Below are 72,089 nucleotides of genomic sequence, written 5' to 3'. Positions count from 1 at the left end.
TGAGCAATCTGTTTTGACCAAGAAACTTCACCAACTCTATCACAGAAAAGAAAGATGGAAGGTAATACCTGTTATAAATTACATACTCTACAATGAAAAGAAAAATTTAACATGGTTTTGGATGTAAGCCAAATATGCTTTTGAAACTTTAATTATTATACCAGAGTCCCAATAAGTGATTTAAAAATTAACCCTTTGCAGTGTTCTTTTGTGTTGAATCAGACTTTACAACGTACTCTCTCAAAGGAAAATGCTCTTTGCTAAGCTACATACACAGATGGTAAACAGAAATTATAAGTTTTTATTTATATCACTTTTATTGTATAAAAAGTTGAGAGATAACAATTATTTTTACAGCTTGAAGTGGATTTTTTTAACTTATGAGGGAATTCTTACATCTTTTGTTAGATTTTCATAGACTTTAACAAACAATATCTTTAAACTTTTCATTAACAATTTCTGTACAAGGTAACTAAATATTTATTCAAAAAATTATTCTAGGATGAAACTCTGTGGAGTGTATGGTATATGCATGAAAAATATTATTAACAATACTTTAAGTCATAGTCCCCAAAATTATAAATTAATAAATAAAATACCAGTGCTAAGGGGCCAGATGCCTAGTGCACGAAACAGGACACTTGCCTTATGTGTGGTTGACTTGGTTTCAATCCCTGACACTTTATATTATCCCCCAAGCCCAACCAGGAGTGATACCTAAGCACAGAGCCAAGAGTAAGTCCTCTGCACAACTGGGTGTGACCCAAAACCAAAACCAAAAACAAAACACGCTGTTGGTGTGAAAGTGGAGATAAAAGACCCCAACTCCACTTCTGATATGAATGTCAGTTTTTTTCCACTGGAACAATAGCACAGCGGCAGAGCGTTCGCCTTGCACATGGCCAACCCAGGTTCAATTCCTCCACCCCTCTCAGAGAGCCCAGCAAGCTACCGAGAATATCACACCCAAACGACAGAGCCTAGCAAGTTACCCATGGCATATTCGATATGTCAAAAACAGTAACAATAAGTCTCACAATGAAACGTTACTGGTGCCTGCTCAAGTAAATCGATGAGCAACGGGATGAAATGTGACTGTGAATTTTCTTATGCTGTTCTTAATTTTTCCTTAAATCTTTGAAAATAATACTTATTTGATTAAAAATATGAGATTTTATGCATTAACATCTTTACACATTGAAACTACAAATTTTTTACGTAGACTCTAAGAATGTAGTTACAACATTATATTTATTTTTTTTAATTTTTTTATTGAATCACCAAGTGGAGGGTTACATAGTTCTCAGGATTATGTCAGTTATATAATACTCAAACACCCTTCCCTTCACCAGTGCCCATCTTCCATCACCACCACCCCCCAGTATATCTGCTGCCCCCTCCCACCTCCCCAGTCCCCACCCTTGTACGTGATAAGTTTCACTTCATTTACGCTTATCTCGATTACATTCCATGTTTCAACACACAACTCACTACCGTTGCTGGGGTTTCCCCCAAAAAACAAAAAGACAGTCCTATTGCCAAGGAGGCATTTGATAGTTCTCCATTGCTAAGCATATAGAGATATTAAGTCCCGCTGTTTGTTACATAACTTTTCTTTTTCCCCCTTGCCCCATGCCACCGAGTTCACGCCTGTTTAGTAATCGCCACGCTGTCTGACAAAGGGAAAAAAAAAACCGAACAGGATGGTTATTTCCCGTCATCAGCCGGCGTGGGGCTCTGGCTTAGTTGATAGACTAGTAGAGTGTCTGCAAGCAGTTTCTGGAACCAAAAATCTTGCGCTGGTATCAGCTCCGGCTCGAGATTCCACCAGCGTCCCGCTGTTCCATGTACATAACTTTTCCCCTTTTATCCCATTCCCACGCCACCAGGTCTGTTTGCTTAATGGACATCACACTATGTTTGACACCACGCCGCGTTTCTTCCCGAGATAGGATATTTCTTCTCAGCCAGCTTGGGGATATAGCTTAGTTCAGTCTAGAGAGATGGCTACCACTTTGATTGCCTTCAATATTTCAACAAAAGACTTACTATTCTTGTTAGGATCTCCCACAAAAGTCCGACCCATTAAGAAGGAACCATTACATATTGCTGATACTAAGATGACATTAGGTTGCGCGGCTTTGGGTTTCAAAGACCAGGGAAAATTCTGCCTGAAATTCTATCACTACAATCTTTTACCCTTTTATGGTGCTCATAAGATGGGAAAACCTAGAGAAATATCGCCCCCCCCCCCGCACTGGCGGAAGTGGGAAAGCTCCCTTGTCCTCCTCCCTTGTCCTCCTGCGGGCGCGGCGAAGTGGGGAAGCCCACGTGGCTGCACTCTCTTTAAGTGTCCGATGTGGGCGGAGACCGGTACTTCCCCGCCCTGGATCTCCCGCCAGCCGCGCCGCGCATTTGGGTGCGTCTCTCCATTTTGTGCTCAGAAAAGTGGGGTGGAGGCCGTGCTGTGCTCAGAAGTTGAAGGAGAGAGAGAGAGAAAAAAAAAAAAGAAGAGAGAGAAACGCCGGGCCCCCGCACGGGGGGCCTGGCGGAAACGCTCAAATCACATACTGCAGGTTGCTGGCGGGCTGCTGGTGTCCGAAGCAGCTCCGTCTTCTTCCTCCGTCATACTAGGGCTGCGGGCGCGGCGAAGTGGGGTATATCTATTTTTTTTTTAATTAAAACTCATGATTTACAAAGCTGCACTTAATACAGTTGTTTCAGGTATTCAATGATCTCACACTAATCCCACCGCCAGTGTGATCTTCTTAACACCAATGGCCCCAGTTTCCCTCTACTCCACAAGCCTGCCCTTTTAGCAGGCATAAACAAAGTTACGCATTACAACTACAAGGCAAATAGAGTTATCAGAAAATAGATAAAAGTCAGTTTGTGATCACTGTTATATCTCATTGGTATTGCTAAAGTTACTGAGGTTTCAATGTTGGTGCAGGCTAAACTTTTTGTGTTGTTTTCATTCATTGAGTTTCTAAGAAATTTGTAGGAAACTCATCGTATTTGCTGTGCTTCTTCTAGGCTGTAGTCCTATAAAATTTGTAGGTGCCATGTGGTCACATATAAGCTGTTTATGTTGGAAGAGGTCCGTGTAAGTGCATGCTGGGTCCATCATAAAGACAGGGACTCTACCCACTGTCACTCTGAGAAGGCCACAAAATTTTCAGCCCAGATATGGATCTACCTGGGATAATTTGATAGCTTGGAAGCTTGATGAGGTTTAATTGTGGAGCTTGGCTGTTTTTGACATATCGAATACGTCAGCGGTAGCTTTCCAGGCTCTGCTGTGCGGGTGAGATACTCTTGGTAGGTTGGTAGATTGCTTGGTAGATTGCTGGGCTCTCCAAGAGGGATGGAGGAATCAAACCCAGGTTGGCTGCATGCAAGGCAAACACCCTACCAGCTGAGCTATGGCTCCATTGGAGCGATATTTGTTTAATCACTGTCACTGTCACTGTCATCCCTTGCTCATTGATTTGTTTAAGCGGGCACCAGTAACGTCTCTCATTGAAAGACTTATTGTTACTGTTTTTGGCATATCCAATATGCACAGGTAGCTTGCCAGGCTCTGCTGTGATTAAGTAAATAAACAAGCAAATTTTAAAAGTACTCCTTAGTATCACTTTGGAAGCATTATTCCTACTCTTCAAAACACTTTCTATCCTTTTATTTTTTTTCCAGGTGGTGTTGGAAGAAAGGAGCTGGGGTCCCAGCCAGTCCCAGTTCTGCACTCAGGAATCAATTCCTGACAGTGCTCAGGAGACCAGAGATGGCTCTGGACATCAAACCAGGGTCAAGCACGTGCAAGGCAAATGCTTCCCTGCCTTGGACTGTCTCAGACCTTAGGAACACTTCTTATTTTTTGGGGGGGTTGGGTACACAGGAAGCCCAGCCAGCGATACTCAGGGTTTACTTCTGGCTCTGCACTCGGGAATCATTCCTGGTGGTGCTCAGGGAATATGTACAAATTTTCTTTTGACAATTGCAAACCAAAATTTTAAAATCCTGTGACAATTTGTATCTTGAGGATATTCACAATGTTTTAAGAAACAGATACTAATATAATATAGTATAATAAAAATATGACCAAATAAAGGTACAGGCAAAATTCTGTAAGAATAAACAGAGATTGAGATGATTCTTACACTAGTTTAGAAAAATGTAATACAAATATTTATCAGTTGAGACAGGTCTTGAGTTAGATGGGTTGAAGATAAATAGAAAAACAGAGAAAATATAGGATGCCCTCTATTGAGTACAAATACTTTGTTCAAATTAATGAATGCTATTAAATTGCCACATTAGTCATCAGAGCAGATGAGGGAGTTAACTGAATATTTGAAAAGAAATATTGGTAAAATAAAATTAAGTTGTGTTAAGTGAGGTTTTTTCCATTTATCTGATTGTTCCTTGATGGATTTAGCATCTTTATTCTTACCACATCAATGCACACCACTATTATTTTAAATTGGCAGCACATGTATTTTTCATGAGGGCTTTCTCTAACTCTAAACACATCTTAGTCACCTACCCTCTGTTCTTAAAATATTAGAGAAAGAACATTCAAATGTGCAACTAGTGGCTAATGGAAATTGATGCATAAATACTGCATCTCCTAACTCTTAGGTATGATTGCTCAAGGATATATTTTATCTTCAGCTCCTAGATTTCTACAGGAAAATTAAACTTTAGTTGACTATAGTGATAACGTGCTGGAAAATTCATTTGGCCTTTATTTCCTTCCCTGTCTCACTTATTCTCATGAGATCACCTTTAAAGTAAACCATTTCTCCTAAATGGTTTTTTTGGTCTGTGTCCCAAATTACAATGTGCATTGGAATCACTGGAATAAAAGTACATAAAACAAAACAAAATTACACGAAAAAGAAATAAATTTTATTTATATAAGCTTGAAACTATGAGGTCATTTGTTCCTGAAGAGTAAAAAGAACCTATACTGACTAAAAGTAATGTATTAAGGGGGAAGAATTCACCTATGAAATTATAATAAAGTATATATTGTAAATAACAAGAAAGAACTTGGGAAAGGGACATTATTTCAGGACAAAGACAATCTATGTGTCAAGAAACAAAGTTATGTCCTAAATATGAAGATTTCGGAAAGAAAGGAGAAAAATCTAGATTTTTAAACAAGCATAAAAATTATGAAGGCATGGGTAGTGAAAATTGAAAGGAAATAAATTGATACAAAGGTGAATTCATTTCTTTACTTACCCTCTGAATTTTGTTTATTAAACATCAACAAACAATAGTCACACACATTTACTTCTGTCTTCCTTATTCTCATGTCTCATATTCATTCCCCATTTATATTCAATGGATAGATTTTACCAATTTTCTCCATGAAAGGGCTGTGAGTCAGATTTTCTCTTTACACTATTTGTTCCATTATAAAAATTCTTCTTTATAAGTCTTCCTTTCATCAATTCTGTTTTCTTCAGTTGTGTCCTCCATACTACACAGAATGCGACATTAAAAAGGCAAATCTAGTCACCTCTCCACTCCTTTAGAACTTTGGAACAGACTAGATTATCATTCTCAAGAGCAGTAGAAAAGACAATCAACTGGGAATAGAAGGAAATATTAGAAATATTTTAATACTGGAAGTAAAAATTTAAAATGCATTTTATTTTATCCTATAAAATGAAATAAATTGCTAATACTGATCGCATAAATTGAATAAACAGCTGAATATGCATGAAATTTATATGAGCATCTAGATAAATCAAATAAGATTGCTAAAAAAAATCCTCCCTAAAATGGATGCATGGCTAAATATGTCTGGATGCGACTAGTACCAAGGATAAAATCTGATGACAGATAGAACAAACCCAAGCTCCAATTTCCTACCACTGAACAAAATGACCCTTACTAAGTATTAACACTGCTTTGTTTACAGTCCCGTGATCATATATTCTGCTATTTTATGTTTCTTCATATTTGCTTACATTGCCTTATGTCAGAAGCACTCTTTCCCATCGTCATCCATTAAATTCAGTCTTCTTCAAATCTTTATTTAGTGACAATTGTAAGAATGCTCTCCTGAACTTGCATGACAGGCTGGGATAAGTGTTCCTCTCTCACAGAGCGCCCTCTGAATGTGGCTGTCATAACACATACCCCATGCTCTGAAAGTACTGTTTATGCATCACTTATATGTTTGGATTTTCTGCTTATTAGAAGCATTTTAGGATCAAGAAACATGTTTTCATCTAACCTAGAAGGAAAGCAGTTAGAAGACTGTAGCTCAGTGAATGTTTGGTGAGCTGTGATAAACTACATGGAGAATAGTTTGAAGTTTATTTCAAAAGCCAGATGTGAAATATTAAGAGAAAAAACGGACCTTGGTTTTATTTTCAGCACCATTGTAACTCTGGAGTACCGCTGGTATATAATAGAGGCAGAAGTATCTCCCACATACTCCTGGGTGTGGCTCAAAACTACCACCACCACCACCACACGAAAGAGAAAAGGTAAAACTCTATATGTCTCAATTACTTAGCTTTGTGTAAGCAGTGGAGAGGAGAGGCAATTCTAAGGATCTCAGGCTTTGCTCTCCTTGATATCCGACGAGCTATATCTAATCATTTCATGGATAAAGGCTTAGCTATCTAAGTGAAAGAAAATAGACTATTATTCATGATATGGGTAGCACCCAATTTTCGTGCTTCCCAGTTCTGAGAAAAATATGTGGAGTGAGTGCTAGCACACACAGAGGGAATTTCAAAGCTAAGTCACCTCAAATTCAAGAAACCTTAGTTTTGTTTTGTTTTTTAACAAAGCATGCAAGTAAACATGCTCAGACTCTTCCCTTAAAAATTGATATTATCTTGATGTTTCTCACAGCAAGCAAATCTGCCCTCTATTCCATGGAGAGAGGGCTATCAGTTTCTTAGGGGGGCCATACAAAATCCCTAGAAAAGATTGTCTGGAATGGAAAGTACCAAGAGAGCAGAAATGTGATCGAGAGGAGCGGGTCTTGTGAGATCCTGGCATTTTTTTTTTTGTGCTGGTTTGCTCTGCCCTTTATGTGAAGGGCTACTCCAATAATTGCAGAACTGTAGGACTGTCATCCCCTTATTCCTTGATTTGCTCAAGCAGGCACCAGTAACGTCTCCATTGTGATTCTTGCTATTAATGCTTTTGTCATATTGAATACACCAAGGGTAGCTTGCCAGGCTTTGCCCTGTGGGCAGGATACTCTCGGTAGTTTGCCGAGCTTTCTGAGAGGGATGGAGGAATCGAACCTCGGTTGGCCACATGCAAGGCAAATGCCCTGCCCACTGTGTTATTGCTCCAGTCCTCCAATAATACTCCTTGTTATTCTATCTTGTTATTCTATTTCCATGATCCTGTGATGGTACTTCAGTGGGACAGGAAGGTTTAAGTTTCTCTCATTTATAAACCTGAGTTTTTAATGGAGGTACTGAGATAGAATTAAGAACCTGCAATTCTCCGCCGGCCCTTTGAGTGCATGGAATCAAGTAGCAGTGTTAGCCTCAGTTCGGGGAGTCAGTACCACCTCTAGAACACCCGTCACATCTGGTGGGAAATCAAGGAAGGTGTCCCAGGGCTGGCTGAGGACGAAAGGGTTCAAGTTCCTCATGACACACTTGATCAGACTTAAAGTCTACCTTAGCTGGTGGGAGTCCCTACGACAGGTTTTGAGGGAAGATTGGAGTGGCAGCGCTGCTCCCCAAAGTCCAGAGTCTGGGGCTGGAGTGATATTACAGCGGGTTGGGAGTTTGCCGTGCATGTGTCCCACCCGGGGTTTGATCCCTGGCACCCCATTTGGTCACCCCGCATAATCTCTGAATGCAGAGCAAACCCTAAGAATTCCCAGGTGTGACCCACCCTCCACCCGCCCTGCCAAAAAAAAAAGCAGTCCAGAGACAGGGGGGATTTTCCAAACATATTTCAGAAACATTATTTTCTGAATATGTTTGTTTGTACATATTCATATGTATCACTACAAATGATACAAGTCCATATCATTACAATTCCATCATCATCATCATCATCATCATCATCATCATCATCATCATCATCCTGTTGATCATCGATTTTCTCGATCCGTCTCAGTACTGTCTCTATTCGTCCTAGCCCTGAGATTTTAGCAGCCTCTCTTTACTGGTCCTTCCCAAAGGTGCCGCGTTAGAGGCTCTTTCAGGGTCAGAGAATTAGACCCATCATTGTTACTGGTTTTGGCATATGAATATGCCACAGAGAGCTGGCTAGGCTCTCTCATGCGGGCAGGAAACTCTTGGTACCTTGCCGGGTTCTCCAAAGGGGAGAATTAGGCCATAAGATGCTTCCAGGAGCTTGGTTTTATAATCTCTGGATGTTGGCCATTGATGGGATTATACGGCTCCGGGGGCAATTTCTGGATGTGACTTCCTAGTTACTGGAAAATGGGGGATCTGGGCAGTAGAGGCCCAGTCCCTATCAAAGCAGGTTTGGAGATCTCAGCCCCAGGTCCCACACACCTGGGTTCCTCTGCCGGTTCCTTCATGCATGAGGCTTATCTGACTGAACATGTGGAGAGGGGCCTTGAGCATGGCTGTGGCTGGGTCTTCGTCTACCGAGGCTCTGCTCTGGGTAGGGAGGGAAACTCAACCCACCCCTTTCGAGGGGCCCTGGTGAAGACAGCCAGGTGGGGGGCAAGAGACTCTTACAAATCCACATCATTAATATATAATTATACATAAAATTAAAATAGAGTTAATATTTATTTTAATAATTGCACTGTAGCACTGTCATCCCGTTGTTCATCGATTTGTTCAAGTGGGCACCAGTAACTTCTCCTTGTGAGACTTGTTACTATTTTTGGCATATCGAATATGCCACAGGTAGATTGCCAGGTTCTGCCATGCAGACAAGATACTCTCAGTAGCTTGCCAGGCTCTTAAAGTAAATAATTATGAAATAAAAAATGTTTATATATAATTATATATAAGTGCTCCCATTTTACTGGTGAAAACACAGAGCAAAGAAGAAAGATCAAAGGAATTGACCATGGACTTCTAGCTTATAAATTTTGGAGCTGGATCACAATCACGGCTGTCAGGACCCAGCAGCATCTTCTAAGTGATCAGTTTAGAAAAAACTCTGAGCACGGGCCATTGGCTCAGAGTAGGTGTGTGCAAACCAGGTTCACACAGCTCCCCTGCCTGGCACCAGATGGTGAGGGAAAACAGAAGATGCTGGCTGCCTCAACAGGTTTGTGGTTGGGCAGAATTAAAAGATTATTTGAGCAGTTTTAGGATCTATAAGCCAAAGAAGAGCAAAGGGATGATTTGCTAAAATTGTCAAAGATTGGTGATAAGAAGTAATAGATGGGAGAATTCTTCTTGAAATGTAGAACTGACATAACATCTCTTCATCTAAGATAGGCAAATGGAATTTTCCAATAAGCATTTTGATGTGAGAAAGTAAGAATATGAAAGAATTTGTTATGTTTCTGTTAGCCTAATAATTTATTTTGATAGATACATTTTAAGAAATAGAAACTAAGGTAACAATCACTAATATAGGAATTGGCATGCATAAACTTTAATTTTAGGACATTTTAATGACATGGCACCTAATTATTACCATAGTTCAGTTAAAGATCTTTGTTCTGATTATTCAAACTTAATTCTACTGATCTTGGATTAAGCACAAATAGTACAAATGGCCTTGTGTTCTGTTGATGTTTAAGCATTTCACTCTTTTCCTTTATTATTTTGACCTTAGAATGTTTCTCTATACTTTTTGTTTATTTGTGGTGCATGTGTGTGTTTGTGTGTATGTGTGTGCATAGTAACAGAGATGTGAAGTTCACCCCAAGCTCTAAGTTCAGCATCTTTATAGATTACAGTTACCCAATAACAACAACAAAAATCAATATAGGCATCTATTCCTTTTGTTAGAGTTCTTTTTTCCTACCACATTGTTTTGGGCTCTTAAGCATCGGGACTTCAAACCAAATTTCCTTTGATTCAATTTAATCATATAATTTTCTCCTTTAAACACCAGTTGAATCAAGTGACATTTTATTTCTTTGCTCTCTTTATAAACATATTTCCTTACTTTCATGCTACTGCTGGCATTTCATAAAAATCTTATTCTATTGCACTTTGAAATTCACCATGATGAAGGTATAATAAAAGTTCCCCATGTCTGCAAATTTGTGCATTTACCACTTTTCTATCTGCACACCATTTGTCATCATTCTGGATCTTATTCTTTCTCCATTTGACAAAGAAAAATTTTTTCCACTTGGTTTACTCAGTATTATAAATGCTCAAATAACAAAAGTGATGCTATGGAAAGTTTTCAATACTCGAACCAAAGTCATTGAAACTAAAATGCCCTTTGCATTCTTGGTTTACCCTCTTGAGTGGATGATGAAAAAAGCCTATGCTCAGGGCCACAATGAAATGCAAATGATTCCCTTTATGCAAGAAAGAATGATTCACTGTATAATTTTCTTTGTTTTGATGGTCATTGGCGCCATTAAATTGATAGTTAGACCTAAAAGACCACTGTTTTTTTAAAATAGAGCAGCCCAAATCCTTGTACAGAACCAGTGGTCAAATTACCTTTGACTATCGGGAAAAATGGGACATTTTACATTGGGAAATGACCATTTATACCGATTTTTTAATTGCACCATCATAAAGGAGCATGTGTTTGTAAGTATTGCCTATGAAGGATCTGGTGGAGGTAGCTGTCTGAGACACATGAAGCAAGATCAATCCTTTTCTTTCTCTATAGAGTCTGTGCAGCATCTTTTACCCCTTGACTGAAATCTGTAGTTCCAGAGAAATGTTGCCCCTGAATCACTCCAGTTCTTGACAGTAATGAGTATATAAGGGGATTAGGCTTTGAAACTTGGCATGAGAGCAGATGGGGAAAGTGTCACAAGTTCCAAGTGATCATGACTTGGAACAAGGGGCCCAAATCAGAGCAAGATAGAAGGAAAAAGTCAAACATGCAAATCCAGAAGATCTAAAGTCATAGTGAACTAAAAGAGAAGGTGGAGCAGGACTACAGTGAAACAGAGACAGTGAAGAGAAGGCCTCTAAGAGAGCTTTGCCCTAGATGTCTCCATGGCAACTGCATGCATAGGCTGCCCAGCAGGTTAACACTCACCTGAGAAAGAATTGCAAACTGCTAGGAGAAAAACAGCAGGAGTATCAGGTCCTCTCATGTCTCACAATAAAACTAAAGCCTCTCTACAGATCTCTGTGACTTCAATCTTGCTCCAACTCATCAGAGTTTCAGAAGTCACATAATGACATTGTAAACTGCAGGGGAGATGAACAAGATAGATCCAGCGGGCAGCTTCTTCCTCACATTATAACCATTTTTTTCAACATGAAAGAGATTATTTATTGACTCATTGGGGTTGGGAGGGTTCTCCCAGTGGTGGTCAGGGGACCCAGGGGCCTTTCATGGCCACAGTCAGAGAATCAGGAAGGGCAGTTCAATGCTAAGGTCCAGTGGTGGCCAGGATTAGTATTGACCAGTGTGTCATGTGACACTTGGAGTGGAATCTGCATCCCTGTATATACATGAACCCTGACCAATGAGCTTTCTCCTACATCCCAGAGATGCTTTCTTTCCCTGAATGTTTGCAGAAAGACCTTAGATGGTGTGTTCTGTCCCTCTCTATTTCTATTTTTTTATACCTATTTAACATCAATAACTCAAGGTAAGCCTTCTAACAAAGTTTAGCAGTAACTGAAAAGATTGGCTAAGGATAATTGGGCCCCTCATTCTGATGTCTTATCTGGATGTGAAAGACAAAGAGTGGAATGAGTCAATTGCTAGAGAGAGGCTCAGTGGGAGAAAATGTGAAGAGACAGGGGCTGTATTCTGTGGTGATTAATCTCTAAAGCAATTTGGTTTTGCTTTAGTGTTATGATTGATCACCTCTCTTGCTCTCCTCTTTACTTTCTGGGCATCTAATACCCTCCAACTAGTGTCTCTATGGTCTGATTTTATTTTCTCTTTCACTGACTCCCCATGTGTGTCCACACTGTCTCTCTCTATTTCTATGTCTTTCCATTAGAATATTATTAGTAACTTTCTACATGTTTATTCTTTTTATTTCCATATTATACCCTGGAGACATTATGTAGAACATAACTAACTACTCAGAGTGGCTGGTAACCAGAACAGTGACCACAAGAGAGCAAAAGTCGAAATATTGTTGATGGAGCCACAACTAGAAGATCTTTCCAAGAAAACTAGCTCTGCCAGGTGGGAAGCAGAAATTCATTTAGAAATCCAGATCTGACGTCTTCACCACATATTTATCCACATCAATATGCCAATGAGTATATTTAGCTAGTTCCACAAAATGATGTACAAAATCTAACTTTTCTCCTTTTCTCTAGACAATTTAAAAAGTAATAAGAATTCATGTAACTAATTGGAAAGGCCTAGAATTTAAATACCTCAAAACTGTTTCCCAAAGTTCCTAACTGAGAGTCCAGTTCCTTCTAGAAATATGACATGGGACTCAGTCTTCTGTTACCCTCCTGACTGAGTTACCATTTTTCATTTTTTTGTCTGAATAATCTTAGCCCCTCACTTATGGTTTTCACACCATTGCTACTCTTGATTTTTTTTTTTATATCCATGTAAACAGTTTCACAATATCTGTCAGTTCTCAGTCCTTACTTCCACTAATCTAACCTTCTGGTTTACCTCCCAAGAGAGTGTTTTAGAATTTTTTCTCATATCCCAAATTTTTATAGTCTTATTATGAAGAATCCCAGTCAACTGAAAGTTTTCTTTCTTCCTCCCTTCCTCCCTTCCTCCCCCTCTCTCTCCTCCTTTCTCTTTCTTTCTTTTTTCTTTCTCTTTCTTTTTTTTAAGTTTGACATATCTAGAGAATTTTTATTTAAGTCCAGAGATTATACCATGTATCTGATGGGAAAAAGATAACGGTTGCTGCTAAACATCTCACATATGTGATGCCAATTCCCCATACTCTGATGATCATTTGTACCTAAATGCCAAGTGGTATCCATATTGATGAATCCTGTACTAAAACAAATTCAAAAATAGACTTAGGCCTTTGAATATCTTTGAATTTAACTTACTCAATATAAGCAAAATAGAAGTATATTTTTGTCACTAATAAAATGTACAATTCCTAACTACTCTATTGGGAGAAAAGTTAATTTAATATATTACATACAGTTTTGAAAGCTATTCTTTCTTTCTATCCTTCTTTCTTTCCTTCTTTACTCCTTTCCTTCTTCCCTCCTTCCCTCCTTTCCTCCTCTCTTTCCTTCCTTCCTTCTTCCATCCTCCCTTCCTCCCTCCCTTCCTCCCTCCCTTCCTTCCTTCCTTCCATCCTCTCTCCCTCCTTTCTTTCTTTCTTTCTTTCTTTCTTTCTTTCTTTCTTTCTTTCTTTCTTTCTTTCTTTCTTTCTTTCTTTCTTTCTTTCTTTCTTTCTTCCCTTCTTCTTTCTTTCTTTCCTTCTTTCTTTTTTATTTCCTTCTTTCTCTCTTTCTCTCTTTCTTTTCCTTCCTCTCTTCCTTTCTTTTTGTAGTGGTGGGGAGGCATGCCTAATTGTTTTCTGGGGTTATTCCTGACTCTGCTCCCAGGAATAGCTCCTGCTGGCTTATAGACCATATGGGGTGTTGGAAATCAAATTTTGGGTGGCTGCATGCAAGGCAAGTACCTTACTCCCGTGCTTTCTCTGGGTCTCATCTGCACATGTTCTTGCATTCTCTCTCACCTTTCTTGGACCTCCTATTGTAAATATTTTGAATCAAGAACACGCATGCTAATTATCCTATCCTTCATGCTTTTTTTAATTTTTATTTTTTTATTGTGATCCTGACTTACTACTGACTCTGTGCTCAAGAATCACTCCTGGAAGGGCTGAGGAAACACACATGGTACCAGAGATCCAATCTCAGTTTTCTTGTGCAAGTCCTTACAGCTGAACTATCTATCCAGCCCCCTCATGTTCTTAAATCTTTCACCATCCATCTTAAAACTACTTCATTGTTCTAACCAGCCCTTTGCATTTGTTCTCAATTTGGTTGACCCTTTTCTTATGTCATATCTTCCTATTAAAAATACAATAATGCTTAAATACAACATATGTCTATTTTTCAAAACTTGAGAAATTGGAAATCAAATAAGAAAAAAACATTAAACATTCTAACTGATTTCACATTGAATATAAGGTCTCACATTAATGTGACATTTTAAAATATCAAGTGGGCGCTAAGTACTGTACACTATCATTGTATTTATATCATCACTTTACTTATTTAATATATTATCCCTCTTCTTAAATTACTTTCATATCTTCTTCCTAAAACCTTCAATATGTCAGCTAGACTGCTCTTTCTTCTAAACATAGCCTTAATCTTTATTTCACTTAAAAATTCAAAGCATCTAATATAAAACGTCTACAAATTTCTACTACCAAATAACCTAATTTACCAACATCTGATCTATATAGTAAACTTGAAATAAATTAATATCTTTGCTATAGCTAAAGCTAACTTGGTTTCATCATCCAGATACCATTTCTTTTCAATTTAATAATTCTATTCATGTAGCTTTCCCTCTTTTTCTCCTGGATCATAAATTTTACTCTCTAATAATCAGCCCCATAAGTATCTAAACATGAGTTTTTTCAATAGTAAAAACATTATGTTCTTTAAAACAAACATTATCCATATTTAAATTAAAAAACCTCCTTCCTTGGCAATCACAGTGGTCTATTTTTGGTTCCCTGCAACAGCAATTTCCCAAGTTAGTTTCTATCTCACTCCTATTTATCATTCTCTCTTATATTCTCACCAATAAGTTTTTCACATCATTCTATTAAAAAAACTTTGGTTGATGTCACCACTTATGTCCACACTGCTAAATTCAATGACTCACTTCAAGGCAACCTTTTAACATTTTGTCAATATGTGAAACAATTGACTATCCCCTTATTCTTGAAATAATCCTATATAGGTGTAATAATCCTATATAGGTATGCCTCAAGTCAACTCCTACTCATTTCCTCTGTCAGTCTCTCACCTGTATATATTACTTATTCTCCAACCTAGTTGATTCTACTTTCATGCTGCATCATTTTTCTTATTTCAACTTCTAAATATTTTTAAGCATCCAAGCTCATGAATTACCTTTTCTCTTCTCCAACTGTACTTAGCCTTTAGATGACTTTCCCATATATACACACCTTTATATACCCATGCATATAAACATATATACCCATGTATATAAATATATATCTTAAATTTTATATATATGGCTCCTAAATGTGTATATGTATATACATCTGTATTATATATATAAAATTAACACCTACAGCAGTCCAACATGCCTGCAGTGCAAAATATCTATATGCCTAGAGTTATATTATATCCACTCAGATACTTAATGTCAGGTATAGCATGTCTCAGATATTTTTCCCCATAATCTTGCTCCTTCCCTGAGTTTACAATGCATTTGTTTCAGTTATTCCCCAATTCAGAATATGAACAATTAAATATATATAAAACATAAAATTTATATGTATGTTTAATATAAATATGCACATATATACATAAAGCCATATAAAATTGCAAGCCCTAAATCTCTCACACCTCACATCCTATCATTTAGTAACTACTATTGGTCCCTCCTCAAAATATATTGGAAGGTCAACCGAAGCTCACCATTTCTCTTCTTTCATCAGAATCACATTCATTGTGGTTACCACAGTGTGCAATCATCAGCTCTCCCTCCAGGGGCGTCAAGACTGCCTCAAGCTCCATAGTATCTACAAAGTGACTCCCTGAGGCCTTCAAATGACTGAAAAAAAAGTAGCATGGGAGGGACTACCAGAACAAGGTCATTCTGCCTCATAGGGTTCCTCTAAAGAGCAATTTTTACTGGGGAACTCCCATTGGGCTTTGTAATACTTTTAGGGAACCATGCTGTGTCTGAGGCTGTAAAAACTTCCCTCTCCTTTCACTGATACCAGCTAAGATCCTCCTGAGTTCTTTTGTTCTTTCTCCCTTTTTCCTCCAAAGTGTTTAGAAAGCTCTTCCAACACCTATACTGCTTGACACATAGTTAACTAAACTGAAACAAATACTTTTTTTCTTTTTGCTCTTTGGGTCACACCTGGCAATACACAGGGGTTACTCCTGGCTCTTCCCTCAGGAATTACTCCTGGCGGTGCTCGGGGGACCACATGGGATGCTGGGAATCGAATCCGGAACAGGCGTGTGCAAGGCAAACACCCTACCGCTGTGCTACCGCTCCAGCCCCTGAAACAAATACCTTTAATGACTAGTTTATCTTGTATTTCTCCCTCCTCTTCCTCCGATCCGCAATAGTAGCAAGGAAGCCTTTTGGAACAGCAAGACACACATGTCACTTTATGTCATTTCTTTCCTGGAAGCTTTCCAGTAGCCTTTTTAACTAAGTCTAATGATGTAGCTAACACTATTTAAAAAAAAAAAAATGACTGGTTACATCTCCAGTATTCTTTTTTGTATGTCTGTCTCTCTACTCACTGTTTCCTAGCAATTACTTGAATTCAAATGGCATAGGCTGACTTCAGAATCACTTTACTATGACTTTTTTTTTTCCATTCAGTGGTCAATAATGCTCTTCTACAGATGTCTGCTTGGGTGGCTTTAGTCCAATTGAGTACCTGTTTACAAAGTCTTCTTCATATGAGAGATGACTGAGATGCTGCTACAGGTTAAGCCTCTTATGTTTATGTTTTGATAATTGAGATTGATGGCCTTCTCCAGTTTGATGTGATACTGCTGGTTTATCAGTGTTGTAGAGTTTGAGGTGTCAGGAAGTTTAGTACTTTTATTGGGAAGATATAGCAGGAGCTGATTTTTTAACTAGATGGTAACTTTTTCTCCATGATGAGATGCAATGATTTATTGGTTCACAGTTGGAAGCCTGCCTCAAGAGCTGGGGGAGGAGGCAGTTGGGACAGAGAAGATACCACTAAGACAATGACAGAAATGATCACTTTGGATAAGAACTGTATGCTGGAAGTAGGTAAAGGAACAAACATGATGACGCCTCAGCAACTGTATTGCAAACCATAACACAAAATGAGTGAGAGAAAGAAGAATAGTGCCTGCTCTAGAGTTAGGCTGGGGGCGGTGGGGAGATGGCAGGAGTGAAACTGGGGACATTGGTGGTGAGAAATGTACACTGGTGGAGAGATGGATGTTGAAACACTATATGACTGAAACCCAATCATAAACAGCTTTGTCATGCTGTAATTCATGGTTATGCAGTAAAAGAAATAAGAAGAAATAAAGGAAAGAAAGGAAGAAAGAAAGAAAGAAAGAAAGAAAGAAAGAAAGAAAGAAAGAAAGAAAGAAAGAAAGAAAGAAAGAAAGAAAGAAAGAAAGAAAGAAAGAAAGAGAGAGAAAGAGAGACAGAAAGAAAGAAAGAAAGAGAGAGAGACAGAAAGAAAGAAAGAAAGAGAGAAGAGAGAAAGAAAGAAAGAAAGAAAGAAAGAAAGAAAGAAAGAAAGAAAGAAAGAAAGAAAGAAAGAAAGAAAGAGAGAGAGAGAGAGAGAGAGAGAAAGAAAGAAAGAAAGAAAGAAAGAAAGAAAGAAAGAAAGAAAGAAAGAAAGAAAGAAAGAAAGAAAGAAAGAAAGAAAGAAAGAAAGAAAGAAAGAAAGAAAGAAAGAAAGAAAGAAAGAGAAAGAAAGAAAGAAAGAGAGAAAGAAAGAGAGGAAAGAAAGAGAAAGAAAGAAAGAAAGAAAGAAAGAAAGAAAGAAAGAAGAAAGAAAGAAAGAAAGAAAGAAAGAAAGAAAGAAAGAAAGAAAGAAAGAAAGAAAGAAAGAAAGAAAGAAAGAGAGGAAGGAAGGAAGGAAGGAAGGAAGGAAGGAAGGAAGGAAGGAAGGAAGGAAGGAAGGAAGGAAGGAAGGAAGGAAGGAAGGAAGGAAGGAAGAAGGGTCTTTCTCTCAGAGAGTAGTTTCTTGACTCTTTTCTACATAAAACAGAAAATATTTTCCTCAAATACAACTTCAAGTAATTTAAATAATTTTTTATAGTCCAAATGGTCAAATTTTTTAAATCAAAGAACCTGTGAGTAAAACCCACGGAAATGTCAAATAAAATTGACTATTAAATAGTAAAATACTATTATAAATCTATGGATAGAACAAATGCTAGATACAAACAATATTTGCAAACTATCTCTGCAATTGGAATAATATTTTTAATTTCTTTAAAGCATGAAATTCAGAGGATTATTTGTACAAATCAATCTATAATTTGTAAAATGAAATAGATGCATATTGTAAATGAACTGTGACAATTTGTATTTATTTCTGAGAACATTTACATAGTTTGTATGCAATAACCTGACTGGTAACTCTGAAACTGTTAGAGATTAAAATTTCTTAAAAGGGTGCATAATATTATGACAGAGATTTTATAAGGTGCTTATTATTTTGATTGATAAGTTATAAGTACTCAAGTCTGAAGAGTATTTCTTTAAAAGGGTCAAAATTTGATTTATTTCTAAGTGCTTTCTGTTGTATTCATTAAATATTAAGTGTTCAGAATTTAAACACCATATTATAAAAAAATTTACTTGACCTGTCTTAATATAAATCAAATTTCAGTGGGTTCTGAATTGTCTTGGGGATGAATCATTTAATAATTTAATATGTACACAGAAAGCATAAAGAAAACAAACTCAAATATCAAATAGGAGTTAGATTAATTGCATGTTTTGTGAATAAGAACTGAAATGATTTTTTTGTTTTTGAATAAACTTGGATTTTGAGAGTTTTTTCTAAATCACACTTTACTTTTGTAAAACAATATAATTTTAGAAGTGGATAATCATAGAGATAATCTGACCATTTTATTTATTTATTTTACTTTGAAACTCATTTCATTTTCTTTTCTCATTTTTCTTTTTTTAAATTCTTGGTAAATAAGATACTTTATCTAAACACCATGCTTTACAAAGTTGTTCATCGTACAGTTGTCACAGGCTTACAACGTTCAAAGACCAATCCCACCACAAAAATGACCTTCTACCACTATCCCTACTTACCAAATTTTCCTCCACGCCTGCCTGCTGCCTTAGCAGGCACACAATAATTTATTTTATATTGTTTGTTGTAAATAAATGGCTACAGGAATTATAAAAAAAACATCAGTGAACAAAAATATGTGAACACCATTATATCTCACTACACAGTTGAGTCCATGTTTAAGGATAAAGCTGTTTGTTACTAATCGAGCCTTCAGAGTCATTGCTTTTCTTTGATTATTTTAAGTTGGCATCTATGATACTTTCACATGTAATTTGGTGTGCTCCTACTGGAATTTCAGTTTTGACCAATTTGGAGGTCCAGATACTTCAGGATCTATGGTCTGGGCCAATAAATTGAAAGACCCCAGGTTTCTCAACCTGGAAACTGGGAGTACCTGGAATTTTTGTTATCTCTGTGGAGTATTAGTGAAGTAGTGGAATTAAACCATTGGCAATGCTGCCATCAGTGGGTTGTGAGGGCAACTACCGCAGTCTTCTGCAGACAGGAACATGACCTGCCCTTCTCCTGAGGGATCCAAAGAATTCTAAGCCAGGGTTAACAGTGTGCCTGTGAATTTTAGCTGCTGGATTTGTGTCTCCTCAGAGATTTAATTACGAATTGGTAGAGTATGGCCATGTAGGTGAGTCAACATGAATGAGACTCAATCAGACCATTTTCATTTAAATTTTTGGTTTTGGACCTGGTGATGCTCAGAATTTACTCCTGACCCTGTACTCAAAGATTACTATTATAGGGACTCAAGGAATCATACTGAGGCACCAGGGGTCAAATTGAGGTTGGTGTTCTCTCTGTCACCCCCATAAAACTTTAAGGACTTTTTAAATGAAAATTGACTCAATTTTCCTCCTCCAAACTTCTATGTAGCAGGTATCACACAAAACATGATTTCTTTTTCAATGTCTTTGGGTCTTAATTAAAGATACTTTTTAAAAATTAGTGAATCAATTACCAAGAAAATGCATGTGATTATCTACAGAAATTATAGCATATAAAACCACCCCCACAACAGCTAATTAGAGAGAGAGAACAGAAGGGAATGCCCTGCCACAGTGGCAGGGTGGGGTGGGGGGGAGATGGGATTGGGGAGGGTGGGAGGGACGCTGGGTTTACGGGTGGTGGAGAATGGGCACTGGTGAAGGGATGGGTTCCCGAACTTTGTATGAGGGAAGTATAAGCACAAAAGTGTATAAATCTGTAACTGTACCCTCACGGTGATTCTCTAATTAAAAATAAATAAATTTTAAAAAAAAGAAATTATAGCATATAGGTCATATAAATGCCCTTTTATATTTTCTTCAAAACTGAGTGAAAATACAAGTACATATATCAACAGCACTAAGAGTGACTAATCAAAAAATGAAATTATTTTATTTTTGTAGTTTATCACAAAACAAATTATAAGTGAAACTTAAAACTTTCTCTCTTTAACATAAATTGTCTCCATTAAGGTGTTACAATGATTACTACTAAAATCAGATATAAAAAGAATATATTCTTTTTATTGTGTTTCTTTTATTTTTTTCATGCTCCATATAGTTCTTAAAAGTGCTTTATGTAATGAATAGAAAACTGATGATAGCAACATTAGTACCATTAGAGTGTTGATATCTCTTTCAGGTATAATACTCTATGATTCAGTGACACTGCACAGAAATGGAGAAAATAATTGAAAAGTTTTGCCTAAAAAAAGAATAATTTCTTTCTAAAAATCCCATAATGTGGATAAGATATTTTCTAATATTTTAACATTTTCTTTGTTGTCAACTAACTTCATTCCTTTAGTGGTATGAAATTAATGCAGTAGAAAGAAAGAAATATAGCAATTTATAAAAAAAGTTACTTGAGGCACTGTGATTTATGAAGTACTAGTGATTGAGTTTCAAGCATGCAGTATTTCAGCCCCCAGTACTCCAGCCCCATATTCTTCACCATATCAAGATCTGAGTAGTGGAAGCTGAAATTAGAGGGGGCGGGGTAAGGAAATATGCCTGAACCTGAGAAAATAGCCTGTGGGAGAACTTAAAATTTTTACAAATCTGAGATAAATTCAAACTAGGTCACTTAAATATCAACTATCACACTTTCCCTGCCTTTTTGTTTAAATTCAGAACCACTCAAGTGATGCTCTCGGACTCTGTGGTATTAAGGATCTAACCTGGGGCTTCCACACAAAAAGCATGTGCATCAATTTGAAACACCTCTTTTGAAACACCTCTCCTTCCCCCTTTTCCTTTCTTTTTTCTTCTTTCTTTTCCCATTCGCTCCAACACTGCTTCCTGATTGATAAGGTAGTAGGGCAGAGAGGGAAAATTTAGAGAATGATACATATTTTCTACTCACCAGAGACTTGAGATTTAAAGTCAAACAGGCAAGAACTGTCCTTTTGGAAGGATTTGCAACACAAGTTTTAGATGGGACTGAATCCCACTGTGACTAAAATGAGACTTTGATCTTGAGTTCACTGTCACTTGGATGGAACTGGATTAAGCAAAATAAATCAAAAGAGAAGGATAAATACAGAATGATCTCACTCATCTGTGGAAATATAGAAACAAAGCAAAGAAACAGATGTTAATAAATCCTTGGTCTTGGGTTATAAAACAGATTTCCAAGCAGTAGGGAAAAGAGGGAGAAGCAGATTAGACATAACACGAAGACCACAGTGGAAGAAGGATTTGGTGGTGGTGAAGGTAGAGTAAATTTTTACATTTTACCTAAACTGCAATTTAAAAGCTTAATTACATTTTATAATAAAATGAGATTTTATTTTAAATAATGGGAAATATTTTGGTATCTGTAAATAACTGGGAATAGGGTAAATAAAAATCCAAGGAACCAAATAAAATTGACCCGCTAAAATATTTGTAAAGAATAAGTGGAGTAGTCAGAAAAAAAATTAATTTGTTTCTGGCTTGAACTAAATTCCTGTCTACTTACCATCATGACTACTCAGGTTTAAGTTCTGGATATGTGTACATGGGTGCATGGGTACACTCATGAATATTCCATGTGAAAATAAGTATTTTTTCCTCTTTTCAGGAATGCTATGCTTGTGCACACGTGCTCATGCACACACACACACACACACACACACACACAGATAACTATATATTTTTACTAAGGGAAAAGCCACAATTCACAGGGTCAGACAGATCACAGTCAAGAAAAAAAATGATTTTATTAGTTCATATAATATATGTATGTACATTTTATATATGTATTTATATAAATATATCAGAGAGAGATTTAACCCATGCAGCAATCCATCAAATGCATTGCAGCTCTCAAATATTATTTGAAAAATCTTTACTATGGAAAATTTTTGTAACCAATGGCTGGATTGCTTGTAAAAGTGAAATTCATCTTTATATCCACTGACAGATTCAAGCCAAATTTCCTTAGAAACTGGGTGCTGAAGTTCACAAAATGTTGGTACTGAGACTTCGGTGCTGAGTCTGAAATTGTCAATAGGAATAAAGTGTATAGAGGTAAGGGGAAAGTTGACCCTAGCAGTCTTAGAAGTGTGACCCCAAGGGCAAGGGTGGATGGTATTTGCTGCAGAGCAGAGAAGAGGAAGTTGTGTTTTCAAAAAGAGAATAATGAGAATAATTCATTTGAAATTTTAGCACTTTATTTTTAACTTTATTCTTTTATTGAATCACCATGTGGAAAGTTACAAAGCTTTCAGGTTTAAGTCTCAGTTATACAATGCTTGAACACCCATCCCTTCACCAGTGCACATATTCTACCACCAAGAATCACAGTATACCTCCCCCTACCCCCACAACTCCCCAGCCCCCCACCCCACCTGTGTAACTGATAAATTTCACTTTACTTTCACTTTACTTTGATTACATTCAATATTTAAAAAAAAACCTCACTATTATTGTTTAAAGTTTCTCCCCCCTTTAGTCGGTCCTGCTGAAAAGGAAGCATTTGATAAATTGTTTTCCAATGCTGAGAATTCATCCTTACTACAATAGTAGTGATTACTGATGATGTAACAGGAAAGAGATTGTCCTGAAAGCAACACCTTTTAATATGGTAGACATGCCTTGGTTTACTGAGAATTTGGTGCAACCTCATATATGAAACAGCCATTTTTTCTTGTCCATAGTATAACTTTTCCATTAATTGAATATGCTCCATAAGAATCATGTGTTTACTTATTCTTTGAAAAATGAATATTGTTTAGTAATCAGTCCTAGTTTTACAATTTAATTCCCCAGTACCATAGATTATAAAAACAGATACCATATAAACTGATCCAAAATACTGTTTTATATTTAGAAGAATACAGATCTATTGAGAAATACATGATCGATCGGGATTCAATCCCCAACATCCCCAACATCCCATGTGCTCGAGCACAGCCAGGAGTAATTCCTCAGTGCAGAGGCAGGAGCAACCCCTGAACATTGCTGGGTATGATCCTCAAAACAGCTGAGAAATGTTGAGAAACAGTATTGTTAATATACTGAAAAAATTTAAATATATTTTAAATGAACCTTTTTTAATATTTGATGATTATCTATTTTTATTCAGAAGCACATACGTACTCTGATCTATAGATAAAATCTAATATAATTATTTTATGGTTTCAATAAAGGTATAGGTGATAACATTCATTAACTTAGAATATAAAAAATAATAAATGGTGAATTACATAAAAGAAGCAACTTTTGATGTATAATTAAATCTTCAGTAAAAATTTTATTGGGGGAAGAAAGGAGATGGTATGTGGGAGAAGGGGTTGATGGAATTTTTTTACTCTGCATTCTATTTTTGTTCTGAATATAAAGCTGCTCTAAAAATAATCTATTTTAAAAATACATCTAAAATGTTCTTGACATTCAAAGTCAAACCTCAGGTCAGACAATTAATCATATTATCTAGTTGTTAGATGTATGTCACTGTTTCCTGATTATCTGGTAGAAGCAGCATTAGTTATGTTTAAAGAGAGCTCTCAGAGTAATAAAGGTGTGCTAAACTTTCTAAATCAGAAAGGTGCATTAAATCAGCAAAATGCATATAGAATGAAATGATGAAGGGCATTATAATTCCTTCCATATAAATAACAACAATAAGACCTAAATTTAGAATGTTTATTCTGGGATAAGTAAGACTGTTTTTAACTGTTTTACTATTGATGAAGTTAAGGTTTAGGAAAAGGATGAGAAAGTAAAACATTCAGACTAAGAAAGTTGAGAATCTTAGCAACTGGATTCAAATTTACTGTCTCTTCAAATTTTGTTACCACTGCAAATAAATGACATCCTTGACAAATAACACATGTGGAAAAAAAATCTGATCATGACCATTTTTAAAGTATAATTGAACATTGTAAGTGATGCATCTTATTCTTGATAACCTATGTTAGCAGTAAAATACTAAAAATAAATTCCAATGAATTCTCCACAAACAATTTCAAAAATAACAACTTTTACAGACAGAAATTTTCAGCAGAAATGTCCTCCAGTTCTTATCTGATGTATTTTAAATAACCTTGGGCAGTAGATAGAGATTTATCATGAGCTTCGCTCCATCCTGTCAAATTATATATCACCTTCATAAAATTGAAGTAATCTATGTTCATCTAGAAATGGCTACTAATATATTCCCTGAACAGTAAACTCAGCTCCACTGACTTAAAGCATTGCAAGGATTTTACATATATTTTAACATATATACAGCTTTGAACTAAGAAAACCTGTGCACTGCAAATCAGGATTTCTTTGAAACTATCTCTTCAGCAAACTATGTGGTAACATTATAGAAGAGGTAATAAATAATGTACATTTGTGATGCTGAAATATATTTTTAAAGGATGCATTGTTAAGATCAGATTGCAACAAATGTTGTGTCTTCTGATATTTCCTCAAATGGAGCGTAGAGCCCATTACACAGATAATACAAGCTAAAACTTCTCTTATCTTTCAATTACATGGACATTTTGAACAATATGCTTTCCTTGGCTTAAAGTATTTGGCAATTGGTGACCTTCATCTCTTTATATCTCTTTGAAGTCTTCCATTTGAGTAACAGTAAAAGTGAGAAAAAAATCAAAACCCATAGAAGGCTATAATAGCGCAGAAGACCATTTATACTGGTCTCTGCTGTTGCCTCCTACTGGTTCATTGCTACATTTAATCTTCCCATGATATGTATTATAATGGTATATTTAATAGTAACTGGTTCAAAAGTGGGAGAAGGAAAGTTGTAAAAGGCATATGTGGCCTCCATATTTAGAGAGACTATTTGAAGTTTTGATATGGCTTTCCAAAGTTCAGGGAATTTTCCTGTATTCCGAGTACTGAGTAGAAAGGTCAAATAAACTGGCCTTCATTGCCATAAAAAAAAAGCCTCTAACTAAATACATTGGAGTTAAGAATAAAAAGAGAACTTTCAATCAGAACGCACAGAACATTTAATAAAAATGCCATGTTTTATAGAGATAAATAATATTGGGTAAGTGAGAACAAAAGTATCTCCAAAATAGAGGTAGGTTAGAGAAAGAGAAACGTGTCTGAAGAGCAGTGATGAGGTTTGTCTAATTTATTATTGTGTTAAGAAACTTCGCTTGAAACCTTCTGTAGTACCTTACAGGTGACACAAACAAATTGAAGGGGAATTAAATGCCACTCAGGTGAGTTGACATTAAGAAGATATGAAAGGAAGTAACAGTTAATATGACCCGAAACATCATTTAAGAAATGAATGTTTAACACTTCAATGATAGATTAATGACTGTAAACTTCATTCTGTTTACAGAATGGAAAGATCTTAACATTTGGGAGAATAGAAGTAACATAAGTCAAATTATTCTTTAAAAGAAAATCTGACACTGGTGCTGGAAAGACAGTACAGCATTTAGGGTTCTTGTCTTGCATGCAGCCAAACAGGGTTTGATCCCTGTTTGGGCACCCTGAATCGGCCAGAAGTGATCACTGACCACAGAGTCAGGAATAAACACTGAGCACTGTGGGGTATGCTCCACTTAAACAGAACAAAACAAAAATTCTGGCATCTACCCTTAAAACACAAAAACATTTATTTGAAAGATATATGCACACGAACACACTAATATGTATTGCAGCCCTTAGTACAATAACCATGATATGGAAACAGGCCAAATTTTCACCAACAACAGAAAATGGACAAAGTTTTGATACACACACATACTAAGATATGCAGCAACAAGAAATATGAAAACTTCTGCAATATGGGTGAAACTGGATGACATTGTCTTAAGTGAAATAAGTCAAAGGGAGAATAAATATAGAATGATCTTACTCATCTGTGGAATATAGAATGCTAAAATAAAGAAATAGAAGTATGGAAAGATGAAAAACCCTTAACCTGGATTACAAATTTTATCAACTAACATTGAAGTGTGGAAGTTGGGGGGGATAAAGGTCAGACTAAAGGTGATATAGCAATAGTGGTGTTGGGGCCAGAACGATAGTACAAATGGTCACTTGCCTTGCTGGCAATCATCTGTATTCAATTCCTGGCACCACACATGGTCCCCAAGGCCAACCAAGAGTGATCTCTGAGCACAAAGTCAGGAGTACATCCTGAGCACTGTAGGGTATAGCCCGAAGCAAAACAAAACAAAAAGACTGTGGTGGAATGTCATGGACATGGTAGCAGTGATGTACAATAATACTGTTTATTAATTACTATAAAATTAAGAACTATCATAACCATATTATCAAAACTATAATAAAATTTGTAAACAATCTGATTACAATACATAAGATTATTTATTGATAGCAAATAGAGTCTGTAGCAAAATCCAATAAAAATAACATTTGACAGAAGTTACTAAACAATAAAAAAAAATAAAGAGTAATACAACGCAGTGAATAAGGCAAAGAAGACTAAAATTTAGGGGCCAGTGCTATATTAATCTACATTTAAAATTTAGACCATAAATGTAATTTAGTGGCAGAGTATATTACTAAAATATACTCTGGGACCCCACCCCAAAAAATAAAAATGGAATGAAGGCATGAAAAAGATTCAATCACATTTTTACATTGTCTCTAGGGAAACCTGCTATAGATACAACAATAAAGATGATAATGATGATTATGATGACAATGACGGTGATGATGATGATGACAATGATGATGATGATGATGATGATGGTGACTGTAGCCAATAATTTTCTGGCAATTAGTTTATGCAACTCATGAACTGGTGCCCTTATGTATAGTGACTCAACTAGAATATATGACTGTTTCCTCAGTGCAGATTTTTATATAATCAAGTTGAAAGATAGCTGAGGCTACAAGGCTGATAAGATAAAACTTTTTTGAGTTCACAAAACCTCACGGTGACTATCAAGAGGAAATATAAGAGTTAAAGCAAATTCAAATATCTACTCACTTGGAAAATATTTCTATTATTGATTTTTTAAAAGCTTTTAAGGGGCTTTTAAAGAAAGGTTATTCAGTTTGGAATGACTGTCATGGAATGTTTGCATATAGAAATAACATATTATAATCAAGAGTACATATAGGGGTCAGAGAGGTAGTACAGCTGATAAGGCACTTGCCTTGCATGAGACCAACCTGGGTTTGATCCTTGTTACCCCGTATGGTTACCTAAGCCCACCAAGGAGTTATCCATGAATGAAGCTACATCTTAAAATTTAGCTATAACTTTCATGTATGTATATTTTCTATCTGAACTAGATTATAATCTCAGTCAAGGTACAGAAATTATTTCTCTAACATCTCCCACAATTCTTCACTCTGTTTTACTAGTGTAAGCTTTTCAGAATAGCTTTGTTACCAATTCATCACAATAATCATGATTATAAATATGGTAAGGTAAATATCCTAAAAAACATCGCATCTTGTCACTAAGAATGTTATAGGTAAATTAAATTAGAAATTAATCCCTGCCAGATTTCCCACTGGTCCCTGGACACTAGTGGAAAACAAGTCTCTGTGTTGGTTTTATTCATAACCTGGATATTGATAGAACTGTTTGTCGTATTATGTTCAAATTATCAAAATATCTACATTGGACTTTCTAAGTAAATACTAATAAAATTGTTATCATGGTATGTCAAATATTCTTATATTCATAATTACCTTATTGTCTTTCAAAAGACAACTTTAGTCACCATATTCTAATCATACATTTGACTTCAATAATTCTTCTATGACACACTATGTGCCTATGGTTTGTTGACTAACTTGGAACTTTTTAAATAAAAATATTTTACTTGAAAAATATATGCTTATTATATAAAAAGTTAAAAAAGTATTTTTAAGAGTGTGATACATTTATTGAAGATCAAGACTAGAGACAAATGTATTTTAAGGATTAAAAGGACATGAAGAATGAACAAAAAGTCTGTCTAATTGTTTTAGAAGTGAAGCACCATGTTCCATAGCAAGAATGAAAGAAAAAGGGGTGGAAGGAAAGAGAGTGAATGAGGAAAGGAGGAAGAAAGGAGGAGAGGGCAAATGGAGGGAGGGGAGGAAGAAATAACAGAGGAAGTGAAAAAAGAGCAAGAGAAATAAACTAAATAACTTGCACTCTATTTTAGCAAGTGCTGTATCTTCAACTTTATTCTACCTATTTATTTTAAAGCCCATTCAATACAAGACAAGTGTTTCCAAAACGTTTTCCTCTTTTCTTCAGCTATCTTTAAGAAGCTCAAGGAAAAGCTCACAGATAAAGCAGAATGTGAATAATGCCCATTGATAAACAATTAGGAGGTTTGGATTTAAAAATATCCCTCCAGCATGAATTTAATTAATCAATTAGATTAATTAGAAGTATTTCACCAAAGGCCAGTCATTTCTGAATCAGAGTTACTACTTAGCCATTTAAACATAGTGTTTGTGTTATTTACACAACAGACACTTATTGTAGTGTGAACATAGTTTATATTACTTTCTAACAATACACTGATTTAGACTGCCTTTGCCAAAATTATAGAGTTCAGCTTAGTTGCTATTAGTCTTTTACCTCTGAGGAAACTAGTTACGCATTTAATCATTTATTTATGTGTATTTTATGCTCATACCCAGGGTGCTCAGGGCAACTCTCAAGTTGGTGCTCAGGGGGTCCACTCCTGGTAGTGCTTATTGGATTATACAGTGTCAGAGATTGATCTGGGCCTCCTATAGGCAAGGCATGCACTCTAGTCCATTAAGGTCTCTCACTCTTGTCCTTCAATCATTTATTTATCCATGAATATACATATAGCAGGTAACATGTATATTCATGGATAAATATGGTTTTTTTATTTAGTGAAAAAAATAGTCACTGTGTACTTTCTGTCCATATTAACTCCTGGTTATTGAACAATTTTGAAGAATAATCAATAACACCACGTCACAAAACAAGTGCATGGTCTCCATATTTATTGTTTAAGTTTATTCACCAATATTTTCTAGGAAAAAATCATAGATGCAAATTCTTAATTATGAAAATATTCAACTAAAAGTTCTCTGATTTTGAGGGTACATTATCTAATACATTAATCTTTTTTGGAACAGAACTTGCCATTACCTCTAATAAGTATAACAAAGATACCTATGATCATCTCAATAAACCCAGCACATAAAGTTGACATAAGGGCAGAGTAACTGGGAAGCTGTCCCTTTTCAGCAGTAACAATCTGGTATCCATATACAGATAAAAGTTCTCTTTGGGAAGTTATAGGATCCAGATAGCATGTTGTTAAAAAAAAAAAAAAAACCTGGGGCAGTCTAAAAATAAGAAGACTATTTTAAGAAGGCAGCTGACTCATGATCATGTTCCCCAACTATAGATCTGGAAACGGCTCTGTACCTCCCAGGGCTCAGTCACAGTTCATTTGGTTTCACTCCTGTCATCAGCACCATATGCCAAAGAGCCCAGGAGGAGTAATGTCCACTCAAGTAGCACATATTCTGTAATGAACACACAGATCGTGGTCCTGGCATTGGAGCCCAAAGTCATCCATGAACTGACATCAGCTTCTTTTAGCCATGGTTCGGAAGGCGGGGGTTTGAGGGCTGGAGGGGGTGGGGTGAAATGGACTAGACATCACCCGAAGACCAGATAGTCTTTGTAGAAGGATACGAATCAAGGAAGCAGACTGCAGCAAAGTTGTGAAATTCTATTTCAATTCAGAAATCAGTTTCATGTCTGTGTAGAACAGCAAATTATCTGAAAAACAAAGAAACCAATGTCATTTATAATGAGGTTAAATACCAAGGATTTGGGATTAATTTTAACTATTAACTAGTCTAAAATTTTGACTGGAAACTAGAAGACAATCAAATAAAAAGATATTCCATGTTCACAGACTTCGAAAGTTAATATTCTTAAAAATATCTATTCTAAGCAGAGCCAACTACAGGTTCAGTGTACATCCTATCAAAAATCCAGTGACATTTTTATAACAGAAAAGCAAGACTGAAAATTTCTATATAATTATAAAATTTCCAAATAGTAAATGATCACTCTGGACAATAATTACATGCTGAAAATAGGTAAAAATATATGCATGTTCACCTTTAAGTACTTATATTGCAAATTATAATGCCCAAAAGGAAAGAGAGAGAGAGAGAGAGAAAGAGAGAGAGGGGGGAGGGAGGGAGGGAGGCAGAGGGACAGACAGATAGACAAAGAGGAAAGTGTGTCCTATAAATGAAGAATGTGGGTGAGGAGTGGAAGGAGGAAAACTGGGAACTTTGATAAAGGGAGGGTATTGGAACATTGTATGACGAAAACCCAATCATTAACAATGTTGTAACTGTGTACCTCATGGTGATTTAATTTAAAATAATTATAAGTTTTGAAAAATACTAAATAGTAAAGGCATTCCTGTTTTTAAAAAATAAATTAAAGTGGAAAATCACAACTTTTATTTCAAACTTCATTAAAAAGATTTATAATAAAAACAATATTATACTAGAATAAAATAAAAATTAATTTAACATAATAATAAATGACTGATTTTCTCATATACGATCATATGATCAACGAATATTTGACAGGGGAGCCAAGAATAGTCATGGGATAAGTATTGTCTCTTCAATAAATGGTGCTAATAAGAAAAGAGATGAGCACTACTAAAAAAATGAAATCAGCCACATATTTTCCACAACTTGACAAATCAACTCAAAATAAATTAACAATTTAGGCATAAGAATTTAAAACATAAAAATCTTAGCAGGAAAATGAAAAAAGCTCACTTTTATAGCAGCAGTGTTTTTTTTTTAAATATACACCAAGAATATAAACAACAAAAGCAAAACTATTTTTAGGCTTTGTCAAACTTAAAAGCTTCACCAGACTAAAGAAACAATCAACAAAATAAAATAGCAACATAGAGAATGGAGGAAACTATTTTCTTTATTTTGGGGGTTTTTTTTAGACTAATTCTCCTTATACTTGTTTATTTTTTATTAGAGTCACAATTTATAAAGTTAACTGAGAGTTGTATTTTAGGCATACAATAATTCAAAGCCAATCCCTTCCCCAATGTCAACTTTTCTGCACCAGTGTACCCAGATTCCCTCCCCATGCCAAACCCCACTTCATCCTCACCTGTCAACTTGACAGGAATATTTACAAAGTTTCAGTGGTTACGACAAGGATAGCTGAAAATGATCAATCTGAACCAGAAGTGAGTGCTGAGAGTAAGTAAAGGGACAAACATGATAACTTTACAGTACCTGTAGTGCAAACCACCATAATGCAGAAAGGAAAGAGATAGACAGACAGTCAGAGACAGAGAGACAGAGACAGAGAGACAGAGACAGGGACATAGATAAGTGTCTGCCCTAGAGGTAGGCTGGGAGAGGGGGAGGGAGGTGAGGGCAGAGGGAAATTGGGGACATTGGTGATGGAAAATGTACACTGGTGAGGAGAAGAGTATTGGAACATTGTATGACTGAAACCCAGTCATGAACAACTCTCTAACTGTATAACTCATGGTGATTCAATTAAAAAAAAAATGAAAGTTTTAGCGGTTGCTGCTTAAATCTCATGTTTTCAGTTCTGTTGACTCTGTGTTTTGGGTATATGACTAAAACCCTCACATGTGTCACTGGTATAACTGAAACCCCTATTTCTATTAATCCATGACTTCTTATTCTCTTCTTTCCCCGCAATTTCTTTCTTTTTCTGTCTGTTTTACTTTAAACCTGGGGCCAAGGATAATCTTTGCTTCCCTCTTTTACCAGAAAGCATTTCCTCATCTAATCATCTATATTCCACAGATAAGTGAGATCATCCTGTGTTCGACTTTCTTCTTCAGGCTTACTTTGCTCAACATGATATCTTCCAATTTCAACTGTGCTGCAGCATATTGCATGATTTCATCATTTCTTGCAACTGCATAGTATTCCATTGCATATATATACCGCATATTCATAATCCATTCGTCTGTCATTGGACACCAAGGTTAATTCCATATCTTAGCTACTGTAGTGAGTGAAGCAATGAATAATAATTTGTATATGTTCTTTAGAGAGTGTTTTTATGCTTTGGGGATAGATGCCACAAAGTAGAATTGTTATCAAAGGGTTATCACTGTTTCATTGTCATACCATTGTTCATCAATTTACTCGAGCGGGTGCCAGTAATGTCTCCATTCATCCCAGCCCTGAGATTTTAGCAGCCTCTCCTTACTAGTCTTTACAAATGATTGTAGGCTCTTTCAGGGTCAGGGGAATCAGACCTATTATTGTTATTCTTCTTGGCATATCGAATACGCCACGAGGAGCTTGCCAGGCTCTGCCGTGCAGGCAGGATACAGTAGCTTGCCCGGCTCTCTGAGAGGCATGTGGGGTCATATGGCAATTCAGTTCTAAGTTTACTGAGAACTTTTCATACTGTTTTCCACAGGGTCTATACCAAACTATATTCCCACCAGGACTGGATAAAAGTTTCTCTTTCATCACAACCACACAAACACAGATTTTTCCTACCATTTTTGATACATGCTGTTCTCACTGGTGTGAGATTATATCTCATCATAGTCTTGATTTGATTTCTTTGATGATAAGTGATACTGAGCATTTTTTCATATGCCAATTGGCCATAGCCTGTCTTCTTCTTAAAAGTGTCTATTTCCTCTCCCCATTTGTTGATAGGGTTTCTGAATTTTTTTTTGCTGACCTTTGTGATTATTTTACATATACTGTATATCAAACCTTTATCAGATGTGCTGACCAAAAATACTTTTTCCAATTCAGTTAGTTGTCTTTTAGTTTTAACCTGTGAGTTTGGGGGGAGTTCACTTTTATCACTTGTATCAATTGTCATCCCATTGCTCATTGATTTGCTCTAGCGGGCACCAGTAACATCTCCATTCATCCCTAGTGTATGCTAGTGTAGCCCACTGGCATCTGCTCGCTCCAGGAATACGAAGAGCCTCAAACCGTTCATTCAAGATTTTGACGAAGAAGTCTAACCATCTCTTGGTTGCAGCCACGAGGTCTTTTGATGTTCTGTGGAATCCAATCGGTAACAGCTCTAGTCCAGCGGTCATCTCTGAATCACATTACGTGTCTGGCACATCTAAGTTTTGACCCCTTGACAAACAGGATAGCGTCGGCGGAGGTTGGAACTCAAGATTCCTTCTCTCACTTGAGTGAAATGTCATACTCCAAGCATAGCTCTCTCGATTCCTCTTTGGGATACCGGAATAGCATTCTCATACTGTTTTTGTAGGGCCCAGGTTTCTGAGGCGTATATTAGTACAGAAAGAATGGTGGAGTCGAAAGATGTGCGGAGAGCCGAAGATTCTTCTTCCTCTTAACCACTTCTTTGACACTCTTGAAGGCGTTCCATGCTGCTCTCTTCCTCCTGCACAGTTCTGACACCAAGTCATTCCTAAAGTTGTGTTCTCAACCCAGGTACACATAGCTGCTGCATTCAGAGATGTTTGTTCCATTGAGAGCAAATGGAGCTTCAGGGACTAGTTCGTTTTTCATGAACATTGATTTTGTAAGACTCAGCTGCAGTCCGATCTTTCCACACCGTAGTCAAAGTCAGCCAGCATTTGTGCCACTTGGCTAATGTTTGGTGTTATTAGAATGATGTCATCAGCAAAGCAGAGGTGGTGTAGTTGCCAACCACCTATCTTCACTCCCATTCCTTCCCATTCCATTCCAGTCATCGCATTATGTTCTCGAGGGTGGCACCGAAGAGTTTCGGTGAAATGGTATCACCCTGCCAAACCCCTCTCTTTACATCAATGATCACTTCCTTGTAGAATGGTGATATCCTGTTAGTGAATCCTTAATACAGCTTGCGGAGCATCCTGATGTACTGAGTTTGAACACCCTGTTTGGCTAGGCCTTCGATGACAGCTTCTTTCTCAACAGAATCAAAGACCTTCTTTAAATTGATGAACATTAGGCAGAGCAGCATCTTGAACTCTTGTGAAACTTCAATGAGCTTGGTCACTGTGTGGATATAGTCGATCGTGCTGAATCCTTTTCAGAACCCAGCTTGCTCTCATGGTTATCCTTCGTCTAGTGTTCTGCCTATTCCATTCAGGATGACTCAAGTGAACAACTTGTAGAGGACAGACAAGAGGCAGATTGGGCAATAGTTGCTGATGTCATGGATGTGTCCCTTCTTGTACAACAGAATGGTCCTGCCGGTTTTCCATTGGGACGGAAACTTAAATACGGACAGGTAGCGTCTGAAGAGCCTAGCCAGTGTATTGAAGAATGCTGGTGGCAGATTCTTCAGGTGTTAAGGTCTGACCTTGTCTGGACTAGGTGCTGAACGCATCTTTACTGATGAAATGGTGTGTTGGATTTTGGAAGGGAGGATGTTGGGAATGACATATCCATCCTGCGGAATTTGGTATGTGGGCATGTAGATGTGGCTGTCAAAGAGATCTGAGTAGAACTCGTGAATAATCCTCTACATTGCCCTTCTGGAAGATGTGATAGATCCATCAGAACATCAGAGGGCAGTCTTCTTGGTTTTATAGTTGGCAAAGGACAGGCGAGATTTGGGAATACTTTTCCAAGCTTCAGCCGCATCGTTCAACATTGCTTCTCTTCTCTCTTTCAGGTCTTCTTTTATCACTTCTCTGCACGGCTTTGTGAGCTCAGACATTAGCTTGTGGTTGCCTGAGGCTCATGTCAAACCATGTTGGGGAATGAGCTCGAGAGTTTCCGAAGACAGGCATCTGTTTGTGGCTTTCCTACTCTTAGCATTCTTCACGCAGTCATGGAGGTGCTGAACCAGTCCATCGTATTCCTTGTTGATGTTTTCAATGACGGCGTCTTCCAACGTTGCCTCAATAGTGCCAAAGAGCTCCCAGTTGGTAGTCATTCTGGGAGTTTTCTTCTTAAACTTAAACTGCAGATCTTTCTCCCAGCTCTGTGAAGTAGAATTTTGCATGAAGGTGGTCCTATCCCATTTTGGAATTTTAAAAAAACAGCAACATCGGTCAGGCAAAATCTTTGATTGAATATGTTGTAATCAATTTCATTGTGGAACTGTCCACCAGGAGACTGCCATGTCCAATGTTTAGATTCGGCCTTCTAGAAATGTGAGTTACCATGGATCGTCTTCATCGACATGATGAACTCAGACAGTCTCTCACCCTGTTCATTCCATTCTAGGCCATGGGTCCCAATGTGAAGTTCTTCAGGCAAACTTCTTGGTCCTATATTGACATTAAAATCACTGACAATGATCTTGTAGAAAGTGTGGTTTTCTTTATAGAACTTCTCCAGTTCCATATAGAACTTCTCAATTTCTTCTTCATCGTAGTTGGATGTTGGTGCGTAGACAATGAAGATAGAAACTGCTGGCAGTGAGCCACATCTATTCAAGTGTAATTGTCTGATTTGGGTTGTTAGACATTCAAATGAATCAAAGCTCATGACCAAGTTTGTGTTGACAAGCACACCGACACCACCAACTCCTCTATTGTCGCATGTTCCGAGAAAAAGTTCTTGTCCAGTGTCGAAAATGGTTTGATGTGATCAATGCCTTCTCTTTTCAGTCAGACCAATGATTTCATACTTGATCTGTGCTTGCACCATCAGGTCCTTGATGGATGCTTCCTATACCAGCATACATGTGTTGAAAGTACAGACAGTCATTTTAGTCCTTCTTTGTTTTGGCAGTCTAGTTCGTCCCTGAGATTTTATCAGCCTCTCTTTACTCATCCTTCTTAATGCTGCTGTATTGGGGGTTCTTTCGGTGTCAGGCAAATGAGGCCCATTGTTGTTATTATTTTTGGCATATCAAATATACCACAGGTAGCTTGCCAGGCTCTGCCATGCGAACGGGGTACTCTCAGTAGCTTACCAGGTGCTCCAAGCTTTATCCAAATACCTTATGCTCTCTGTTGTCACACAATATAAAAAAAAGCAGATGACTGGACATTTTTGGTTGGAGGGGCAGAAGAGAGGGGGGAGAGATATAGGGGTGAGGTAATACAGTCACACCTATTTTCAGATACTCTAACCCTGATTACTCGCTAGCAAGGGTGATCCAATTACAAATCTACTCTATGTTAATAGGGGCTTCTTTTCTCAGAGATGAGGAGAAGGAGAGAGGAAAAGTCTTACCAAGTCTATTGCTGTGTATCATACATTATTTAAGTCTGTTGTCATCTCAGCCTATTTATTTTATAGGCAAGAAAGCTGTAGGCACAATAAATATCTACTAATGTTCTTTCAGATATAAAAGTAACAAAACTACGCACTTGTATTCTGATTCTATGTGACACTTGTCTCCTATTGTATTATATTGCCCTGTATGGAAATTATTACATAAAAGAACTACACCAGTATTTCAGTTTGCTTGGGTTCTGCACCAGTGCTGAAGTCGATTTCCATGCATTCTATAAAAGTGAACTTTCAGAAAGTTAACTCTGCCCCTGAACATTTGCTGTGACTACAGAAAGTGACCCCATATTTCTAGCACATAATTTATAGTCCTGGTTTAAAAAATAATTTCACACCTTTCAACTTTACGTGTATTTTGCAACTGAAATGTAATATAACTGTGGAATAGGATAAACCTTGAAATGATTTTGTTTAAATATTTTGCAAAGAATTGTGCCTACAAATTATCTATATTTGAAGTCACTAGCGAAAAATGGTAGCTAATATACTAATTTAAATACAAGTGAAGATAATTAATTGGCTACTTAAAATTTAAAGTGTCCATTGGATGCTCTCCTATTGGACTCCATGAAATAACTTTTACTATGCAATTCTGAGCTTCATGGGCTCATCGTGTTATAGGATTTGGGCCTTTCTGCTTTTCTCAAAGGTGAGTGCCCAAGTATTTCAAGGTTATCATTTCCATTAAACATGAAGAGTTTTCTTCTTCTGTACTCTGATTAAATGTGAATTTTTTGCTTTTTGCCTATGCCTCTGTTATATATAGAAGCTTATTTAGGAGCATCACCTGAATGAGCTCTAGCCCAATTGAGCAGTCTACCAACTGTAGGAATGCATCTCAGCTTTAACTGTTCAGATGTTCAGAACTTTAAAAGCCATAGGCTGGTATTCAAGGCAAATTACTTAAACCACATGGTTGATTGTTGGCCAGGGGAGGGGGGGCTTGCTATAAGACAGACGTCTATACAAAACTGTTTTTAATAAAATTGTATTTGTAAAATCTTTTTACACAGTATTGAAATTCCAGTAGAAGCACACCAAATTAGATGGGAAAGTGACATAGAAGCCAATCAAACCCAACAAGCAAAACTTAAAACACAGAAGGCTCAACTAGCAACAAGCATCTTAATAAACCCCCAGACTCAACAACCCCTGGTGAGATATGATGATTTTCACAAATCATTTTTACTAAAGTAGTTTTTATCATTGTTTTAGCCATTTAGTTGAACAAGCAGAATAAAAGAATATATTTTAAAAAATGGTGTGCCTGCTAAGGGAGCAGGCTTGGGGGTGGTTGGGAAAATGAGGACATTGTGGAGTAAGGTCACCCAGGTGGTGGGATTGGTGTTGGAATAAAAGCCCAAAACAACTGTATAAATATGATGAACAACTTTGCAAACCATGGTGTTTAAGTAAAGCATATATATGCATATATACATGCATTATATTTAAAGCCACAGAGTATTCTTAGAGCCAATGCAAACCTATTTAAATGAACAATATCTAGAGAAAACTTCCATCCATAATCTAACCAAGAAGTGCATCCAGTCCTGAACTATAAATTATGCTACATTCTAGAGAGAAATTTGCCAAACATGTTTTCCCTCTTCCACTCCCTTTGCTGTTTGTCGCTGCTCTGGAAGCTGAGGGCCATGATTGTGTGCCAACTGAGGGTTGCACACTTACTTGCAGAGCACAAGTTTGCCTTTTTGGTTGTGGTACCTAAAACTCCATATGGCAGGGCTTTAATGTGTGAGGTGTTATCAGTAATCAAGTTTAAATCTTCCTGAAAATCTGCAAGGCTGATCCTCTACCACTGATGTACTCAGGCTCCACCAACTGTTTTTCAATTCATTGACTATTCACAGAAAAATAGGAATCTTTGATATTGTTTCATGCAACTTTAAAAATATATATTTAATTGGGAGGGGTGAGTTGTTTGGGTTACTCCTAGCAATGCTCACAGCTTATTCCTGACTTTGTGCTTAGGGATCACTCCTTGCAGTGGTAAGGGGACTATATAGGGTGTTGGGATTTGAACCCGTCTCTGCTATGTACGAGGCAAGTTCTTGCTCTATTTTCTGTACTCTTGCTCCAGCCCTGTTTTATGCAAACTTTGGCAAACATAATAGTTGTATAATACTTGCTTTTTACTTGACACTATTTGTTCTGTATATTTTATAATTGTTATCTTAATTGTCACAAGATCCTGGAAATGATTACTCATTGTTGTTCTTCCTTGCTGGGTTCACGGAACTGGCTGAAGAGCTGGCCGTAGCAGTCTGCCCAACCCACCCAGTGCACATTTTGATGGGGAAGGAGGACAGCCCTTTAAGGGAGGGTGAGTATGTAGAACCATAAGAAAAAGACAAGACATATGCTTTGGAAGCCTCTGCAGGGAGAAGACTCATTTTATTACAAACAGGCTTAAGTCTATGTACTTTAAGAGAGAAAAGGGAACAATGGATGAGCACCTCCAGGGGAAAATTCCCACACAAGCCCACAGTTAAACAGGATGTTCTGGTTCCTCACTCTCCCTGTCTGGCTGGCAATTAGCTTGCTCAATGGTCCCTGACATTTAATTTTAGACATAGTGATGGGACATTGCATCCAGTTGTCTGAGGAGGATAGGAGGAGTCTCTGCCTCACTCAGCGCTGCCGCCAGAGCTGGTGGCTGCAGGCCTCTGTGGACCCAGTAAGCTGACCGGCCTGTCAAGGTCACACTGGGTGGCTGGCTGGAGGGACAGAGTGACATCCCGCGAATCTGGCATGATCTAGACTGAACTCAGGAGGGCCGAAATTGGAAGCCAGCACATTACAAGAATATTACAAGAAAGATATTTAAAATACAGCACTTTCTAACCCCTAGTCTCTGACCCAAGCAGCCCCGTTCAAAAATACAAGCCGTTTCACAGAGCCAATGCATTTCCCAGCAGAGTTGATAAGAAGTCCCTGTGCTACAAAAGTAGTCATTCAAAAATCATTTTAATCAGTGCACAATTGTTTTAAATAAAAAATAAATACCATTAGCCAAACACAGACAAATGATCTCAGATATGTGTATGTGTGTCAAGTGTAAATTTTTGGAGATAGAGTATCTAACATTTATTAACATTTTAGAACTGTTTGTTAAAAATTTCATTCCATAATTTTTTTACAAAATCTGTTTGGCAAGAAAGATACAAAAATATACTATGCAAGTTTGGGAGAGGATTTGGAGGAACTGGAATTTTCATAAATTTTTCATAGGAGAATAAAATGACACTACCATCTTGAAGTGTACGAGAACATGCCTTGCCCCAGGGAGCTGAGGTTTAGACACTCCCGGAGACAATCCCATTCCTTTGTTTATCTGTAAACCCTTCTTTGCACCCTCCTTCCCAACCAGTTAATCAACTTTACTCTAATCAGATTCTGTTATCTTGTAAGATCAGATTCTTCTAAGGACTCTGAATTTATATTGTAAGGTAGTGTCTTTTGCATAGTTTACCTTAGAGCAATGTTCTTTCTGTATGAACACAGGAAGATAGTTAATATTATGCTTGTAACTTGGGAGTTGATTGACTTCAATAATATTTACTCCTGGGCATCTGCTTTCTCAACTCAGTTGCCCTTAATTCCTAGCACCCCAAAAGGAGGGTCCCGACAAGGGACGGAATGGACCCAGGGCAAGCTGTGAGCTACCCTGGCATCGAAATGGGCCAGGCCAAAGTGCCACAATACTCAACTATAAGTTGAGAGCATGGTCATGGACAAATGCTGTCATGATCCAAAGGTAATGACGAGACTAGGACCCTACTGGGGCTAGGAAGATTAACCTGGCCTGAGGACTGTGGTCTGGGTTATATAGTGAATGTCCTCAGGAAGAACCAAACTTTAAGGTTATGTCTCTTACTGTGCTCATACAGAATGACATTGCTAGAAATATTAGAAGTAGATTTACTATAACTATTTAAGCAGATTACTAGCTCATACCCTGACACACCCTTGTTTGGAATCACACCCTTGAGTGGATCTCCTTAGATGAGATTTCCTTAAATGAGATTTTGTTAATCTCCTCGAGAAATGATTTTACCCTTCTTTGTTGATTTGTTAATGTTCAACTCACCTTTGTGTCACCACCCTTTGTAATTTGCTATATAAACTAAGACTGTGGGGCACTGAGGGGGAGAGAAAGAATAAAAGGGAGACAGAGGAAGAAGGAGACCAAAGAAGGAGACAGAAGAGGGAGACAGATGAAGAAGACAGAGAGATAGAAGAGACAGAGAGACAGAGGAAGAAGATAGAAGAGACGAAGAAGACACAGAAGACGCAGAAGCAGAGACAGAGCAGTCGGAAGAGACCAGAGGAGAGACTACAGAGACAGAGAGACAGACAGAAGCAGGGAAGACACCAAAGCAGAGCTCAAGGCAAAAGAAGTGAGAGTGAGCGGGGGTGAGAGAGAGAGAAGCAGAACAGGAACGGAGACTGGAATAAACTGCAACTGATACTGGCAAGCCTGGCACTCATTTCTTCCTTTGCCTGCCTCATCATCTCCATCAACCTCCCTGGGGTGGGGGAAGTGGCTGGAGACTACCGAACGTGGGCGGCGGGAGAGATAGAGCCCCACTGGTCCTTTTCTCTTTTGTGTTTTTACACATTGAAGAATATTTTGGCTGTTTCCTAAGTTTGATGTTTTCCTACCATATGATTCCACTGCTTCATTCCTGAGAATTGCTCATGGGAAATTAAAATTCATGTCTGCATAAAAACATATATGAATATTCTTAGCAACTTAATTTGTAAAAGCTAAAAATTGGAAACAACCCAAATACTCATCCATCAATGAAAGGACAGACAGTGGTCTATCCATTCAAGGAGAGAGCAGACAAAATACAAGGAACTATCAATAACGTGCTTCAGTCTAGGAAAGTCTCGCAAATTTTTGGTGAACTAGAAGAAGCCACAACAAATAGGTACATTCTTTATGCATGAAAAGAAAGTGGCATTGGTACAGTAGCTCTGCAACTGTGAAACAGCAACTTCAAAAGCATTGTAATCTATGATACTACAATTTAAACAATTAATTTTAAAAATAAGTGGTAAAAATATAATTGTGCGAGGTTACCAGAGACCAGGAAATGTTTTAAGCTCGTAGGTATTATTTTAATTGTAGTGATAGTATCATGGATTTATATGTATATATGTGTATATATATGTATATATATAATGTCAAAATATATCAAATTAGTGAGACTGAGGAATTAGTGAGATTTAACCTGATTAAATAAAATTTGGCACAGCCAATAGTTAAAATCTACTAAACCATACCTTTAAACATTCAGTTCATGCGGCTAGAGTAATGTACAGAGGATATGGCACTTGCCTAACGTGCAGCCAACCCAGGTTCTACCCTTGGTATGTTGAGGGTCCCTCAAGCCTTCTAGGACTGATCCCTAAGTCCAGAGCCAGGAGTGAGCATGAGCACCATCCAGTGTGGCTCCAAAACCAAAAATAAATTAATAAATAATTGAATCCACCAATGCTTTAGCTTTTCTGAATTGAACCTGATAGATAAATGAGAAAAACTCTATTATTTGGATTTTAATATTTGACCTGGTCACTGTCACTGCCACTGTCATCTCGTTGCTCATCGATTTGTTTGAGCAGGCACCACTAACGTCTTTCATTGAGAGACTTGTTGTTACTATTTTTGGCATATCCAATAAGCCATAGGTAGTTTGCCAGGCTCTGCCGTGCAGGCTCCATACTCTCGGTAGCTTGCCAGGCTCTCTGAGAGGGGTGGAGATTTGACCTAGTAATTTATTAAAATCATTTTTTCTTCACTTAATGCTCATTGAGGTGAATCTTTATTAATCACTTTATCATTATTAAATTCTTACTCAGTTATTATTCAATGGGATTCATTCTTTTTTACTGCTCATTTTCTTCCTTTTCCTTCTCATGACAGTAAATCCATGTTTTTACACATGTGGGTATGTTAAGCAACATTCAGCAGAAAACCTAGAAAACACTTTTATATTTAAAATGTTGAGCCAGGGTCAGGGGATGAGACTGAGTGGCAGAGCACTTAGCTTGCATATGTGAAACCCAAAGTTCAATTTCTAGCACTGTGTGATGCCCAAACACCAAGTCAGGAATAGCTCAGAACACAGTTGGGTGTTGCCTAAAATACAAAAATCAATTAATCATAAAGAAAAATCCTTAGCATGTTAACTTTAAAGTGTAAGAGAATGCAGGGAAAGATCCTGTATTTCCATTCCTCTACCAACTATAGCCACTTTTGAGGAAAATCTTTTCCTCATTTCATAAGAGCTAGCATCATATTGGAAATCTCTGGAGATAGTCAAAATACTATATATTTCTTAAGTCTCGCTTCTCTGGGAGCTTGAAAGTCCCTTTTACTGTTAACTAGATCAAACCAAGGAGATCTGAAAAGCAATCAATGTTGATGATGAACTAAGAGAAACCTTTTCTTTGCAAGATGGAAAGTGGGTGTCCTCAGAAACCTTGGATTTTAAAGGATGAAAAATGAAAGACAGTAACTTCACTCAATTACATTTACAACCTTAGTCAAAGGAGTGTCCTAAATTCACATTCAATTTATAAGTATACTTTACAAGTAAATTTGCAAGTATATTTTATATAAATTGAAACTTGAAATGCAAAAGAGATCTTTAAAAACATGCATAAAATATAAATTGACATTCCCATTAACTATTGAATTCCAGTATTGAAAATACTTAAATAGTTTAGTAAAGAATATTTGCTTAGAAGGTAATTAAGGAAATCAGTTTTTTAATGAAAGCAATTAACATATTCATAGTGCTTCCATTTAATTTAATTGCTTAATATTAATGTGCGTCATAAATGGCTTAGTTAAATTAGCTTTAATTTGGTATAGAGCACCAAGGCTTTCCAGAGAGATTAGATTTCCACAAATAATCTGTATTTCTAAAGCATAAAATGTTTAAGAATAGTGATTGGTAAAATATTTCAATATAGTTGAAAATTATATTAGGATATCTTCTCCCATTGTCCTCTGTAGTCAAAGTTAAACTTCTGAATCACGATGATGCAAAGTTTAGCAATACGGGATTCTCTTCAGCATCACTTTAGCATGACAACCACCAATGTTCAAGCTTTCCCCGTGAACTCAGAATTGCTTTTTGAGAAAGGTACAAACAGAAGCACTACAGTCCACTCCAGTGTGGAAAGATTGACATTGTAAAAATGCAGACATTTACCCAGGGAAACATAAGTTCTCAACTTTGTAAAATAATTCTTTATATTTGCAGGCTAATGGCAGGGAACTAGACACCTAGGGTTTTTTTTTTTTTTCAATCAAAGAGAAATAACATGCTTCAAGCAAAGACTATACATTATCAAACTTTCCATTAGGGACATGCCAGAAATGACAGGTTAAGCAATGATTTCTAGTCTGCACATCACATTCTGTCCTGTTGCACTCCCATATAGTATTTTCCCATACTACTGTCACTTCTTAGAAAAATTTTACAGACTTGTAATTATTTATTAATCTTTTCTTAGAATAAAGAAAATACTTACGAATTTGGGACTGGAGAGATAGTGCAGGGGATAAGGTGTTTGCCTTGGGGGCGGAGCAATAGTACAGCGGGGAGGGCATTTGCCTCGAAAGCAGCCAACCTGGGTTCAATCCCTGGCATCCCATATGGTCCCCCAAGCATCGCCAGGAGTAATTCCTGAGTGCAGAGCCAGGAGTAACCCTGAGCATTGCTGGTTGTGGCCCCCAAAAATAAAAATAAAAATAAAAATAAAAATAATAATAATAATAATAATAATAATAATAATAATATGCTTGCCTTGCACTCAGGTGATGCCAAGTTCATTCCCTGGCATTGCAAATAGTCTCCTGATAACCGCAAGGAATAATTTCTGAGCACAGAATCAGAAGTAAGTCCTGAGCACAGTGAAATATGGCCACCTTCCAAAAAAAAAGTATAAGATTTGTTCATTTTCTAGACCTGTTCATTTTCTAGACCTGTCATTGGCTACTACAATGATGCATGTAAGTTAGGCAACATCTGTTTCATTGATTTCTTTCCCTTATAGAGAGTAATACCAATAATTACCTCATAAATTGCTATGAGGATTCAGGAAAGTATATAAGTAATGCTCTCAAGGCAAAACAGCATATAATGAGCAGTCATTAGATTTATATGTTATCACTAGTATTACTAGATCCTAAGTGTCATAAGTGCATTATTAATTGTACTTGTATCTACTACAGTGCTTAATTCAAAATCTTACTTCAAGTAAATCAAATTACCTCCCTCCCTCCTTCTGATATATCTAACTGATTCATCCTTAATCTTTGAAAATCCAAAATCTATTCCAGTGACATTTGAAATCTTTTTCTAGGACTGGATAGATACAATAAGTAGGGCAGTTGCCTTGCACATGACCAGCCCAGGTTCTATCTCTGTTATACCAATGGGTCTCCTGAGTACCGCTAGGAGTAATCCCTGAATGCAGAATCAGCAGTAGACCCTGAGCATATGGATTGCTCCGCCCCAAAAAAAATTTCTTCTAGTGGACAGTGAAGTGATGAATTTCTTGATTTCTAGATTTGTTGGTAGTAAGCATAAATGTAGTATACACAGATATTGATTAATAATGCTATATATCTGAAGCTTCTATAATGAAAACAGTGTACTTCAATAAATCAAAGAAACCATCTTCTATATGTTTTAATAGTGTGTAAATGCTGACTACTTATAACTCTATTATTTTTTATCTTTTATGTTAGCATGTGGGCTGGAGCGATAGCACAGTGGATAGGGCATTTGTCTTGCATGAGGCTGACCCAGGTTCAACTCCTCCCTCCCTCTGGGAGAGCCCGGCAAGGTACCAAGAGTATCCCGCCCACAGGGCAGATCCTAGAAAGCTATCCATGGTGTGTTCAATATGCCAAAACAATAACAACAAATCTCACTATGGAGACGTTACTGGTTCCCACTGGAGCAAATCGCTGAGCAACGGGATGACAGTGACAGTGACAGTGACACTGTTAACATGTGTAAACTTCAAGGAAGTGTAATTTATCTATTGAATCACTACTATCATTAAAATATATAATGGATAATGAATATTTGTTGAATTAATTGAAATTACAGTTCAACAGAGCTCAACTAGATGTCTAGACATGCTAGTTGCTCATAATTTTATATAAGTTTAAAACAAAAGTCTGTTATGCATGTGAGTGAATTAAAAGAGATGTAGCTAACATTCTATATTTTTACAGTTAGTATTATTTTCTACTCATGAGAAAATTAACCACTTTCATGCAATTTAGTAACCATGTAATTTTATAATCAGGAATGTGTTTAAATGAAAGCAAATATTGCTATGAGACAAAAACTCTAATCTCCCACTGATTCTGTCTTAAGGTCTTATTCTTCAACCCTTAAAGGCCCTTTCTCTTTTTGCTTCCCCCTGCTTATATTTAAAATATGACAATCAGTCTTGCTCTGTTTTTTATCCTTTACTTAAAGCAGAAAGATTTCACTGCTCTTTGAAATCAGCCATTCTTTGAGATTACCTCTCAACAATGCTGCTCCTGCCTTGGGAATGCCTTCAGAATCCTCATCCCTTTGTTAGTGCTAATTCCTTGCGTGATGTGATTGTTCTTAATACTAGCTAGGATTGTAGTCAGGGTATTTTGGCAATTTAAAATGAAAATTGTGCCTATGGGAGATTTATTTTCTCAACAGACATCTCTCTATAAAGTGAAAATACTTTTTCCTTTGAAAAATAAGTATATGACCTTACAAAGTCTCAAAGTCAACACCATAATGCTAATTACACAAATATTTCTCTAAGGAAGAGTGGTCATATTTTGTTAAAGTAGAAAATGCAAAAAATGTATGTTAGTGACTCTAAAATATATATTATTGTGAATGCTACTTATTAATGCAATGATAATTTGAAATGGGAAATATATCCCATAAATATCCCATTATATTTTCATATATAACACTAATTTACACATAAAATGACAATCGAATAAGATTGTCTTAAAAGCTTTAACTTTTTGTACCTGTTTTATGTATATTTACATAGATGTATTTCTGCAATACAATTGATTTTTAATTGTATCTTAATGCTCACATAACATAAATTATTTGTCATTTTCCATTACTAAATTCCTTGTTTTATGATTTTTATTTATTTATAATTTTATTATTTTTTCATATATACATCTTTAACCTCTTTTTGGTTGGGGGAGCTCCCCAGCAGTGCTCAGGGTCCTGGTGTTGACTCCTGGTAATTCTTTGTCTCAATTGTACAGACAATATTACTAAATACTGGGGCCCATGATGTGATCTTACTCAGGTCCAGTGGTGTTCACAGACCTCCAGGGCTATACCTGGCAGTTTCAGGAGCCATGTAGTGCCAATGATCACATTCAGGGCCTTATGCATGCCAGGCATGCACTCTAACCCATTGAACAATTTCTTTAGTTTATATGAATATATATATGTATATATTATGTATATGTATAAGTATATAAATATACTTATGAGTTTTATATTTATATAAATTATATATATTATTAATATATAAATATATAATATATAACATATAATATATAAATATAAAATATATAACATAATTGTATGTTTATTTTATATTAATAAAGTATTTTATTAATATAATTCAACTCAAATTTTCCCAAAAAAGTATAATGTATTTTTGAAAGAACTCTTCAATATTTTTAGGAATATTGGCAACTCAGGGGAATTTTTGTCTGGAATGGAACTAAAGTTATTGCCTATCTAAAATAATTTTGCTTTGAGCCTAATGCTGTCCCTTTCAAAAGCTTTACTCATAGAAAGACTGCACTCATCTATGGTATATAGAATATCAGAGTGGGAGACTAATACCCAAGAACCGTAGAAATAAGTACCAGGAGGTTGACCCCATGGCTTCTCGGCTGGCCTCACGTTCCGGGGAAAGGGCAACTCAGAGAAGCGATCACCAACTACATTGTAGTTGAAGGCCATGTGGGGGAAAGGAGTTGCGGGCTGAATGAGGGCTAGAGACTGAACACAGCGGCCACTCAACACCTTTATTGCAAACCACAACAGCTAATTAGAGAGAGAGAACAGAAGGGAATGCCCTGCCACAGTGGCAGGGTGGGGTGGGGGGGAGATGGGAGTGGGGAGGGTGGGAGGGACGCCGGGTTTACGGGTGGTGGAGAATGGGCACTGGTGAAGGGATGGGTTCCCGAACTTTGTATGAGGGAAGTATAAGCACAAAAGTGTATAAATCTGTAACTGTACCCTCACGGTGATTCTCTAATTAAAAATAAATAAATTATAAAAAAAAAAAAAAGCTTTACTCAGATGGATAGAATATTTCAGAGATTTTACTATTTTTATAGGAAAGGGAATGTTTGCCTCCATGGAATCCAATTTATGTCCTTTTTTACATCCTATTCATGGCTTCAACACATACAAAGAATCTGTTTTCCTTCTGATTATTCATTGGGGCACTTCTGTTGATGGATCTTGTAATTCAGTGTAGGTTAAATGATGCCCTATATTTGATCCCATGTGGCTATCAACCTATCACTTTCTAGCACTGACCTATAGAAGATCAACTTTGAGATAGGGATGCTCTGTAATGACTACCTCAGACATGTTCTTTCTTGCTTTCTCTATTTCTTTGCGTAAAGTTGAAAGGGAAAGTCAATTGTTCAATCCAACTTCATAGATCAAGGAAGAGATAAAGCAAGTATCTTCACAGGGTGCCCCAGTCAAAGCAAGTTTCTCAAACACAGCTATAACTGGAAAGCCTGATAGCTATTGAGTACTTGTCCAATTTGAAATAGGTTCTTGGTATTTCATTGAATACTACTTTTTGTATGTATAACTGCCTGATGGGAAACCTCAGTGGAAAGGCAAGGGGACTAGCAGTTTTCAGAAATAAACCCAATGTATTGTCTAAATAGTAAACACCAAATGTAAGAGGAGATGGCTATATTACAGAGTTCTTCAGATATTAGAAAAGTAAATCTTATAATAATCCCATATTCTTCACTGTTAGGTCTGAAATTGTCTTGGTCTAAATAGACTCATATCTAGGGAATTGTAAACATCTTTCATTTTCATTGTTGGGGCCACACCCAGTGGAACTCTGAGCTGCAATGGGCAATAATGAAGCCTAGGGGAGCTCTGGCTTGCTCTTGCCAAGGGGCCTTCAGAGCCATACCTGGAAGTGCTGGGGAGCAGTGGTGCTTTTGGTGCCAGGATAGATTTAGGATCTTGCATATGTCTTGCATGCACCTTTACTGGAGCGACAGCTCATGCCCCTGCCACTATTCTTTTAGGTTTTTTTTCCCTTTCTCTGTTTTACTTTTGAAGATGCATCAAAGGTTCTCAAGGGTTACCCATAACTTGTGCTCAGGGATCATTCCTAATGGTTCTCAGTGGACCATGAAGTACCAGGGAACAAAGGGCGCCTGCATGCAAAGCGTGTGTTCAGTTGGCCCATGGACCTTGATTCTTCAGATCTTGTGCACCATCTACTATGTATGGTTTTCTGCCTGTGGGCATTTTTACCATTAATCTGTATTAAGACTGGGCTTCATAATACTAGGAATTTTTGGATATTATTTTCAACTTACTCTTATTGTTCTTACACATACCTCTTTTCATTTTCACGTTCTACCTACCTCCTAGAATTCTATCCTTAGGTTGACCGTGGCTAAATATATTAACAACTGGAAAATTAATCTTATGCTTTTTAACTTAGGGACACAGAAATTCTCTTAAATCTGCTCTCCTTAGTGATATTCAGACTAAAGAAGTCCTGGGTATGGCACACCAACTGCAAGGCTTTAGACACAAAGGTCACAAACAGGTATCACCTATTAAATAACTGTATTGAGAGGCTAGAGAGAAAGCACTGTTGGTATGGCACTGGCCTTGCATGTGGCTTATCTGAGCTTGATCCGTGGCACTCCATATGGTCTCTAAAATCTACCAGGAGTTATCACTAAATGTAGAATTTAAAAAAAAGCCCTGAAAACAGCTGGGTTTGACCTCAAAACAAAACAAAATAACTTTCTTAAAACAAGCTTGTCTCATAAGAAAATGATGGAAATAAATGGAAGTTGTTTTGACTATGCTTTTCAATAGTTGATCATTTTCCCCTTCACTCTCTGGCACTACTAATCCATAAGGTGCATTTTAGCAGTGGAAGCCCAGCATAACTATAGTTCTTTTCAAGATTAAGCCAAAACTTCATTGTCAAACATGAAGTTTGAGAACACTTTCTTCCCCTAGCTGGATCTTTCCAAAGGAGAAAGATTACCACTGTCTCTTTAGACTCACTGCAGTCCCCATTCTTGGTGCCATCATTGATTTCAGCAGAAATTTCAATGCCTCTATTCAAAGATGATTCAGTCAGATTATAATTGCCATAACAGTTTGGAATGGAAAAAAATCTTCAAAGGTTTCTTTTATTTTGGTACATCTACACAATGGAATACTATGCAGCTGTTAAGAAAGATGAAGTCATGAAATTTGCTTATAAATGGATGATCATGGAAAGTATCATGTTAAGTAAAATAACTCAGATAGAGGACATAGAATGACTGTACTCATTCATGAAATATAAGATGTCATAATATGAGACTAACACCCAAGGACAGTAGAGACAGGGCCAGGAAGATTGCTCTATGGTTGGAAGCCTGCCTTATGAGCTGGGGGAGAGGGCAGCTGGGATTGAGAAGGGATCACTAAGTCAGTGATGGTTAAAGGGATCCCTCGGAATGGGAGATGTATGATGAAAGTAGACAAAGGATCAAAAGTGATAGCCTAATTGCAAACCATAATGCCCGTAAGTAGAGAGAGAGTAAGAGGGAAACTGTTCTGCCACAGAGGCAGGGGGAGAGGTAGGACATGGCGATGGGGGGAGGGATACTAGGGACATTGGTGGTGGAAAATATACACTGGTGGAGAGATGGGTGTTCAATCATTGTATGACTGAAACTCAAAGATAAAAGCTTTGTAAGTGTTACTCAACATGATTCAATTAAAAAAAAATTGAAGTTTCTTTTTATAGAAATTACCACTTAACCCCAGTCCCTGCCCTCATATTTATGAAAGCAAAAACACCATATCAGGTCTAACCTGTAGAAGTGTGTTTAAAACAATTGGAAATATACATAGGCTACACAGGACAGATAAAGTGAAAACAGTGGAAAAGGAAATTAATCCTTATTGAACACAGTGTCAGGCAATTTATATTCATTAATTCTCATAAAGTCCCAGATGTCACTATTAGTGTTTTTAGTATATAGATTAAAAATGCATTTAGAGATGTTAAGTGTTGTACCCAAAATTCATTAAACAGAACACTTTTTACTTTAATGTGTATACTTTACATTTCCAGAAACTTATTCAAAAGTACAACTTATACTTGAATAGTGGACAGACTTGAGTCTTAAGACCCTCTTCGTGCAACCACATTCTCTCAACTATGGTATTAAGTGTGATGTTGCAAACATATCTAATCTTTTAGCCACTAATTTAGGATAAAAGCTCAAGATCAACAAACATTGTATACTGGGATACAATCAGACTTTATAATACAATACATATATGAATGGAACAATAATGGAATCGTTGAAAATCACTTTTCACTTGTCTAAATATTAAAAGACTTTTTATACTGTAAAATACTATGCATGAATTTGTTTCAAGAATATCTAGCTTAACATCTAAACATGTCATTAAACACGTTATTTTCTAGACCAGAAATCTGGCAATCTAAAAAATATTATGGTTTTCCTTAATATACTGTTGTAGTCTTAAATACACTCACAAACACACATATTATTTTCAAAACAGTTTCCTGGTATGCCAAGGTGCCCTTCAACAATTTCAGGACCACCTCTCTGCAAGCTATCATTATGAAGATTAATTATTTGTTTAACACTGATGGCTCTGGCACTGTACCAGGCATAAAGAATATGTGCTCAGAACTGAAAAGACATGCAATCCAAATTAGAAAGACAAATAGATATTTTAAGAGCTCAGGGGGTGATTAAAACCTTGACATGTAAGTCACCATGTTCCCATTTATAAAAAATGTTACTCTCCCTTTTCAGTGCTGTAACATCTCATAAATACCATTGATGTGAGGAGGATGACAATAAGAACATTTGTGAAACTGTGCAATTGCTTGAGAATATTATTTATTTTAGTGAGCTTATTACTGGACAGATGTTTACAAATTTAGGAGCAGATTGGTCCATGGATGAATGAATTTTGGTTGAAGAAATGAGAACATGAGAGGCCTTTGAGGTCTCACTGATAAAATTTCTACAAACCAATGTTCCATAATTTCCACAGGGAGCAGTTGGATTTTTTTACACCAGTTGATTAGTAGTAAATATTGTCTGAATTATGCTGACAATGTATGAGATATAAAACATATCTTTAGGGACATTGAAAGTCCAGAAGTCCATATGGAGCCAGGAAATTTTTTTAAATGTTTTCAGATTTTAGTGTTGAAATACAGTAAGGTTTGAAATTCCTGCAAGCTATTGTCTACTTGTCATCAAACAGGTTACATTCATCTGGTCCATGTTAGTGCCAAAAAAAGCTCCCAGAAGACGCATTTTTTAAAATGGTCGAAAGTCTATTTTTAATAATCAGAACTGATTTCAAATCCTAGTTCTACCTCTTCCATAGTGGACTTGGACCAGTTGCTTAGACTTGATGAGATCAATGGCACATTATATGAAATAGGAATAATAATATCAACATCTTAGCATTACTGAAGAATGAAAGAAGACTTTCTGCTATTGAAAAAACAGCCGAATGCTTGACACAACATAGGTAATATATTAAAGATTACCATTATGATTCTCTTATATATTAACCATTGTATGGGTGGTCTCAATCAACAGAGTTAAAGCTACTGTTCTTTGTGATGTGTTACCAAAAACAAAATTGTTTTGAAATCAGATAGACAAGCCTGGATAATGTATTGATTTTTCAAGAACTTTAAATTCATTGAGCTTTAAGTTTCCCACCTGAAGAAAAGATAACAATAAAATACAACTGAAATGATAGCTGTAAAAAATCAAATCAATTGATTTTTGTGAATAAAAATTTTATGTGGATAAAAATATGGAATGTAGTAGGTATCCACACAAATTATTTCACATGTACACAGCTGTCTTAATGTTGCTTAAAATTTTACTTATTTGTATAATTCATGTAATTACAAGTACTTGGAGGCAACCACTCATATTTGATCTATATTATTTCTGAGTAGTTTGCTAAGTGAATGAAGAAATAAATATATCATTTATTTACTCTTAAAAATACTAAAATTATTTTAGAATAATAAAACATTAATAGACTATAAGAAGCATGCATGATAGTGTACAAGACAATTCTTACTTGCAATCCTTACTTGTATCTAAAAATAATTCTCCAGTGAATGAAAAAGCAGTAGATATAAGAAAAAGCAAGCAGATATAGATATCTAAAAACCATCAGTTAGTTCAGTCCTTAATTTGAAAATGTTATATAGCAGATAGGGCATAAGATACTAGAGATATAATGGTGAATAAATTTAACACATATGTCCTATTTCATCATAGAGATATATTACACTGGACAAGAGTGACAGGTAAGGGTCACATAACTGGAAAGATAAATATAATACTACACATTGGGTCATTGCTCTAAGTAGTGATAAGAATACTGTGCATGTATATGTGAACAGTGTTGGAAGAGCTTTCTCTCTTTGTCTCAAATTTGTGACTGAGTTACCTCAGTTGTGAACTCTATGAATAAGTGCTCATCCATGCCTTCTAAGCACTAGGGCTAAGTATTTTTTTTTTTTGCTTTTTGGGTCACACCCAGCGATGCTCAGGGGTTACTCCTGGCTTTGCACTCAGGAATTACTCCTGGCGGTGCTTGGGGGACCATATGGGATGCTGGGGATCGAACCCGGTTCTGCCGCATGCAAGGCAAACACCCTACCCGCTGTGCTATCGCTCCGGGCCCCTAGGGCTAAGTATTAAAGTCCCTTAGTCACTTACTCTGAGGTATATAAGAGAGATTATGAAATTTTTATGAAGAAACATTCACTTTTTTAAAAAAATGTTTGGAGACTCCTTGGCACGTTATGAATTGAGCTTTCGTATTACCCTGGGCATCAAGAATAAAACAATCTGAAAGGACATAAGTATACCTATGTTCATTGCAGCACAGTTTATAATACCCACGATCTTAACCTAGCCCAAGCATCCAATGACAGAGGAGTGGATAAAAATGTTGTGGTATATATGCACAATGGGAGAGAAATGCCCACTGAGAGGCCACGGCTCTGAGAAAGTTGACTCTCTACCCCCCTCACTGTGCACTTAGGGCAGAGAAACTGGTGAAATGGAAAGTGAGAATGTCTTGAAATAAACATCAAATAGTGGAATAGGAAACTCTGAGGCAATAACCTGGAGGAGCATCTGTAGTGGGGAATCCATGGTCCCCGTCCTTGTAGCCAGGGACTGTCCTCATTCAGATGATGTCTCTGGCCATCAAAGAACCTGCACAGATAATGGGAAGGGCTAGGAATGTGGAAGTTGGGCCTGCATGGGCTTCTTGCCCCCATTCATGACTTTCTCAGCCCTCATGTTTTCATAGGAGCATTGTTCCTTATACTGAAATAAACCTCAAGATCCTAGCCCTCTCTCGGAGAGCCCGGCAAGCTACCAAGAGTATCCCGCCTGCAAGGCAGAGCCAGGCAAACTACCCATGGCGTACTTGATATGCCAAAAACAGTAACAACAATGGTCCTCATTTCCCTCATCCTGAAACTGCCCCCAATACGCCATCAGGCTACACTAGTGAGTGACAGGTACAAATGGAGACATTACTGGCACCTACTCAAGCAAATCGATGTACAACAGGATGACAGTGATACAGTGATACAGTGATGCACAATGGAGTAGAGTTTGGAGGAAGCTGGACCAGCAACAGGGCAAGAGTTCCTGGGTATCAAGTAGATATTTATGGTCAAGCCATATTCAACAGAGACAAATCTTCATGAGGGATAATTTTATGTATCAGCTTGACTGGATCATGAATTGTCTAGATATTTGACAGAAAACTGTTTCTGGCTACTTATGAGAGTGCTTCCAGATGACATTATCATTTGAATCAGTAGCCAAGTAAAGTAGATGGCTGTCCCCATTGTGGGAGGGCATCATCCAATCTCTTGAAGGACTGCAGAGAAGTAAGAATTTGCTTTTTATATGTGACAGCTGGAGTAGAATTATGGTTTTCCATTCCAGACTGGGAATTAAACCTTCAGCTCCCTGATTCCCAGGTCTTTAGACTTAGACTGAACTATAGAGTGAACTTACTTGGGTTCAGCTTACAGACAGTAGAGTGTGGGAATTCTAAACCGCCATAATAGTGTGAATCAATTAGTTATTATCTATTTGTCTATCATCACCTCTCTGTCATCTATCATTAACATTAATAACCTACCTATTATCTGTCATCTATCTATTTTTACCTAATATCTATCATCATCATCATCTACCTATCTTATACTTCTATATATTATCTATATTTATGTATCATCTCCCAATCGATCTTGTTTGCCTATTGACTAAGGTTTTCTGAGTCTTCCAGATTGATACAATTCCTCTCTAAAGAACTACCTGTCAAGACAAAGGGACAATTAAAGTAGGAGTTTGGAAAGGGTATCTAAGGATAACAGGAAAAGAAGATGGTTGATGTCAAGGACCTTTTTGGACACTAAAATACTCATAAGGAAACAATTAGGAAGTTTGTCACAGCAGAAAAGGAAAGTGGTATAGGTTGAGTTTGAGGTCAGAATTGGTGAATTTTTAAAAATAGTTTATTCTCTATTAGTTGAGGCAATTAACTCACCATCTTTTCCATCAGTGGTTATTCTCGTTCCTGGGCTCAATATTGCCTTGCTGGGATTAGTTTTTTAGAAGAGAGATTTAATTATTAGATTTAAAAATACATATTAAGTAGAGTAGAGCTCCTTGTAGGGTGGAATTACAACAGCAGAGTAGTTGAAGGAAAATCTGAGTACTGGATGAGAGAGGAAAATTATTTGTTTATACTTTGAAAGTAGGATAAAAACAAGTTCCAGAGTTTTAAAGAAAGAATGGAAAATCAAAATGAGAAAGCCAATACTACTGAATGACTTTTATAGACAAAAGTGTCCCAATTGTCCAAATCATTTATCTAAAACAGAGATGATTATTGATACAGTGAAAATAGCCTTAGTCCCATTAACCCAAACATTTATATAAAAACTTTTCCTTTTAAAATTAGATTGCAAGGTACGTTCTGAAATATAATCTCATTTATCCCAAGCACAGAGCAGAGTTGGGGAACATCCAGTCTGTGGATCATATGAGACCCATGAAATCATGATGTCTGGCCCTGGTACATGATGATGTAGACACAGATACTTTTTGTAGGCTGCCCTTGGCCTGTCTGTCTGTATTGTATGGCCCAAAAATGATGCCATAAACGTCTAAATTACTCTAGTCAGAGGAACCAGAGGAACGGTCTCCCACCCCTGCAGTCTCCAGAGAGAGCAGGAAAAATAAGTGCCAAATTCAAGAGCTATCCTGGCTTGCCCAGGGTAAAAGGAACTTTAGGAATGCTAAAGGAGCTGTAAGTATGCAGATGTTAAAGATGAATCTTGAAAGGAAAGGGTCAAATGGAGTTTCTTTCCACTGATAGGCCTTGCCATTCTACATAAAGAAGTTAGAAGTGGCAAGTTAGTAGTTAGAAGGTGGAAGACCTCTCAAGAAGTACTCAGAGGCCACGGTGCTCTTCCCAGAGATTCTGCTGACCGAGCCAACAGTTCAGTCCAAAGGGCAGAGGACACAGTGCTTTTTGGGTTCTTAGGTCCTACAGTGCAGGGGAAGAGCAAGGTCTCGGTTGCGGTGCTCAGGGACACTCCCTGCACTGTTCAAGAACCAAGTGATGCCACTTGCAAGGCCTTAAAGCCTGGTCTGGCTTTGTGTCCCCCGTGAATATTAGTAAGGTCTCTGAATTCTGCTCTTGGCAGTTATCTTATAATACTCTAAAAGAGCCCAGGAAATAGCTGGAGTGGTAGAACACATGCCTGACAAATGTGAGGCTCCAAGTTCAGTCTCTACTACTGAATGCAATGCACCTTGTTCTACCAGATGTGGCCCCGGCCTTCTGGAGCACTGCCTCAGGAGGATCCCTATGAAAATTAGTTAAAAATAGGGTCAGACAGATATAACAGGAATTATGGTGCTTGTCTTCCATGTGGCTAATCCTTGTTTGATCCCTACACCAAGAAGGACCTCAGGCACCTCCAAAAGTGAGCACAAAACCAGGAGTAAGCCCTCATCACTGCCAAGTGTGGTACAATCTCCCCTCCCCTTAACAAAGATTAATTAAGAATAAAGTAACTCCCTAAGAGTTGAGTCTCCACTAGTATAAGAAATACCTCTCTGATTCACATCAGTGGGCATCATGATTTTTTGGGTGACACATTACATGTCTATAGTAGCTCTTTTCAGTAGAGACTTGAATGATTTCCCAAAAAATATTTTTTTCTTGTATTAATAATATTAACTTACTAGCTTTCCCACTAAGTGAATAAATGAGATACCACTGTATCACTGTCATCCGGTTGCTCATCGATTTGCTCGAGCGGGCACCAGTAATGTCTTCACTATAGTTATATAAAAAAAAAAAATCAGGGGCTGGAGCAATAGCACAGTGGGTAGGGCATTTGCCTTGCATGCGGCCAATCTGGGTTTGATTCCCAGCATCCCATATGGTACCCTGAACACCACTAGGAGTAATTCCTGAGTGCAGAGCCAGGAGTAATCCCTGTGCATTGCTGGGTGTGACCCAAAAAGAAAAAAAAATCAACACTAACTCCTTAGAAATGAGCACAATAATCCAATCTGTGTTACTTCTAACATCTGTATAATGTACTTACAAACAAATGACTGGAGCCTTGGAAGTGGCCCATCAGACTAGTGAGCCTGTCTCACAGGCAGGATCCCTAGGTTTGATCCCTGATGCTGCATGGTCCTCCAAACTCTGTCAGAAATGGTCTCTTGAGCACTGCTGGATGTGGTCCAAAATAAATAAATAATGGCAAATTTTTTTAAGAAGAAAGCAACAGAAACTCCTTCCAGCACATATACGGTATATCTTAGTGTCAAGTTATAACTTCTATCAGAGAAGCTATTTATATCCTCCTTGCTTATCATACAATTCCTTTTATTCATTTTGCATTCTGTACCTCCACACTGTATCTTTAACACACAAGAACTGCGTTCTTCTCCGCCTCCAGTTTTCCCATGAGCCGTAGCCTTGAGATGTCTATATTCAAACTCCTGCCCTCCTCCATTGTCCCTCGGACAATCTTCCCTCCTCTTTGCCAAGAAGTAGTTCTGTTCTCATATGCTTTAGTCCACAGCAGTAACTCCTCCTTCCGGGGGCTGTTTGTTCCCTAGAAATTTCCTCTTTAATCACTTTCCCTCATTTTCTGTGTCCTTGGGCAGCCCTATGGAGTCCTCAAACTTCTACACTGCACTTTTTTTCCTACCTAGAAGGAAATTTGAAAGCGAAGAGTGACATGTGATTAATCACATGCAAATTCATGCATGTCTTTTCTTTTCCCTAAAGCACTTTTTCATAGAGCAAACAGATTTTTAAATTGAAGGCACAGAGCAACTTAAGAATTATTGTTCCATTATTTCAAAAATACTCTATTGATTGAGCACAAACTATGCTCAATATAGTAATACACAAAGACAGTGACTAAAAATAACAAGAAATTATTAATTATACAATAAATTTACCAAATGAGTACCGGTAATAAAATAAGACAATAAATAGCAAAATAGGACATGTCTCAGAAAGTCTAAAGTAGGAATATTGAGAATATATTTTAAATATATTTAAAGCAGATAAGGGCAGATTTTAGAATGAAAATGCATTTGTGAAATGAGTGAAAGAAAAACATAGAAAGCAACAAGGAAAGAAAAACAGGGTTAGGGAAGACATTCCAGGGAAAAAGTAAGGACAAAGATAACAAATCAGGAGTATATGGCTATTGGGGAACAACATGTTGACAATTTCAAATAAATATTGAAATAAGGCATTATGACATAAAGGACAAAAACGGCCCTAGATTTGTCATGGAGAGGCAAGTGTGGAGGGGTATGTACCTGGTAGGCAATGGTAGCCCAGGAAACTGTTAGAACAAAAAGTGACATGATCAAAACTTATTGATCCATTAAATATTAAATCCATCATGAAAAATTAACATGATGGTAAAAATATTTTAACAGGCTTCCAACTAAAATGTATTTCATTATTGAAGCTATTTGGAAATAAGCATTTGATCCACCAAAGGTCTTCTTTTGAAACACCTGAAAATCACTTGCAATTCAAATTTCAATGTTGACAAGGTTTTATTTAATACATATTTATATATTGTGGTTGAGTGATGTAATAGAACGTAAATGGCCGTGTAACTGAATCATGTTCTGTCTGACCCTGATGCAGTCTACCCAGTTCAGGCTGATAGAGCATCTCTGCTCCCTGAAGTGACTCCTGCAGCTCAACTTCAATAAAGGACCTAAGTTTGCCCTGGACACCAAGCCTCCCAGCTGGCAAGGAGCATGTATATTCCACAAATACTTGCATGTATTCATTAGCATGGATTTCACTGCATGATCTCTCCTAGCTATCAGGGACAGAGGCTGAATAGACAATAAAGCTAAATTAACACTGACTTTCTACTTCATCCTCATTCTAAATCAAAGCCTGAACTTTTGTTTCGTTGCGTTGGATATTTTTGTTCATTTACATGTACTTTTATTATGGCAATATTGGTTTATGACAGTATAAATGCTCATATGTTTTATGGGTGCACTATTAGCACACCATACCCAATACCGAAGTACCAATATCTCTCCATCACAGCCAACTGGACCCCTTCAAGCCCTTCTACCCACCCCATGGTAACCTCAATTTTGTGATAAGAATTAAGAGTTAATAGACAGAATTTATTTGTTTTTGTTTTTGTTTTTAAACCACATTAGTGATGCTCAGCTGTTACTCCTGGCTCTGCACTCAGAAATTACTCTTGGCAGTGCTCTGGGAACCATGAGGGATGTTACGAATCAAGTCTGGGATGGCCACATGCAAGGCAAACACCCCACTCTCTGAACTGTCTGGCCACAATAGATGAAAGTTTCATATTCACAGGAGGTGCTATTAAAAAAAAGACACTTAGCTGAGGAGATAGTTCAAAGGATTGGAGTACATTTTGCCAGAAAGAGGTCAGGTTTGATCCCCAACACCACATGTTGCCTGGAGCATGCTAGGAGTAACTCCTAAACAAAGATCCAGGAGCAACTTCTAAGCACCACCAGATAGAGTTCAAAGACAAACAAAAAGAGAGACATATATCTTAAAATACAAAACAATATTTTAATTGTATTTTTATATATATTGCTGCATCTTCATTATGCTTCATTATATCATTATGCTGCACACTCTGAGATTAATGCATTATTGCTTTCACAGGCTTAAAATTAGTTGCCAAAAATTGCATGTCTCTATTGTGATATGATTAACTGATAATTCAAATGTTTTACAATCCAGAATTTTCCACCCTTCATTATTTCCATGCAAATCTCTAATATGTGCTCACTCTATAGAAAGACACAGAAAGACACACAAAGATTATCAAAGAAGAACTACTGTAATGAGTGCATGCCTTTATAGGATTATGTAGGATAAGAACTGAATTCATTTGCTTTGTTCTGTCTCCAGGGCTAATTTCAGGTTATATTAAACTGAAAATATTAGTAATTTTACTTTTTCTTGATAATTCTCATTAGTTATGTTTTGCTCAAATAAAGACACTAAACAGAATAGCACATCAGAGAATTACATTCCCTTGCTACTGATCTATAAAACCAAAATAAATGAGACTATGTCTACCATTAAAATAAAGTCTATAGATGCAGTTAATGTTAAATTATTATCAATATATTTGCAGCAGAGGGACACGCGGGAGATCTTGGGACAGGGGCACTACCGTTGCCTCTCTCCACCGGGATGTGACCCGAACAGCCACACGTGTGCGGTCTCTCTGTTGCTGAATGACCATGATCCCAGAGGCCACTTATCTACTTTTGGCACCAGCAGCTTCTTGCAGAAATGTCTCTAGACTGTGAACTAAGCCACGGCTCCATGCCACCCCAGGAGGGAAAAAGTTTTTCTCTCTTCATTTTTCCTTTCCGGGGTCGGGGAGGGGTGGTGGCGTGGCGGCTGCCATCTTATAAGGACCACTAAAGAGAGGTAAGAGCTTGCAGTGATGCAATTTCTAACAGAAATTTCCCTGGACTTAGTTGCTAAAATATTAAAATACAGAAATCCAAAACCGCACGGCTGTGACCTCATATCTCTTCATTCTCAGTAATGAAAAACAAATTATCAGATGCTTCCTTTTTAGCAGGTCTGCTTTTGGGGGAAAGCTCCAAGCAATAATAGTGAGTTTTATGTTGAAATATTGAATGTAATCAAAGTAAAGAGAAAATAAAGTGAAAATTATCAGCTACACAGGCGGGGGGTATGGAGGTGAGATGGAAGGTATACTGGGGTTCTTGGTGGTGGAAAATGTGCACTGGTGAAGGGATGGGTATTCGATCATTGTATAACTGAGACTTAAGCCTGAAAGCTTTGTAACTTTCCACATGATGATTCAATAAAAAAAGAAAAAAATTATTATCAATATCATTAATTTATATTTTATATTACCTAAATCTGTCAGAAAAATGTCATTTTCTCTATATGAACATAAGTTTTATTTACTTTGTGACTCTTTTTTCTGTTTTATATAAGAATTTAGGGTGGGGGCTAGAGCAATAGCACAGTGGGTAGGGCGTTTGCCTTGCACACAGCCGACCCGGGTTCAATTCCCAGCATCCCATATGGTCCCCTGAGCACCACCAGGAGTAATTCCTGAGTGCAGATCCAGGAGTAACCCCTGTGCTTCGCCAAGTGTGACTCAAAAAAAGCCAAAAAAAAAAAAAGAATTTAGAGTGGGGGTAGGGCAAGGGGAATGGGTGGGAGGAAAACTGGGGACATTGGTGGCAGGAAATGTACACTGGTGAAAGGATAGGTGTGGACCATTGTATGAGTGAAACTCAATCATGAACAACTTTAACTATATCTCACAAGGATTCAGTACAAAAAAATTAAAAATTAAAAAATAATCTGGGATCTATATCCTTTGATGTAGTTAGGTAAGGGCCAGAGAAGTGATTCATGTGTTATGGGCTGGAGTGATAATACAGTGGCGGTGGGGGGGCGAAACTTGTCTTGCATTCAGTCAACCCAAATTCAATTCCTGACAACCCATATGATAACCCGAGCCTACCAGGAGTGATCTCTGACCTCAAAGTGAGGAATGAGCCCTTTACAGCATGGCCCCAAAACAAAACAAGCAAATAAAGTGATAGAAAACACTATATATATATATATATATATATATATATATAGTTTAATCTATGGCACTGCATGGTCCATGGAAAAGAGTATGTTACAGGTGAAATCCAGCTTTGTCCACTTGCTTACAGATTGGTTGTGACTATCTTTTGGGACCATAGTGTTAGGCGGTAACAAGAAAGACCATGATCTCATGATCTGAAATGCTGAAATTATTCACTACATGAATCTTTACATAAAATGTTTGCCATCAATCAATTTAATCCAACTCCTCTTATTATGTATGGAAGGATACTGAGTTCAGAAGTTTAGATGGCAAAGGATTAAATATATCCCACAACTCTTATCTCAGTGTCTAGAGCTTCAATTGGCATACCTTTCTCTACTTATTTAATAAGAGTTAAACTCTTATCTGCTCACATCAATTACATACTTTTCTTAAAAACTTATATTATGTGCTTAGATGTTTATGTCAAAACTCATGCTATTCCATTTATTTGTAATGTCATTTGTTTCTACACTGTTTGCTTGTAAAACTACTTATTCCTAAAGCCCAAAATCAATGCCATACCTTGTCAATAGCTTTCCTAGATCTTGTACACAGAAATTATGGTTCTCATCTGCATTCTTATAGAGATATATAAGTGCCTTCCTAAAAGAGAAATGTGTTGGGGAAATAGTTCGGTGGTAGAAATTATAAATCTCCTCTATAAATTCCTGGATTCCATCACTGGCAATAACAATTACCAAAAAGTTCTATTTGCCTATTGAATTTACATCATCAGTTACCAACTTCACTGTAGTCTCAATTACCACTGTTTTTTCTCTGCATTCTTGCTAGATGAATCCTAACTCTAAAGTGTATCTATTGAGGTAGGAACTATCAGTTATCTAGCTTTAGGTAATATCTAATAAACTCAGGCTCTTCATTTGCTCTTTCTAGAGTTGGAAATTCAAACTCGAGGAAAAAATACTACTTTAATCATAAAATAAATAATCTTGACTATTTTTATCTTTGCTGATAACTGCACAAGTTTTTCAATGTAGCATTGTAGCACTGTCATCATCAATGTGCTCGAGCTGGCACCAGTAACATCTCCATTGTGAGATTCATTGTTACATTGTTACTATTTTTGGCATGAGTAGTTTACCAGGCTCTGCTATGTGGGTGGTATACTCTTAGTAGCTTGCCGGGCCCTCTGATAGGGATGGAGGAATCGAATCTGGGGCGGCTGCATGCAAGGCAAATGCCCTACCCGCTGTGCTATCGCTCCAGTCCTATGATTCCTCTATTATTCTGTAAATTACATGATGACTTAAGCCAGATATGTGTTTATACTAAGATAAAATATTAAAAGAATCTTATCACTGACCAGAAATCTCTAACTGCTATTTACCATGACTTATTGTTTCTGATAGGATTAAGGTGAGAAAAGAAAAGAAAATACCAGAGTTCTCTTTTTTTAAGATTTTATTATTGAATCACTGTGAGACAGATCTTTACAAAGTTGTTCATAATTTGGTTTCAGTCATATAGTATTCCAACACCTACCCCCTTTCCTCCACCAGTGTACAGTTCCCAGTATCACTAGCCCCAGTTTCCCTCCCATCACCTCCACCCTCCCACTGCCTGCCTCTGTGGCAGGTGGTTTTTTCTCTCTTTCACTTTCTCTCTCCTCTTTCTCTTTTTCCTTTTGGGCTTTGTGGTCTGCAGTACAGACACTGAAAGATTATCTGGTATATCCTTTTACCTACATTAATACTCAGTACTTGTGCAGCATGATCATTTCTAGCTGTTATTGTCATTCTTGTCCCTTCTCTATCTTACCTAGTCTCTGCCACACACACACACACACATACACACACACACTTGTGGTTGATTCCAACCATTGTTGGAATCCTAGGTCCTGTTTTCTCTGGCCATGGATATGTCTTCTGATAGCTAGCTAGCTAGCTAGCTAGCTAGCTAGATAGATAGATAGATAGATAGATAGATAGATAGATAGATAGACATATGCCACAAATTAATGCAGTCATTCTATATCTGTCTGTTTCTTTCTGACTTATTTCAGTGCTAGAGTTTCCTATATGTTCTACATGGATGTAAATCTTCTGAGCCTATTTTCTTATTTTAAATGGCAGCAATGTAATAATATTAACAAAATATCACAGGAATTTAAGATAAAACAAAGATAATGCCAAGAGCTGGTACTTGAATATATTGCTTTTATATTCTAGTGTCTGATATCTGATAGCACAGATCACCATTACATTCCTCAATAGAGTGTCTACCATGTACCTTCTTAATTTAAATGAAAAAAAAAAATCATTAACACCATTTTACTGGATTGTAGATTGTGTATATTTGAAATTGAGGTAACAAGCATTAGTAAGAATATGAAAATTTTTTCCCACTCTTATGGAAATGGTATGCTCTTGGGAAAGGCTTTAAATAGCCTTTGGAATGAAATACTTGCACCATTTTTTATAGAATTCACATACTATTAAATGTGTTTGACTGCTTGGAGAATAATGGTACAAGTATATTTTGGAAAAAAAAGATGAGTCTTGTTAGTATGCTAATTTCACAGGCATATTTCTACTTGACAACTGTAGGTATTATTTTAATTAGAGTTATACTTACATTCTAATATAAGAATTACTACTAAAAGCAGTCTTAATTTCCATCAAGAAAAATTTATTATATTCTTTTTACTCTATTCTGGAATCCATACTAGTTGCAAATTATCTTGTCTCTTTTAATTAGTCGCCTCAAGCAGTCTTTTTGTTTTCTACTCTCCTCTGCTATTTATATCAATTATCCTTATTTCTTTCTCAATTTCTGTTTCATTTAAACGTTGATGTGATAAAACTTTAGTCTATAATAATAAGAATAAGAATTTTGCTGAATTTTAAGTAAAATTCTATTCAGTATTACTTTCAATGATTCTCCAAAGTGTGGAGGGTTCACTCCTGAATTGGACACAATGGGGAATATTGTGGAACACAATTGGAGAAAACTCAGTTGGGGTAAAAAATATCAGTGTGTTCTACTAGGAAAGTATATTTTACTTCAATATAAGCCTTTGAAATAATCAAGAAATTAGTCTATATTGTTTCATATTTTATATTTTCCATCTTCTTGGCATAATTCCAATTCAGGTCAGTTATGTTACGGTGTAGTGAGTCTTCTTAAATATTTAAAACCCTAATGGTTTTAGACCATTAGAGTGCATACTAATAGTGTATATCTGTTAAAACTATAAAGCTTCACATCTAAAAGTTTGGGATTTTACTGTAAACTAATGATTGAACAGTACAATTAAGAGCCTCATGTGCACAGTTATCTCTCTTACATTTTTCCCTCTGTAAACACATATTTAATAATTTTATTAAATTTTATTCAAGTTATTATTTCAATAACTTGGAGAAATATGCAAATACTTAAGATGTATAAAACAAGTTTTGAAAACAACTTACACATATTTCAATCCAATTTCCTGGGGCAGGGCAGGGGGCAAACTGTAGGATAACATGGGATTTGTCCTGATGTAGGATAACATGGGATTTGTCCTTTTAGGGACAAATTTTTAGCCTTGCCTTAGGGAACTTAGTTTACCTTAAAGCAATGTCCTTTCTGTATGAACACAGGAAGACAATATTGTGCTTGTAACTTGGGAGTTGATTGACTCCAATAATATTTACTCCTGGGCAGCTGCTTTCTTAACTCAAGTTGCCCTCGGTTCCTAGCACCCCAAAAGCAGTATCCCGACAAGGGACAGGACAGATCCAGGGCAAGCAAGCGGTGAGTTATGTGCTACCCTGGTTTCGAAATGGGCCAGGCCAAAGTGCCACAATATTCAACTATAAGTTGAGGGCATGATCATGGGCAATGCTGTCATGATCCAAAAGTAATGATGAGATTTGGATCCTGCTGGGGTTAGGAAGATTAACCTGGCCTGAGGACTGTGGTCTGGAGATGTCCTCAGGAGAAACCAAACTTTATATCTCTTACTGTGCTCATACAGAATAACATTGCTAGAAATATTAGAAGTAGATTTACTATAACTATTTAAGTAGATTACTAGCTCACACCCTGACACACCCTTGTTTGGAATCACACCCTTGAGTGGATCTCCTTAGATGAGATTTCCTTAAATGAACTTTGTTAATCTCCTCGAGAAATGTTCTTACCCTTCTTTGTTGATTTGTTGATGTTAAACCCACCTTTGTGCTATCGCCCTATGTAATTTGCTATATAAACTGAGACTGTGGGGCACTGAGGGGTGATGGGACAGAAGAAGACAGAAGGAGATAGAAGAGACAGGGGGAGAAAGAAGACAAGGGAGACAGAGGAAGGAGACAGAAGAGGGAGACAGATGAAGAAGACAGATAGAAGAGACAGAGAGGCAGAAGAAGAAGACAGAGGAAGAAGACAGAGAAAGAAGACACAGAAGCAGAGGCAGAGAGACAGGCGCAGAGAGACAGACAGAAGAGAGCACAGTGGCACACACATAAGCAGAGCACAAGGTGAAAGAAGTGAGAGCGAGCAGGACAGAAAGGGGAATATTAGAAGATCCAGATAGAGATCGAGAACGGGGAGGAAGCAACGAAAAAGACAGGAGTGTATAGAGAGGAGATTGGATTGAGGAGATTGTGATTGAGACCAACCAGCTTGGCTCCGTTCCTTCGCCTGCCTCATCATCGCCATCAACCTCCCCGGGGTGGGGGAAGCGGCTGGAGACTACCGAACACCGGCAGCGGGAGAGATAGAGCCCCACTGGTCTCTTCTCTTTTTGTGTTTTTACACAGCAATCTAGTTTCATAATTAGGTCTGAGGATGAATTTAAATGTTAACTGTGTCAATTTGCTAAGACTTCATTCAAAATACACTAGTTTCGTGGAAAACAGCTCAGATTTTAAGATTGGTGAGTATTTTACAGTGCTGTATGTAAATTAAATCTATAAAATAGAAGTTAATTGCCTTCCAATAAATGGGATATTTTAAATTAACAATAATCCCCCCACCCCCACTCTTCTAACACAAATATATAAAAGCAACTGGTTGGATTATGATTATATTTTCTATTTTTTAGTTCCAAACTAACAGCAATATCATTCTATTTATGTCTTAAGGATTTGTTTAGCACATAGTAATATCTAATGTTACTCTGTCTTCCAGTACTAGATAGCCTTCTAACCACCTTTTATAGAATGCAGGCATGTTCCGAAGTCTTGAGTAGCCAGGAACAGAAAATACACCGTATAACTTATATAGAAAATCAATGACACATATTTGTTTGGCAGTTGAATTTTTCTTAAAGTAGTGGTATTGTAAATGAGTTAAGTATCTCAGTATTGGTCTTCATCAATGTAGAATTATGTATTCATCTTTAAAATCCCATAGTTTAATGACTTCTTATAGCCTTAGATTCTATAAAACCCTTTAGAACTTTATTATTTACATTATGGGGATGTCAGGGATCTCTCTGAAAAATCCAATGAAAGACATAAATTTTATTTCCCCCCTGTAGCACTGTAGCACTGTCATCCCATTGTTGATCGATTTGCTCGAGTGGGCACCAGTAACGTTTCCATTGTGAGACTTGTTGTTACTGTTTTTGGCATATCGAATGCCCCACGTGTAGCTTGCTAGACTCTGCCATGCAGGTGGGATACTCTTGGTAGCTTGCCAGGCTATCCAAGAGAGATGGAGGAATCGAACCCAGGTTGGTCTCATGCAAGGCAAATGCCCTGCCTGCTGTGCTATTTGCCCCCAAAAAGATATAATATGTTCTCTTGTACACACTGTATCTCTCCGGTCTCTCTTTCACTTTCTCCAGACCATTTGTTCTTGTTCTTTTCAACACACACACACACACATTATTTATTTATGTTAAGGAGATTCATAAAATCTTTTAAAAGCCAGTATTATATCCCTTAATCAGATGTACTTACAAAGTTTTCTAAGGGAAAAATCACTCTTGTAAATATTCTTCAATGTTCTGATCTTCAAATACAGTCTCTAAACATCCATCACACCTGGGTATTATCTGCAATATTTCCTGACAACCTTATCTTATTCTTTTTTTTCCTAGTGATGCCCTATTGTCTTGCCTGCCCCTTTTCTATTCAAATTCAATTTTGAATAGTTTTTCTAACACCTTTCGTGCAAGTCCTGATTCTGAATTTCAGTTTCTACTTGACATTTCTCTTGAACATAATTTTTTTCTTCTTTCTAGGAGTCACTGATTCTTAATTCTTGATTAGTTGTAATCAAAGCCCCAGCATGACAACTTTTTCTTGCCAATCAATATACATAGAGATTCTCTCTATCTTGCATCTTAGCTGAAAGAAGGAACAGCAAAATGATGTTTTTTCAGAAGTGTTCTCACTTGTGTTGTCAAAAATATGATTGATTCAGAAATCCATTGAAAATAGACGTTAGATATCAATTCACAATAGAAATCTACATTTGATCTCCAAATAATTTGAGATGATTCTCCACTGCCATATTTCCTTCTAAAAAGATGCCCTGAAAAAAATACTCTCTTGAGTCATTTTTTCCTATGTTTTATTAGGCCACTTGATATACTTCAGTGACTAAGTGTACCAAAAAGTTGACATTAAGGAATATAGGAGAATGAAGACAAAAAATGTCTTGCTCACCTATGAGAAGCATTCACAATGGACAATTGCAAGCAGTTAAAATGTAATTTCTTGAAATAATTTAGCTTTGCTGCTATATTTGTTTTCATTTTGAAGAGTGGTTTGTTAAACAGAGATCCCCATCCTGATTTATGGATAATTTTATAATCAATGCATGTAGTCCATTTTATTTAATACTAACATAGTATCTATGAAGCAATAAGCATGCAAAATTGGAAATGACGAGTGTAGGGCTCATGCCTTGAATCATTGTTTGTCCTTCAGGTATCCGAGTGTCATGTCTGAAATACAACATCCATCAAGTGTTTCAATGGACTCTATCAACCGTTTTTCTTTCTAATGGGTTCCTGATTAAAATTTATTGTAACAGGAGATAGAAAAATAGTACAACGTGTAGGGCATCATTTATGGTCTCTTGTAATCTGCTGTGAATGATCCCTGAGCTTAGAGCCAGGAGCAAGCCCTGAGCAGAGACAGGTGTGTACTGTTACAAAAAGAGAAACAACTTTTATGACAGCAACATTTTTCCTCTTTTATATTCAGGTAGAATCCTTAAACAAAGGATTAATTTCATAATTTCTGATAACAAAGCAATATGCAGATAATTTTATGTTTTTGAAAAAGAAGCATAGTAAAATATTGTGCCTAGAAGTTTTATTTTTATTTCAATTTTATTTTATTTTTTGTTTTTGGGTCACACCTGGAAGTACTCAAAGCGTACTCCTGGCTCTAAGCTCAGGGATCATTCATGTTGGTCTCAGGGGAACCATGAAGGGTGTAAGGGATAGAATAACCATCTGTCATGTGCAAGACACATACATTACCCTCTGTAGAATCGCTCCAGTCCTGAAACATTTTAAATAAAGTCATTATCCTTACAACTGCTTTACGTAAAAATAATAAAGTAATGAAGGAATTTAGACCTGGCATTCGCATGTAAGATTTTTTTTCTAGATCTGAAATGACTTTATAGTAGTTTGGATAGAGGGCAAAAGCATTTGTTAGCATACAAGAAGAGTAAAGAGAATGACACATGTTAATATTTTAATATTTTATACGTTCATATTTAATCTTTTGATTTAATCTAATATTTTAAATTTTGATGTTTAATATGTTAATATTTTAGTGTAGGTGCCAAAAACAGCAAAAAGGTAAACATAACTTCCCTATATTTTCTCATGAATAATCTAATTCATTTTCTTATATTTAATGTAACAGTACTGCTATTTATTCAGCCATTAATTAGATTGATTGAATTGGGCATGAACTTCACATTACTTTTTTTAATTCAGAATGTTAATTTAATTGTATTATTATTCTTTTTTTTTCTTTTTATTGATTCACCGTGAGATATAGTTACAAAGCTCTCATGTTTAAGCTTTGGTCATATAATCATCAAACACCCATCTCTTCACCAGTGCATCAAAATCCCCAGTATTCACCCCTCCACCCCTTTTCCAGTTTCCAACCCTTCCCCTGCCTGTGTGGCAGACAATTTCCCCCATACTCTCTCTCTACTTTGGTTACATTCAATATTTTGACACCAGTCCCACCACCACTCAAACCTGTCAAAAAGGCAATGCTAGACGATTTGTTTTGTATTGCTTGTTATGGATAGAATATAATGTCCAGAAAATTCTGTGTCAATCTGTGTTTTTTTCATAAAAGTTGTGTGCCAGCAGCACTCATGATAAATGATTTTTAAAGTAAGAAATTGTAAATTTTCTAATTGCATGGTAAATGAGTTATGGGTTTGAATGTGTGTACTGGCCAGTGACTCCTATGGGTGTCAAGTCACCAAATATTCAACATTGTTGTTAATGATAAAGACAGAAAACAGTAGCAGGTTAATGATATTGTCAGCCATTAGTAAGTTAGAAGGCACTGAGATGATCAAAGAACAGAAGAATAAACTCAAAAGGAAGTGAAGGGTGTATGATAATTGAAAGAAAATAAATAATTCATTGAGTTTCCATGGAAAAATAGGAGTTTACTCTTCGAGAAGCAGAAAGGAAGAGAAAGATAAAATCTTCAGAAATCTAGCTACTCAGCAGCTGGACAAATATGAAAAAGAGGATGGTCAAATGTGAAGAGAGGATTATAACAGACACCAACTATATAGCAGTTTTCAACTGTTTTGGCAGGCAAAAAAGACCAAAGCCGATAGAAAGAGGATACCAAGAGTATTTCCACTCCAAGCAAAGAAGTGAAGTCTTGGTAAAGAAGTTCAAGGAATTGGAAATAGACAGATTTCCATAGATAAGAAAGAGAAGCTGAGTTAAGAAAATCTATAAATAAATTAATTTCTATCAAAATCAGAAGAGTAATTGGAACATTAGATGTCAGTAATACAAACATTTCTAGTCTAACTTTGTTCAAGTATCAAGATCTATTTATTCTAACCACTAAATATCTCTCAACCCTCGTCATTTCTAACCATTATGTCATCATCCTAACCCAAACAAACATCATTTCTCACATGGTCAAAGCAAGAGTCACCAAACTGATACTCTACATTTACATCCATCTTCCTCAAGTTTGCTCCCTAAATAATGACGACAGATATTTTAATTTTTTAATTGAGATATTAAAGTTTATGATAGTAGTAAATCCTTTGTTGTATAAGTGTAGAATACTCCTCTACCAGTGTTTCAAGATCCCTCCCCCATTTTCCTAATACCCTTTCCTCCTCTTCCTCTAACCCACTCACTTCTAGGAAGAATAATTATTTTTACTTTTTATAAAAATGTTATTGAATCACTGTGAGATAGTTACAAGCTTTCATGTTTGGGTTACAATCACACAATGATCAAACACCCATCCCTCCACCAGTGCATATTCCCCACCACCAATATCCCTGGTATACCCCCCTTTCCCACATTCCTCCTGCCTTCATGGAAGACAACATTCCCCATACTCTCTCTCTACTTTTGGGCATCATGGCTTGCAACATAGACACTGAGAGGTCATCATGTTTGGTCCATTATCTACTTTCGGCATGCATCTCCCATCCTGAATGATTCCTCCAGCCATCATTTTCTTAGTGATCCTTTCTCTATTCCATCTGCCTTCTCCTTTCTGCTCACAAAACAGTCT

This window comes from Sorex araneus, chromosome 1, assembly GCF_027595985.1.
Source record: "Sorex araneus isolate mSorAra2 chromosome 1, mSorAra2.pri, whole genome shotgun sequence".
NCBI classification, from domain to species: domain Eukaryota; kingdom Metazoa; phylum Chordata; class Mammalia; order Eulipotyphla; family Soricidae; genus Sorex; species Sorex araneus.
Note: the sequence above shows the minus strand (reverse complement) of the source record.